Raw genomic sequence first — 72089 nt, 5'->3', positions numbered from 1 at the left:
TCCAGAAGGCTCTGAGGCTGCTCACCACCGGCAAAGAATGAGCCTCTTTGTCCTCCACTGTGTCTCTCTCTCTCTTTCTCTTTCTCTCTCTCCTCTCTCTCTCTCCCTCTCCCTCTCCCCTCCAGCCCCTGTTCCTCTCTTTCCCTCTCAATCTTTCCATCTCTCTCTCTCTCTCTCTCTCGCTCTCACACACACACACACTCCCCCACATCTATCTATCACAGATCTGGCCTCACAAGAGGAATTAAGGACAGGATTGAGAGGCTCACACACACAGGCACGCGCGCACGCACACACACACACACACACACACACACACACACACACACACACACACTGTTTACAGATGTATCCTCGCTCTCTCAGAGTAGCTGCTGCCTATTCTCTCTAACTGCAGTGAAGGAAGCGATGAGAATCACTGACATGACGTCCACAACAAGGGTGTCTGTGTCTCCTGCTGTCTGTCTCTCTGTCTCCTGCTGTCTGTCTCTGTCTCCTGCTGTCTGTCTCTGTCTCCTGCTGTCTGTCTCTCTGTCTCCTGCTGTCTGTCTCTCTGTCTCCTGCTGTCTGTCTCTCTGTCTCCTACTGTCTGTCTCTCTGTCTCCTACTGTCTGTCTCTCTGTCTCCTACTGTCTGTCTCTCTGTCTCCTACTGTCTGTCTCTCTGTCTCCTACTGTCTGTCTCTCTGTCTCCTACTGTCTGTCTCTCTGTCTCCTGCTGTCTGTCTCTCTGTCTCCTACTGTCTGTCTCTCTGTCTCCTACTGTCTGTCTCTCTGTCTCCTACTGTCTGTCTCTCTGTCTCCTACTGTCTGTCTCTCTGTCTCCTGCTGTCTGTCTCTCTGGCTCCTGCTGTCTGTCTCTCTGTCTCCTACTGTCTGTCTCTCTGTCTCCTGCTGTCTGTCTCTCTGTCTCCTACTGTCTGTCTCTCTGTCTCCTACTGTCTGTCTCTCTGTCTCCTACTGTCTGTCTCTCTGTCTCCTACTGTCTGTCTCTCTGTCTCCTACTGTCTGTCTCTCTGTCTCCTGCTGTCTGTCTCTCTGTCTCCTGCTGTCTGTCTCTCTGTCTCCTACTGTCTGTCTCTCTGTCTCTCTGTCTCCTTCTCTCTGTCTCCTGCTGTCTGTCTCTCTGTCTCCTACTGTCTGTCTCTCTGTCTCCTGCTGTCTGTCTCTCTGTCTCCTACTGTCTGTCTCTCTGTCTCCTGCTGTCTGTCTCTCTGTCTCCTACTGTCTGTCTCTGTCTCCTGCTGTCTGTCTCTCTGTCTCCTTCTCTCTGTATCCTGCTGTCTGTCTCTCTGTCTCCTGCTGTCTGTCTCTCTGTCTCCTGCTGTCTGTCTCTCTGTCTCCTACTGTCTGTCTCTCTGTCTCCTACTGTCTGTCTCTCTGTCTCCTACTGTCTGTCTCTCTGTCTCCTACTGTCTGTCTCTCTGTCTCCTACTGTCTGTCTCTCTGTCTCCTGCTGTCTGTCTCTCTGTCTCCTGCTGTCTGTCTCTCTGTCTCCTGCTGTCTGTCTCTCTGTCTCCTTCTCTCTGTCTCCTGCTGTCTGTCTCTCTGTCTCCTACTGTCTGTCTCTATGTCTCCTGCTGTCTGTCTCTCTGTCTCCTTCTCTCTGTATCCTGCTGTCTGTCTCTCTGTCTCCTACTGTCTGTCTCTCTGTCTCCTGCTGTCTGTCTCTCTGTCTCCTGCTGTCTGTCTCTCTGTCTCCTTCTCTCTGTCTCCTGCTGTCTGTCTCTCTGTCTCCTGCTGTCTGTCTCTCTGTCTCCTGCTGTCTGTCTCTCTGTCTCCTACTGTCTGTCTCTCTGTCTCCTACTGTCTGTCTCTCTGTCTCCTACTGTCTGTCTCTCTGTCTCCTACTGTCTGTCTCTCTGTCTCCTGCTGTCTGTCTCTCTGTCTCCTTCTCTCTGTCTCTCTGTCTCCTGCTGTCTGTCTCTCTGTCTCCTACTGTCTGTCTCTCTGTCTCCTACTGTCTGTCTCTGTCTCCTACTGTCTGTCTCTCTGTCTCCTGCTGTCTGTCTCTCTGTATCCTACTGTCTGTCTCTCTGTCTCCTACTGTCTGTCTCTCTGTCTCCTACTGTCTGTCTCTCTGTCTCCTACTGTCTGTCTCTCTGTCTCCTACTGTCTGTCTCTCTGTCTCCTGCTGTCTGTCTCTCTGTCTCCTGCTGTCTGTCTCTCTGTCTCCTACTGTCTCTCTGTCTCCTACTGTCTGTCTCTCTGTCTCCTACTGTCTCTCTGTCTCCTGCTATCTGTCTCTCTGTCTCCTGCTGTCTGTCTCTCTGTCTCCTACTGTCTGTCTCTCTGTATCTTGCTGTCTGTCTCTCTGTCTCCTACTGTCTCTCTCTCTGTCTCCTACTGTCTGTCTCTCTGTCTCCTGCTGTCTGTCTCTGTCTCCTACTGTCTGTCTCTCTGTCTCCTACTGTCTGTCTCTCTGTCTCCTACTGTCTGTCTCTCTGTCTCCTGCTGTCTGTCTCTCTGTCTCCTACTGTCTGTCTCTCTGTCTCCTACTGTCTGTCTCTCTGTCTCCTGCTGTCTGTCTCTCTGTCTCCTGCTGCCTGTCTCTGTCTCCTACTGTCTGTCTCTCTGTCTCCTGCTGTCTGTCTCTCTGTCTCCTACTGTCTCTCTCTCTGTCTCCTACTGTCTGTCTCTCTGTCTCCTACTGTCTGTCTCTCTGTCTCCTACTGTCTGACTCTCTGTCTCCTACTGTCTGACTCTCTGTCTCCTACTGTCTGTCTCTCTGTCTCCTGCTGTCTGTCTCTCTGTCTCCTACTGTCTGACTCTCTGTCTCCTACTGTCTGTCTCTCTGTCTCCTGCTGTCTGTCTCTCTGTCTCCTACTGTCTGTCTCTCTGTCTCCTACTGTCTGACTCTCTGTCTCCTACTGTCTGTCTCTCTGTCTCCTACTGTCTGACTGGTTGTCCAGACATACAGCAGTTAGGCATTTACCATGGATAGCTGTTAATATATCAATATTTACATAATACATAATCGACGCCTTCCTGGTTATTGTTTATCATTGTAAAGTGTTGACCCCTTCACTGCCACACGACAGCCGGTTAACCCTTTCACTGTGACAATACAGAAGGTTAGCCCTTTACTATCACACAACCGACGGCGATCATCATTTGTTGTGTGATAGTTAAGGGCTAGCCTTCTGTATTGTCACAGTGAAAGGGTTAACCGGCTGTTGTGTGGCAGTGAAGGGGTTAACCGTCCACGGGGACAGACGGCAGGATGTCAGGGATGTGTGTGTGCTGGGTTAGGGTTAGGGTAGCTCCACACAGACGGGGGACAGGCCACTAACTCCACGACGCAGGTTCAGCTGCCTGCACCCTTTCAGGAAACGGGGTATTTATTGGAAGGAATACCTACACTACACATATCGCTTAAGCGTTAGCATTTAGCATTAGCATTTGTAGCGTTCTTCATTAAGAACAGCTGGTAGTGCTGCTCAGTCGCATGTAGCTAGTTAGCTCAGCAGCAACATGACTGCTGGAGGTCAATAATAGAAAAGTGAGTTCAATAAAAAAAAAACTGGTCGGAGAACAGCCCTCGCTGAGAGTCTCTGGCTACCCCGACCCCCAAGCCTGTACATAAAAACTGATCCGAGAACAAGCCTGTACATGTTGTTAAATACAAGCTAGCTGCTAATTTTTTACTGTGTCATAGCTGTGGATGAGGAGTCGCCACTTTCTCTGTGTGTACAGACAGAGCTCTGGTTAAACACAGTTTGGCGGCCATGTTGTCATGGTTACGTCTCTTCCTACTGTAGGTACAAAGAATGGGCTGCAACATGGCGACCTTAGTTAAAAAATTTAAAATAAAAAAGTTTCCGAACTGTGTTTATCACTGGCTCCTCTGTGTGTCAGAATCTCTATCTGCTGTCTTTTAGGGGTCGCAAAGGGTCAAGACACCTTCTGGTAACTTTACAGAAAACGTTCTGGGACATTTTCCATGGGAAGTTAAGCTCTGGGATATTTTGGGAAATGTTTGCCCAATTTCTAATTGTGAAGTCGGAACCTAATTGTCTGCATCTCCTCCGGGGGGGCGAAATATGAATTTTAAAGGTGTTTGAAATCTCTGCCAAAAGGCTGTGCTCGTGCAGTGAGTGGTTGCCATGGTAATCAAGGACTCTGTGGTCTTAAGTGGGGAAGAGACGCATCGAGTTGTTTCTCCAGACGGACTTGGCAGCATCATATTTAAGGGGAATAATTCATCTCAAGGATTTAACCCTTTCACTGCCACCCTTTACTATCACACAACCGACGGCGATGCTCCATCATTAGCATCATTAGCAGAGCTATCATGATATCATGTATCACGTATCATGATGGAGTCGATTCATTCAAGTTCAACTCCTAACTCAATTGTTGATTTTTTTCAGTTATGTCTGCTTAGCATACGGTAAAGGGTTTATATTTCTATGTGCAAGTGCCGTGGAAATTAAGCCCCATATTCCCTTGTATTCCTATTAATTCCCACATATTCCTGCTAATTCCCATGGAAAGTTTCCACCTTTGAATATCCCTGAGTTGTTTGTGTTATTTAACCCCGCGTGGCCTCGACGGGACACGATGGATCTGCACTGTGGCTCTGGCTGTAAAGGTTCTCTGTCTCTCAACGTGTCCGGAAAGTGATTTGAGGCTTATTTGATTAAAGGATTTCAAATGATTGATTTGATTATTATTGTTTCGAGTGTTGTTTTATTTGTCACATATACGGTACATTACAGTGAAATGCTTGGTTCTGTATGAGCCTCCTGAGACTGTGCTTCGTACAGTAAAAAAGTAAAATAATAAAGACCACTATACAAAATATACAATATACAAAACAAAACATTTACAAAATGCTAAAATTAGGTAGAAGAGGTAGTGCAAATCATTTTAGGCATAAATAGATAAAAGATGGTGTAATGTTTAAAGTGAATGTTAACCCTTTCACTGCCACACGACAGCCGGTTAACCCTTTCACTGTGACAATACAGAAGGTTAGCCCTTTACTATCACACAACCGACGGCGTTGCTCCATCATTAGCATCATTAGCTCCGTGGATGCATCGCCGTCGGTTGTGTGATAGTAAAGGGTTAACCTTCTGTCGTGTGGCAGTGACAGGGTTAAACATTCACATTTAACCCTTTCACTGCCACACGACAGAATAGTGCGGTGGCTTAGCACCATACGGTTGAACCGATACGGTACCGGTACCTGTGAATCGATACCGGTACCCACTTCACAAGACCTGCGAAAATATCAGAATGTTTCATAAAAATTCCCGCCATGGCCATACTCTCAGTGCACGTCTCATGACAGCTGTCGGTGGCTATACCGGTCATCAACACCGTAATGACCAAACGACCAGGATATTCTTCATAGCATTAACACATTTATTGACCCAGAAAATGTGTAGTTTGACATAGGGGTGGACGGTATAAACGGTATGAATTTGCGCTACGGTATGGATTTTGACTATACCTTGTAACCGGTAGAGCAGCTCTAAAATAGCAATGACGTCATGTAACCACAGCCAGGGCGCGACTATTTCACTCGTATTTGCCCCTAAAAATAGATAGAATTAGTCATAATAGATGTGCAAACTGGAAAAAGTAATTTAGGAGCACAGAGGCTTCATGCACTGGGCGTGTCGACGTGCAATTGTCATTTCATAATACACAGAAGCAAACTAGCTCTTCCACCCTGCGTGTGAAGGCTGTGTGACAACTTCTCTCGCAAGTCGCTCAGTTTCTATGTGTAATGTAAACTGCGATGAGTCCAATGGTCTAACATGCTTTGCATCCTTGCCATTCTGGAATGCCCACGTCGCGCTAAAACCTTATGTAATGTTAACTGTCGATGTACTAGCCTCAGCAAGCTAACGTTAGCTGGCTCCACTATAGCAGCCTGTAGATGTACTAGCCTCAGCAAGCTAACGTTAGCTCCACTCTAGCAGCCTCCTCCCTCCCTCTCTCTCTCTCTGCTAACAATCCTGATTTGATTCTTGAACCTATTTAATTAAAAAGGAAGATATTGATGGACATTAGCTATAGTATATCTCAGCAGCTGTAACAGAATAACAGTGTTTTACCCCTTCAGAAGCATTTATATAGACATTTTGAGATAAGTTAATATACCGTGATATATACCGTTACTGTAACTGAGGGGTTACAATACCCTGACTGTATTAAAGATTGTGATATATTAAACCACTACTAGTTATGTACTTTAATTACTGGCCATACAGTACATGAATATATATGGTGAACACCCACACAAGAATACGGCATTGACACATAAAGTTCTATTGGAGGGTTATTTATTATTATTAAGCAACGTTAGGTTACAGATTGAGAATTAGGCTTGCGCTTGTATGGCGAAGAACATACGTAAAGTCAGTCAAGAGCATAAGTCAATGAGAATAGTATGAATACTATGATGGGTCTAAGCTGACGCCACCTGTGGTATAGCAATTATATGGGCCACACCGGTACCAGCTGGAGACACTGGGGGGTTCCCTCCGGGTGTAAGGCCGGTAGGGGTAGAGGAATGTTCGGGTACAAAGTCTGGGTCAACGAAGAATAACGAGGCTCCAGATACAGGAGCCGGTGCATGTACTCCCTTGATCAGCAGACAAAGCAACAGTTGTAATCCAGTATGCTCGACAGCATTGACGACAGCCAGCCAGCCCCTTCCAAGAGGCGGGCCCGAGTGATGATCCTCACGGGGGTAAATCCCAAACGACAGTGGGATCAACGGTTCTCTTCTCCAGTGGTCATGGTCCCAAAGCAAAATAATCCAACCAGAAATGGTTCTGCAATCGCCGGTGTAGATTCTCCGGTGTACATATCCAACGGTTCTCGCCTAGGACTCCTCGGGTGTGGGCGCGGATTTAGGCCGCACAGCCTGGATAAGTGCACTAGCTAAATACACGACGAACCGGTGGTAATGCTGGTCACTGAAGAACTGTAGCCGCACGATACACTATAAATAATCGACTATTACTTCACATTAGATTAAGTCGAACTCAACGTTACTGCGTTAAACTCTGACACTTTAGCATTCTATTCGCACGCGGTTCTCAATGCTCTATTTAGATGCAAGGTTGCTCACTTCACTGCACGTTGACTCGTGGTGAAGGCATTAAGGTTTTGGTAAGACTACTGCTGTTTACACCTGCGCCATATTTATACGTAAGGTGAATATCTAGTGCCAACCTCAGTTCTCGTCTCGTATTACTGCGCAGACTCTGGGCATGTAACGACATGCCCGGAGTTGCCTTTGAACTTGCCGTTGGGGGCTTGGTCGTTGGCGCCTGGGGTCGCTGTCCAATAGGAGAGCGAATATTACTCTGGTTTGTACACAGGTAAAGGGATATTCCGTGTATATATACAAATAATATACAGGGTATATCAAACGATACATATATATATTCAGTTTAATCTGGCCCTTTGCAACAGCCGCCTCCTAATTAGTCCGCACCTAATTAGTTAAGGGAGACAGATTAATAGTCTAGTCAACTGCTCAATGTCTGTTGTGGGGAGTAGGGCAATCTACAAAGTCAGTGGGTCATGATCGTCATCAGGGGAGTCGGGGAGCCTCGGCAACTCTATCAGCCTCGCCACGGGTCGGGTGTAGGTCCGCCCCTGGACAATAACTTCTGCCGCTCTGACCTTTCCGTCGGCACCAGTGATCACTTTGCTTACGCGGCCGGCCACGCAGCTCGGGGTAGTGACTGGTCTATGATCATAACGACTGTCCACTTTTAAGTTGTCCCTGTCCTTGACCCGCTTCTGACGGGCTGGAAGGGATGGTAGGGAGCTTCGGAGGAAGCGGGCCTGAGACTGGTTGATCTGTGCTTGGCTGTGTCTCCACATCCTCCGTCTGTTCCTCTTGTTTGGTCTGTACCCCATCTGAGGAGGGGCCGGTTCCGGCCGCCCCATCAAGAAGTCGCTTGGGGTGCTGGGTTCGAGGTCAGCTACGTCGCTTGGAGCGCAGCTGAGGGGGGTGGAGTTCGGAACTCCCTCTTCTTGGGCCCACGGTTCTCTCACAGGCCTCTCGTCTAATGTCAATAGCCTCTCAACGGGCTGTACGAGAGGGTGGCCGTTGTCGCTCACCTTTGTGTGCAGGCAGCGTGTAGACGTGGGTTGACTGTCAAGTCCGTAGAGGGGGCCCTGGAGCGTCCACCCCAGTCGGGTCTGAACCGCGACTGGGCATCCTTTGGGTCCGATGTGGGCCGCCTCAATTGGGAGAATGAGGTCCGCGTGGTCGGAGCCTATGAGCAGGGTCGGTGTGGCGCCGTCGATGAGCGGTATAGGTAGTTGACGTAGGTGCACGTACTTCGCCATCAGCTGTGGGATGGGGTAGGTGTACTGTGACAGGCCTATGTCGTGGCTGGTGAAGACGTTGGTGATGCTATACTGCTTCTCGGGCTGCTCGACCGCTGCTATCGTGAAAGAGACATTTTCACTCTTTATGGTCTTCCGGTCTCTTCTAATGGTACGGATTGTCATTGTTTCTTTGGCACCCCGCAGGCCCAACTGGGCTGCGGCGGAAGCGAGGAGGAGAGTCTTTTCAGACCCATCGTCGAGGACGGCGTAAGTGTCCAGGACCTTGTCCTCGTAACTCAGGAGCACTCTGACCACTTTGATGAGCACTCGGGGGCTCTCGCTATGCTGGTCTATGTGGAGCACTCCTGTTGGTGGGTTGCCTTGGATCTTCTGTAGTGGTGCCGACTCGCGGTAGTCCGAGTAGCACCTTGACTCCCAGTGTCTGCTGTAGCAGTCAGGACACCAGGGGGCGGTCCTATGGATCTTCGGTAGTGGTGCCACCGCCTCGGCCTGATACATCACCGTGACGGGCCCACTTTGGTTTCCTGGCGGACGTTTGTTGCTGTCGTGCAGGACCTCCAGGTGGGCGCCGTCGCACCTGCTGCATTTCTTCTTTAAACGGCACTCAGCTGCCATATGGCTGCGCGCGCAGCGGAAGCAGCGGCGGTTGGCTTTGATCCACTGACTCACCTCGTCAGCGGTCAGCTTCTTGAAAGTGTCACATTGAGACAGCCTATGTTCCTCTTCACAGTACTGGCATACAATCTTCCACTCCCCCTTGGTCGGGGGGGTGCTGTGGTTCTTGTGCTGCGGCACTGACTCGGCCTGGTGCATAACGGTCACGGACCGGCGGTTCTTGTTGGACCTCCGAGATCCATCTCTAGGGCTAGAGTCACTCCACACGAATGTGTCCAGTCGTAGACTGCTGACTTCCCTGGCGAGGAAATCAGCTAGGTCTAGGAGGGATGCTTCTGGGCCGTTGGGGTCGGGTGGTCTCTCTGCCGCCGAAAACGCTCTTGGCGGGCTGGAGGGAGCTTCTCCAGTATTCGCTCCACATTAGAGTTTGCATATAGTTCATGTCTCCCCTTCTCCTTTTGGGACCCCAGCATCACCACGAGGGATTGTACCTTGATAGAGAGGTCATCCAGTGCTCTATTGTCTCTGGCTGGGGGGAGGCGGTCGATATCTCTTATTTCTTGTATCACGTAGTCCCATATGCGTCCATAACGCTGGTCGAGGGCCACTAGAGCCGCGGAGTATGGGGTGCTTGAGTTGGAATATGCCAGCGCTATATTATGCGCTCTGGGCACCTTGAGATGCTTGAGGAGGATGGCATATTTGTACGACTCGTCGGGGACATCGGACATCATAGTCTCCAAGCACATCCGTAATTCCGTGTACTGTGCTCTGTCCTCGCGCGTAAAGTCTGGGAACGTCGGTGTGCCAAGGTACGATGCCATGGATGGCTGGCACATTGGTGAGCGTAGGGGAAGAGGCCTCCTGGGCGAGTCTCCCCGTACGTGTTGTCGTGGGTTGGTACTCGGTGGGTACCAGAGGCCGGGTACCCAGGTGCTGTTCCTCGGTGCTGACTGTACGTCAAACTCACCCGTGAGTTGGGTCGGGGGTTTGTAGTGCAGTGACTCGGGGCTGACGTCGGGGCTGTACTGGGCCTCCTGGTCCAGAGTACGTTGCTGCTGGGGGGCTTGACATTCCTCCTCTTCCTCTTCTAGGTCCTGGAGTCTTCTAGTCAGTCTCTCGGCGACGTAGGCCGGTTCTTCCCGGTGGCTGGGTCTCGTATGGACCGGTCGGGGAGGGGGGTCGGAGACGTAGACAGGATCCTCCTGTTGGCCGGGTCCCGGGTCACTTCGTCCGGTAGGGGAGTCGGAGACGTAGACAGGATCCTCCTGTTGGCCGGGTCCCGGGTCGCTTCGTCAGGTAGGGGAAGGTGCCCTAGACCCTTGTCGTGATGATCTCCGGGAGCTCCGTGCGGAGAGAGGGGGTGTCGCCCTGGCAATCAATTGTTCTATCATCTGCGCCTGCAGCCGGTCGCGCTCTGCTTCGCGCTGGGCATTGGCGGCGTCGCGCTGTGCATTGGCGCGGTCTCTTTCAATGTTCTCTTCCGTCTGAAGGCGTCTCTCCTCCAGTCTTATGCGGTCGTCTTCACTCCTTTGTTGCGCCTGGAAGCGCTCTCGCTCGGTTGCAGAGTGTTCGCGTTCACTAAGGGCTTGCGCTTGGAGTTGCGCGTGAAGGCGCTCTCGTTCCGCTGCAGATTGTTCGCGCTTGCTTGCTTGTTGCGCCTGGAGGCGCTCTCGTTGTTCGCGCTCGCTCGTCTGTTGAGCCTGAAGGCGCTCTCTTTCCATGGCAGAGTGTTCGCGCTCACTAAGGGCTTGCGCTTGGAGTTGCGCGTGAAGGCGCTCTCGTTCCGCTGCAGATTGTTCGCGCTCGCTTGCTTGTTGCGCGTGGAGGCGCTCTCTTTCCGTTGCGGAGTGTTCGCGCTCACTAAGCGTCTTTGCTTGAAGCCGGTCGTGTTTCACCCTGAAGTCGGTCTCTTTCGGTGGAGGCTGTCAGTGTGGCGATCAAGGCTTGCGCCAGTATCTTGTCCGCCTTGCTGGGGGATGACACTGACGGAGGTGATCGGGTTCTGACAGGGCTTGTTGGAGATCTGTTCTCCTGGCGCGCTCCGAGGTCCATCTCCTGGGCGCGCTTCTCTTCTGGTCGTGTGTTGGGTTCTGTCCCTGGAGCGCTTTCTTTATCCTGGAGCTCTCCGGGGACTATCCCGTGGACGTTGTCTGGAGGTATAGTCATGTCATGTCCCACCTGGTCCCCCCCGTGAGCTTGGTCAGTTTCGTGAGAGCCCACTGGGGTCTCTACTGGCAGGGTCGCCTGGTCGATAGGATTTGACATGCTTTGACTATCCGCTTTATCCGTATTTAACGTCTGTTTAGATAAGCTCGGTAGTAGAACGACAGCGTATTCCTCCAGATAGGGAGGTGGCTGACGTTTGCGCTGCAGGCGTTCTAGCTTGGGAGAGCCGCTTGGGGAGTGTTCACCGCTGGCCATGGTTAATATTAATATTATATTAAATATTACACTGATACCCTCCGGCTCGAAGGACCAATTGTAACTGAGGGGTTACAATACCCTGACTGTATTAAAGATTGTGATATATTAAACCACTACTAGTTATGTACTTTAATTACTGGCCATACAGTACATGAATATATATGGTGAACACCCACACAAGAATACGGCATTGACACATAAAGTTCTATTGGAGGGTTATTTATTGTTATTAAGCGACGTTAGGTTACAGATTGCGAATTAGGCTCGCGCTTGTATGGCGAAGAACATACGTAAAGTCAGTCAAGAGCATAAGTCAATGAGAATAGTATGAATACTATGATGGGTCTAAGCTGACGCCACCTGTGGTATAGCAATTATATGGGCCACACCGGTACCAGCTGGAGACACTGGGGGGTTCCCTCCGGGTGTAAGGCCGGTAGGGGTAGAGGAATGTTCGGGTACAAAGTCTGGGTCAACGAGGAATAACGAGGCTCCAGATACAGGAGCCGGTGCATGTACTCCCTTGATCAGCAGACAAAGCAACAGTTGTAATCCAGTATGCTCGACAGCATTGACGACAGCCAGCCAGCCCCTTCCAAGAGGCGGGCCCGAGTGATGATCCTCACGGGGGTAAATCCCAAACGACAGTGGGATCAACGGTTCTCTTCTCCAGTGGTCACGGTCCCAAAGCAATATAATCCAACCAGAAATGGTTCTGCAATCGCCGGTGTAGATTCTCCAGTGTACATATCCAACGGTTCTCGCCTAGGACTCCTCGGGTGTGGGCACGGATTTAGGCTGCACAGCCTGGATAAGTGCACTAGCTAAATACACGACGAACCGGTGGTAATGCTGGTCACTGAAGAACTGTAGCCGCACGATACACTATAAATTATCGACTATTACTTCACATTAGATTAAGTCGAACTCAACGCTACTGCGTTAAACTCTGACACTTTAGCATTCTATTCGCACGCGGTTCTCAATGCTCTATTTAGATGCAAGGTTGCTCACTTCACTGCACGTTGACTCGTGGTGAAGGCATTAAGGTTTTGGTAAGACTACTGCTGTTTACACCTGCGCCATATTTATACGTAAGGTGAATATCTAGTGCCAACCTCAGTTCTCGTCTCGTATTACTGCGCAGACTCTGGGCATGTAACGACATGCCCGGAGTTGCCTTTGAACTTGCCGTTGGGGGCTTGGTCGTTGGCGCCTGGGGTCGCTGTCCAATAGGAGAGCGAATATTACTCTGGTTTGTACACAGGTAAAGGGATATTCCGTGTATATATACAAATAATATACAGGGTATATCAAACGATACATATATATATTCAGTTTAATCTGGCCCTTTGCAACAGCCGCCTCCTAATTAGTCCGCACCTAATTAGTTAAGGGAGACAGATTAATAGTCTAGTCAACTGCTCAATGTCTGTTGTGGGGAGTAGGGCAATCTACAAAGTCAGTGGGTCATGATCGTCATCAGGGGAGTCGGGGAGCCTCGGCAACTCTATCAGCCTCGCCACGGGTCGGGTGTAGGTCCGCCCCTGGACAATAACTTCTGCCGCTCTGACCTTTCCGTCGGCACCAGTGATCGCTTTGCTTACGCGGCCGGCCGGCCACGCAGCTCGGGGTAGTGACTGGTCTATGATCATAACGACTGTGTCCACTTTTAAGTTGTCCCTGTCCTTGACCCGCTTCTGACGGGCTGGAAGGGATGGTAGGGAGCTTCGGAGGAAGCGGGCCTGAGACTGGTTGATCTGTGCTTGGCTGTGTCTCCACATCCTCCGTCTGTTCCTCTTGTTTGGTCTGTACCCCATCTGAGGAGGGGCCGGTTCCGGCCGCCCTATCAAGAAGTCGCTTGGGGTGCTGGGTTCGAGGTCAGCTACGTCGCTTGGAGCGCAGCTGAGGGGGGTGGAGTTCGGAACTCCCTCTTCTTGGGCCCACGGTTCTCTCACAGGCCTCTCGTCTAATGTCAATAGCCTCTCAACGGGCTGTACGAGAGGGTGGCCGTTGTCGCTCACCTTTGTGTGCAGGCAGCGTGTAGACGTGGGTTGACTGTCAAGTCCGTAGAGGGGGCCCTGGAGCGTCCACCCCAGTCGGGTCTGAACCGCGACTGGGCATCCTTTGGGTCCGATGTGGGCCGCCTCAATTGGGAGAATGAGGTCCGCGTGGTCGGAGCCTATGAGCAGGGTCGGTGTGGCGCCGTCGATGAGCGGTATAGGTAGTTGACGTAGGTGCACGTACTTCGCCATCAGCTGTGGGATGGGGTAGGTGTACTGTGACAGGCCTATGTCGTGGCTGGTGAAGACGTTGGTGATGCTATACTGCTTCTCGGGCTGCTCGACCGCTGCTATCGTGAAGGAGACATTTTCACTCTTTATGGTCTTCCGGTCTCTTCTAATGGTACGGATTGTCATTGTTTCTTTGGCACCCCGCAGGCCCAACTGGGCTGCGGCGGAAGCGAGGAGGAGAGTCTTTTCAGACCCATCGTCGAGGACGGCGTAAGTGTCCAGGACCTTGTCCTCGTAACTCAGGAGCACTCTGACCACTTTGATGAGCACTCGGGGGCTCTCGCTATGCTGGTCTATGTGGAGCACTCCTGTTAGTGGGTTGCCTTGGATCTTCTGTAGTGGTGCCGACTCGCGGTAGTCCGAGTAGCACCTTGACTCCCAGTGTCTGCTGTAGCAGTCAGGACACCAGGGGGCGGTCCTATGGATCTTCGGTAGTGGTGCCACCGCCTCGGCCTGATACATCACCGTGACGGGCCCACTTTGGTTTCCTGGCGGACGCTTGTTGCTGTCGTGCAGGACCTCCAGGTGGGCGCTGTCGCACCTGCTGCATTTCTTCTTTAAACGGCACTCAGCTGCCATATGGCTGCGCGCGCAGCGGAAGCAGCGGCGGTTGGCTTTGATCCACTGACTCACCTCGTCAGCGGTCAGCTTCTTGAAAGTGTCACATTGAGACAGCCTATGTTCCTCTTCACAGTACTGGCATACAATCTTCCACTCCCCCTTGGTCGGGGGGGTGCTGTGGTTCTTGTGCTGCGGCACTGACTCGGCCTGGTGCATAACGGTCACGGACCGGCGGTTCTCGTTGGACCTCCGAGATCCATCTCTAGGGCTAGAGTCACTCCACACGAATGTGTCCAGTCGTAGACTGCTGACTTCCCTGGCGAGGAAATCAGCTAGGTCTAGGAGGGATGCTTCTGGGCCGTTGGGGTCGGGTGGTCTCTCTGCCGCCGAAAACGCTCTTGGCGGGCTGGAGGGAGCTTCTCCAGTATTCGCTCCACATTAGAGTTTGCATATAGTTCATGTCTCCCCTTCTCCTTTTGGGACCCCAGCATCCCCACGAGGGATTGTACCTTGATAGAGAGGTCATCCAGTGCTCTAATGTCTCTGGCTGGGGGGAGGCGGTCGATATCTCTTATTTCTTGTATCACGTAGTCCCATATGCGTCCATAACGCTGGTCGAGGGCCACTAGAGCCGCGGAGTATGGGGTGCTTGAGTTGGAATATGCCAGCGCTATATTATGCGCTCTGGGCACCTTGAGATGCTTGAGGAGGATGGCATATTTGTACGACTCGTCGGGGACGTCGGACATCATAGTCTCCAAGCACATCCGTAATTCCGTGTACTGTGCTCTGTCCTCGCGCGTAAAGTCTGGGAACGTCGGTGTGCCAAGGTACGATGCCATGGATGGCTGTCACATTGGTGAGCGTAGGGGAAGAGGCCTCCTGGGCGAGTCTCCCCGTACGTGTTGTCGTGGGTTGGTACTCGGTGGGTACCAGAGGCCGGGTACCCAGGTGCTGTTCCTCGGTGCTGACTGTACGTCAAACTCACCCGTGAGTTGGGTCGGGGTTTGTAGTGCAGTGACTCGGGGCTGACGTCGGGGCTGTACTGGGCCTCCTGGTCCAGAGTACGTTGCTGCTGGGGGGCTTGACATTCCTCCTCTTCCTCTTCCTCTTCTAGGTCCTGGAGTCTTCTAGTCAGTCTCTCGGCGACGTAGGCCGGTTCTTCCCGGTGGCTGGGTCTCGTATGGACCGGTCGGGGAGGGGGGTCGGAGACGTAGACAGGATCCTCCTGTTGGCCGGGTCCCGGGTCACTTCGTCCGGTAGGGGAGTCGGAGACGTAGACAGGATCCTCCTGTTGGCCGGGTCCCGGGTCGCTTCGTCAGGTAGGGGAAGGTGCCCTAGACCCTTGTCGTGATGATCTCCGGGAGCTCCGTGCGGAGAGAGGGGGTGTCGCCCTGGCAATCAATTGTTCTATCATCTGCGCCTGCAGCCGGTCGCGCTCTGCTTCGCGCTGGGCATGGGCGGCGTCGCGCTCTGCTTCGCGCTGGGCATTGGCGGCGTCGCGCTGTGCATTGGCGGCGTCGCGCTGTGCATTGGCGCGGTCTCTTTCAATGTTCTCTTCCGTCTGAAGGCGTCTCTCCTCCAGTCTTATGCGGTCGTCTTCACTCCTTTGTTGCGCCTGGAAGCGCTCTCGCTCGGTTGCAGAGTGTTCGCGTTCACTAAGGGCTTGCGCTTGGAGTTGCGCGTGAAGGCGCTCTCGTTCCGCTGCAGATTGTTCGCGCTCGCTTGCTTGTTGCGCCTGGAGGCGCTCTCGTTGTTCGCGCTCGCTCGTCTGTTGAGCCTGAAGGCGCTCTCTTTCCATGGCAGAGTGTTCGCGCTCACTAAGGGCTTGCGCTTGGAGTTGCGCGTGAAGGCGCTCTCGTTCCGCTGCAGATTGTTCGTGCTCGCTTGCTTGTTGTGTGTGGAGGCGCTCTCTTTCCGTTGCGGAGTGTTCGCGCTCACTAAGCGTCTTTGCTTGAAGCCGGTCGCGTTCACCCTGAAGTCGGTCTCTTTCGGTGGAGGCTGTCAGTGTGGCGATCAAGGCTTGCGCCAGTATCTTGTCCGCCTTGCTGGGGGATGACACTGACGGAGGTGATCGGGTTCTGACAGGGCTTGTTGGAGATCTGTTCTCCTGGCGCGCTCCGAGGTCCATCTCCTGGGCGCGCTTCTCTTCTGGTCGTGTGTTGGGTTCTGTCCCTGGAGCGCTTTCTTTATCCTGGAGCTCTCCGGGGACTATCCCGTGGACGTTGTCTGGAGGTATAGTCATGTCATGTCCCACCTGGTCCCCCCCGTGAGCTTGGTCAGTTTCGTGAGAGCCCACTGGGGTCTCTACTGGCAGGGTCGCCTGGTCGATAGGATTTGACATGCTTTGACTATCCGCTTTATCCGTATTTAACGTCTGTTTAGATAAGCTCGGTAGTAGAACGACAGCGTATTCCTCCAGATAGAGAGGTGGCTGACGTTTGCGCTGCGGGCGTTCTAGCTTGGGAGAGCCGCTTGGGGAGTGTTCACCGCTGGCCATGGTTAATATTAATATTATATTAAATATTACACTGATACCCTCCGGCTCGAAGGACCAATTGTAACTGAGGGGTTACAATACCCTGACTGTATTAAAGATTGTGATATATTAAACCACTACTAGTTATGTACTTTAATTACTGGCCATACAGTACATGAATATATATGGTGAACACCCACACAAGAATACGGCATTGACACATAAAGTTCTATTGGAGGGTTATTTATTGTTATTAAGCGACGTTAGGTTACAGATTGAGAATTAGGCTCGCGCTTGTATGGCGAAGAACATACGTAAAGTCAGTCAAGAGCATAAGTCAATGAGAATAGTATGAATACTATGATGGGTCTAAGCTGACGCCACCTGTGGTATAGCAATTATATGGGCCACACCGGTACCAGCTGGAGACACTGGGGGGTTCCCTCCGGGTGTAAGGCCGGTAGGGGTAGAGGAATGTTCGGGTACAAAGTCTGGGTCAACGAGGAATAACGAGGCTCCAGATACAGGAGCCGGTGCATGTACTCCCTTGATCAGCAGACAAAGCAACAGTTGTAATCCAGTATGCTCGACAGCATTGACGACAGCCAGCCAGCCCCTTCCAAGAGGCGGGCCCGAGTGATGATCCTCACGGGGGTAAATCCCAAACGACAGTGGGATCAACGGTTCTCTTCTCCAGTGGTCACGGTCCCAAAGCAATATAATCCAACCAGAAATGGTTCTGCAATCGCCGGTGTAGATTCTCCAGTGTACATATCCAACGGTTCTCGCCTAGGACTCCTCGGGTGTGGGCACGGATTTAGGCCGCACAGCCTGGATAAGTGCACTAGCTAAATACACGACGAACCGGTGGTAATGCTGGTCACTGAAGAACTGTAGCCGCACGATACACTATAAATGATCGACTATTACTTCACATTAGATTAAGTCGAACTCAACGTTACTGCGTTAAACTCTGACACTTTAGCATTCTATTCGCACGCGGTTCTCAATGCTCTATTTAGATGCAAGGTTGCTCACTTCACTGCACGTTGACTCGTGGTGAAGGCATTAAGGTTTTGGTAAGACTACTGCTGTTTACACCTGTGCCGTATTTATACGTAAGGTGAATATCTAGTGCCAACCTCAGTTCTCGTCTCGTATTACTGCGCAGACTCTGGGCATGTAACGACATGCCCGGAGTTGCCTTTGAACTTGCCGTTGGGGGCTTGGTCGTTGGCGCCTGGGGTCGCTGTCCAATAGGAGAGCGAATATTACTCTGGTTTGTACACAGGTAAAGGGATATTCCGTGTATATATACAAATAATATACAGGGTATATCAAACGATACATATATATATTCAGTTTAATCTGGCCCTTTGCAACAGTTACCGTCTATGCTTCAAATTATACCGTGATATACATTTTAGACCATACCGTCCAGCCCTAGTTTGACACCAAAATTGATCTATGTTCAACATTCTAACAACAAACCCTAACCCAATGTTCGACACATTTGTACCACATGCACAAACCTGCTTGATTATTGCCCCAAATAGCGTGCAAGTTGGACAAAGTGGGTATGTCTGGAAAGAAGAGGCTTGTGGGTACCTATAAAACCAATGTTCACTCTGATATATTCATGTGAACAGCCAAGGGACCTTTTGGAAGATGAGCATGGCAGTTTTTTCTAGGTGAAAATTTAACATAATTTTGAATCATTGCCTATTAAAAACCCCTTCCCAACAGTTAATGAAAATGATACAAATGGAAAGCTTAGCTTCTCTAGTTTACAGGGATACCAATACCTTTGTGTTCGCTCAAATATTGAGCACGCTATGGACCAAGATATTTATTAATGGGCAGAACCTTGATTTTACATGGCGGCCATCTTGAAATCCATCATGATGACGTGGCCCCTACCCCAAAATGAAAGCTATGGTGATGGGGAACACGTGGAAAAAATTTGGTGCTTTTGTCCGGCGCGTCCACATTTTTTTGCTAAGCCACCGCACTATGTGGATACCAAACAGAGAAGGTAAAGACGACTTTGAACTGTTGAACAGTAATCCAGAACTATTTTATTGCACTGTAAAAAAAAACTTTTTTTATCTATTCTATTCTACTATTTTATTGCACTGCACTATTTTACTCTGTCTAATTGATCTTACTCTTTGTATTATTGTCTATAAAACTGAATCAAACCGTATTCTTCCTAGGGAGGTTTACTCAAAAATTGCCAGGCTATGTCCCATACCAGCGTTTCCGTTAGCCGGTAATTACCGGTATTTGACCGGCAAAATCTGTTGAAGTCCGACATATTTAATCTCTCCGGTCATAGTGTCCGGTGAAAATAGTTCCCTCTGGGCACAGTTTGATTATTTGAATTGTATTTGGATGGGCTGGAGTTGGGTGGCCTATGCGATGAACGAAACAATCATTGCGTTTGTTGTCGTTGCTTCGCCAAGCAGCCGGTCTGGTAATGACGACGCTGTGTCAGCGAGAGCTTGCTGCTGGATTTGCGGAAGGCATGCAGCTGCAGACCCACAGAACCCACCAGCTTTGCTGGCACAGTGCGGTCCCCAGACCTGGAAAGCTGCTCTGCGGGTCTGCAGCTGGATGCTTCTTGCAAACTAACTGCGGCCGGCTCGCGCTGACAACAGCTTTCATTGTTGGACCGGCTGCTTGGTGGAGCAACGATGAAACGAATGTAATGAATCGTTCGTCGCATGGGCTATTTAATTTTGGCCTGTTTTGGTACGGTTCGGGTGGTCAAGTTGTGCTTGGAGGGAGTTGTTTTCACCGGACATTATGACCAGCACCAAGTCGTTGGGAGGTGGAGATATACATCACGCAAACCCACGATAATGTTGCTGTCTCTCTCTGCCAAATTTCTCAGTTCTTCACTTGATATAATTAATACAAATGTCCAATATAACAGAATTCGTTAGCTCATAAAAATGTGATTATAACAGACTGCTGTTTAGTGTCGGATCGACTGCCCACATACGCGGTCTATTTTATTTTAAGTCAGCAGCAGCACGGAGTATCGAGGGACTTATTTTATTTGGAATATATTAATGACTGTATACGCAAAAGTAGCCTAGTTTTAAGTAATAATATTATAAATCTACATGCCTTAAGGATGACATTCTTTATATAGCCTGCCTATCAATTGTTTTAAAGCTCAATAAACTATGACCGGAATTAATCTCATTTGTCCGGTAGATTGAAATCTTGCAGGTCACGGAGACCGGCAACAATTTTTTCTAACGGAAACCCTGTCCCATACACCGCTCGACATTGCCTGGCTCTATAAAAACTCTCAAAATCTGACTCAACGAGACTGGAGCAGTCACTTATATACAGGTTCTGTATCATATCAAGACCTCTTACTATTGGTCTAAATACAGTGATGTCATAGTGATGTCATTCTACCAGCCAATCAACACATAACATAAAAATGACCACTCCTCCCTTTTCCAGCCGTTACTGTAACTGAGAAGGTAATAGATTTCTTATGGCTGTGGAAAGCCCCTAGGATTCCATCTGCCTCTGCACGGGTCCCGGCCTTCAATTGGAATAGCCTGTACGCCTATATATATATATATATATATATATATATACAGATATATATATATATACATGTACAATACAGACATATACCATACACATATATTTAAGCATTGGTTGATATGTTTTTTACACATCATACATGTGTAATACATCATACAGAGGTTCTCCCTCTGCCTCAGGACTGCAAAGGGTTAACCGTGCACATTCCCTTCTCGCAGGCCTTCAAGGTCGTGGAGGGAAGCACACATTCCTCAAACACCCTTCATTATCAAAACATTTTTTTTCTCCATTCTTTAGTGTATATTCCATTAACTGTAGTATAGTTATAGTGTATATAGTTATACAGGTTATATAAGTAGGAGGAAGAATACAAAAAGACATCCGTCATATCAGAGGCCTACTCGTCCTGTTATCAAGCTTATAATACATACTTATATTTAATCCTTTATAATGCTTAATATATTACATCATACAAGGGACACAAGTCAGAGAGAGAGAACAGGATGTCAAAATACAAAAAGGGTCACTTCGTGGCACTTCAACACCGCCTCGGTCATCCTGGTCGGTCACTTTCCACTGTCCTAATAGCGTCTGTACGGGGGGACGAGATGGAAATTGCGGGGTCACGATGGCTGTAACTCTCAACAGTAATACAATGGTTATACTTTACATAAATAATTAATAGTTAGCCTATTTAAAAGACCCACGCCTCCTAGGCCTAGGGTAGTTAAAAGGAGGAAGCGCTCAATGCCATGTCAACCCACCCCCAGGCTGTTGCTCTCACCCACGCTACCTATCCCTGCCCGTGAGGCACTACACACGTGAATAAAAGGGTTTGCCCTGCACACGGGTCTATGACTATCACACACTAGTCTAGAATCACACCACACCTCAAAACACGGTTCACTGCAAATAGCCTAAAATAGGTATCGATATCACACCATCTCTCGGGGAGCCACGGCAAATGATTATAGGGAACACACTAAGTGTCACACAGCAACTAAGGGGGCTGGGATAAAATAGTGGGGGCTGCTCACCGCTAGGGGTGGTGACTAGGCCTAGAATACTCCTCTCATATCCTAACCTAGGTTTGGGGCAGTGGAAGCGCTGAGTTACAAACAATACAAAAAAAGGGTTTAGTTATGACCGGGGCCCGAAGGTGAGGGCCGGAAGGACGCCTCCCCCTTCCGCTCCCGTAGCCCCTCACGCCTTCGGGCTAAAACCGTTCTGTCCGTACTGGGGTGTTTTAGTATACTGCAAGCACCAGGCGTATAATAATGTCCTCCCGCCTGTAATGGAAGGCAAAGTCAGTAATAGCAAGGTCCCCCCGTTCCCGGGTTCGTCACAATGCACAAATTAGATATTCTCCATATGATACAACAAAGAGAGAGAGGTAGTTCACAGAGGATGGAGTGTCCAAAATACTGGGTTCAAATCTTCTACAGTTTTACTGGCTTACTGCATGCCGTTCTGATAATCTTCAGCTCCACGCTACTAATAATATTCATAATTCCAATGCAGTCACTGTTCTTCTATTTCTTCATTTACCACTCGGGAAACAGTTCGCTTGTCAGGCGCGTATTCTGATATCTTGTATCCATTTAGGCGTGCAGTGCTGCGACAATGTCTCTCCTGTCTGAGGCTCCACCCGTTCCACAGCGGGGGGAACACCGCAGTCGGCAATAGGAAAATGTTCCACTGGAGAAAAGCACAAGACAAAAAGAGTTGCGTGTCCTCGTACTCTTGCAGCTCCGCGTCCTCTGGTGACGTCCTCTCGACTCCCGTTTCGTTCCCAGGAAGCAGCAATGGCGCCGTGTGTACCAGCAATATCACCAGTCAGCGTCCTCTGGTTTCTCTTTCCTCCTCTGCTCCGGGTTTCGTCCTTCTGTGTCTCGCCCCCAGCTGACAATACTCGCCACCCTTTTGAGCGAGTTCGCGGGGTTCCAGGGCACCGCCCCTATGCGCCAGCCAGCCAATCAGCTTCCTCCAGCCGCACAGTCTGTAACGCAAGAGAGGGAACTCCCATGGGTAGATCCCACTGCTCAATGAATACACACAGACACACACATACCCCCACCCGCGACATTTGTGCAAGTACTTTTTGGAAGGACTTCTTAAAGACGTGAACTATCCATTTTAGAACCCATGGCCAAATGGGTACATATAAAATGGCACCATAACATATAATATGATAGAAGGAATTTGATTATCGCTTCACCAAAACTGACCTGTGAAGGCTTGGTGTTGATTCCTTGAGCAGAACCGTGGTAGATGTAGACCTTCCCTGCCCCTCCGTCGTCGTAGGGAGCTCCGACAGCGATGTCTGTGTGAGAGAAGAGGGATGCTGGGTCATTAACTCATTCAGTGCCAGCTATTAGTCTTGGCCTTGTAGCTAACGTGCCAGGTTTCCATTACATATTTTCACTGTGCGTCACTATGTTTGGAGAGCTATTCTATATTATAGCTATGGGGACAATACTATGGTCATTTGACAGTGACTTTCTTCCGTCCAAGATGCAAAAAATAGATAATTCTTTCATGCATATGTTCGCGCGTTATCCCGTGGTGAATATAAGTATAGTTCAGGAGTGATCCGGGATAATTCATGAAACGATGAGTTATAGGGCACTACGTGTATTCTACTATAAGCGTGGGCGTTTCTTGCCTGGACACGCTACTATTTCCAAATCAAATGTATATAATAGGTATTATGTTTCATCATGAATGCATGAAAGGGGCGGGATATCGTTTCTGATGCTTTGATTGCCAGTAACGGCATTCGTTTTGAACACTAAAAACACTGATCAGCTGAATCTGTATGAAAACATTACACGATCAAGCTAGTCCTTAACTCTGATCGGGGGTATTCCAAAAAGAATATTCCAATTGTTTGATTGCCATCTGGTCCACGACATAACCCACCACAACACGTGGCATCGGGGGCATTTGACGCGCTTCAATGCGATCGGGCGAAACGCTTGACTCGTCTGACCCAGAAAACTGCACCCGGAGGGATTTGAACGTAACACAGGGTAAGATATAAGGTTTCAAAGGGTGCTCGATACTGGCGTCTAGCAGGATGTGGCCGGTATTGCACTTTGGCGATCTCAGACTAATTTCCTATGGTAACACCGAGGTCCCGAATAGAAATGTCGAATAGAAGAATAAACGACCAAAACCCAGAGATATCTCGGGTCTGGCAGCCAACGCATGGCTAGTTAACCCGACTTATCTCGGGTTTGGCAATTAAAGAGTTAAGGGCCACACTGTCTACACCTGTTTTTAATGATGTTTCAACGAGGAGTATCATCTGTGAGTCCCACTCTGCCAGATCACTATCCATTTTGACGGACAGAAAGTTTGGAGAGGAGGAACTTTTGGAACGGACACAGGCGACAGGTAGAGCAGTCGTCTGGTAATCCGGAGGTTCCCGGTTCGATTCCCGCTCCTCGAGCAAGACTTAACCCCGTAATTGCTCCCGATGTGCAGGTTGGCACCTTGCATGGTTGCCTCTACCATGTGTGAGTGAACGGGTAAAATGTGAGGAACAAATTGTAAAGCGCTTTGGATAAAAGCTGCTATATAAATGCACAATTTACCATACGTCACTGTTCTTAGCAAAGCTGCTGTTTCTGCAAGCATGTGATTACGTTAGCTAGGTTGTAATTAAAACCAAAAACCAATGGACAGCAATAGCCTCCGTCTGTTTTATCTCTTTAACCCTTTCACTGCCACAGGACAGCCGGTTAACCCTTTCACTGTGACATGCGGATCTAATGATGCTAATGATGGAGCATCGCCGTCGGTTGTGTGATAGTAAAGGGCTAACCTTCTGTCGTGTGGCAGTGAAAGGGTTAATAACGGGTGCTCCAGTAGCACACCATGTTACCGCGCTCGCGCGGGACTCCGTGCTGCGTCACGGATCTGGTTGACTCCGAGTTCGATTCTCGGACCCGCCGTCATTTGCCGAATGTCTCCCCCTGCTCTCTCTCCCGTTTCACCCTGCAACTGTCGGTCATGCTTGACCAGGAAAGCGATAAACGCTAAAAAATAAAGTTTAAAAAAAAAGAAAGGGTTAATAATGGATCAGTGTGGCCGCTCACTCAGAGTCGACAAAAAGAGGCCTAATGTTTAGACCTGCCAACAACCTTATTTGTCGACCAACACACACGTTAACGTATGGTTTTGTTTTTACTTAATAGCGAACGTGAGATAATCCAACAAGCGAGCTAGCTGGATGCTGTCATTGCTAACAGCTAACGCTAGCGGACCAGGCTAACGTATTTCCGGGAACAAAAGCATTAATTCTGAAGGTTACATATCGCTGATGCTTGAAATGTGTGAGCTTAGTGAAACAACATGGTAAACGTAAAAAAACAAAACGTTGCTACCATGAAACATCTCCGGTCTCTCTTTCTTTATCTTTCTTTTCTGTTCTCCCAGCTGTTAACAGACTGTTAGCTACATGGCTAGTGAGCCCAATAGGGTCCCCTCTCAATATACTACACTGTGCCGGTAAAAACAAGGGGAAATATATTTTTGAGACAAGACGATAGTTGCATAAACTATTCAATAAGAAAATAATTACTTAACAACAAATGTCCCTCATCTGTGTTGGTGAATATGCTAATGAACATTTGTGGTGATGTCATAGCCGAACATTATAGAACATCGAACATTCTAGAACATTTGTGGTGATGTCATGACTAGGGGTGGGAATCACCAGTTTCATCATGATACGATATCGATTCTTTGGACAACGATACGATATTTGCCGATATCACAAAGTCTCTCACGATACAATACGATACGATTAGATTCAGGTGCCTGCGATCGATATGAGATGATATCATATGCCCATTTAACACAATCAGTTATGAGACTCGCCACAGGATTTTCAAAATAAGAGTATCGATATGAATCGATCTTATTACATCGCATCGATCCGATTCGATCGTTGATAATTACATCGATGTATCGATCTGGATCGATGTATCGTCCCACCCCTAGTCATGACCGAACATTTGTGTATCTATATATTCAGCAATTCTCTCAACCAGGTCAGTGTGCATCTTGAAACCGTGCTGAGCGGTACTGAACAGATAGACTAAACAACTTTCGGCTTTCCAGTGTGGAGTAATTTTGATGTGTCGAGTCGGCGGTGATTTTGGAGACTGGGAAAATACAGTTTTCTTACCTTGTAGTAGTGAGTAGTGAATATTTAGGTAAATAGATTTAGGACCACTTCTGTAAAGAAAGACTTTGCTGTGGAAGAGAAATAAACCATTTGGATATCTTTGTTTTACACTGGAGCGACTGTGGACATTATTTTTCTTTATCAACAAACGTACTACTCTCGAGTAAGTAATTTTAACCAGTAGAGTGGAACGTCCCTCATAGTACTGTATCTACAAAACCTTCTGTTGAATCATCTTCCATTGATTAATTTGCTTAGATTTTTCAGGTCTGGTCAATTTGAGCATGGTGTTATTCACAGTCAAAGATAAAAATTTTTTTTTGATATTCTCATTTGGTTCATTACAATTTCTTCAAGCCTAGTAACAGACACAGTATTTCTGACACTAGGAATACATTCCCTGAGATCCATAGATGTCCCTAGAATCAGATACCGAGAACATGCAAATGGACCATATAAAAAAAGTGTAAATGTGTATTATACGTTCTTATGGAATGAATGAGATAAAACATATATATATTTTTTGTAATTAATTTTGAGTAAATTTTCATAACCCGATAATTTGCTGTGTAATTAATTAATCTAATTAACGCGATAAACTGACAGCCCTAATATATATATATATATATATATATATATATATATATATATATATATATATACTGTATAAGATAGAAAGATAGAAACAGAAATATTATGACACCTACCTCCCTGACAATCTCTCGTCTTTGTTTTATGTTATACAAATAAATATCCACTCACTCACTCACCGTTTCAGTCACATGCTATCATGGATATATCAAAAAAGTTTAAACAAGTCCCTTTTCTCACAGATGAGGCTAAGTATCTTTTAGCTGAACATTACAGTTACAATATCAGCAATTACAGACAATGAGTTACATACCAAAACTAAGCAATGTTTGACTTTCATAACATGTTCAATGCCTCTTTGTACCAGATCTGCTGCTAGAAACTCTTGAGAGGCTGGACACAGATAATAATAATAATGGATTGGATTTATATAGCGCTCTTCTCTGACTGACTGTTGCTCTGACTCAGAGCGCTTCACAGAGTCCATTATTCGTTCATACACAGTCATTTCAGTCTTCTCTGACCACTGACCTGCTGCCTGGCTGTCCTACCATCCCTGAGAGCCAGCTGGAGAACACTGACATGAAGACCACAGTGGATCAGATGGTGGAGACATACGGCTCTGAGGGAGCTGTGAGGATCACAGTGGAGAGTCTGAAGAGGATGGGATTGTGTGATAATGCTGTGATTTTAAACTGTAAAGGTAATGTATTGTATCTGTTCATTAAATGCGCGTTTATAAAAAAGCGTCATCATTTACCGATGATCAATGATAGCAATTATTTAATGTCATAGACAAAAGAGAATATTTAGATTAACCTTAATTATTTTAGCTTAAATAAAAACACATTGGTGAAAATATTTTTTTAAAGATTGCATGAATAATAATAATAATAATAATAATAATAATAATAATAATAATAATAATAATAATAATAATAATAATAATAATAATAATAATAATAATAATAATAATAATAATAATAATAATAATAATAATAATAATAATAATAATAATAATAATAATAATAATAATAATATAAAAAAAAATTAAGAAAAGATTTACAGGTAACATTTAAAAAGTCTATTGATTCCTCAGATCTGCTGCTAGAAACTCTTGAGAGCCTGTACACAGATCCTCTGAAGAGGTTTCAGTCTTCTCTGACCACTGACCTGCTGCCTGGCTGTCCTACCATCCCTGAGAGCCAGCTGGAGAACACTGACATGAAAACCACAGTGGATCAGATGGTGGAGACATACGGCTCTGAGGGAGCTGTGAAGATCACAGTGGAGAGTCTGAAGAGGATGAGGCGCTATTGTCCTGAGGAGAAGTTACGACAGTATGTGGAGAGGTTAAGGATTAAAGGTAAGAGAAGAACATCTGCATTTCAAATACAAATGACTAAGCTTGTTGAATGTATTGTGAGAACTACCTCTGATAAAGAGAAGCTATGTAATGTGTCTCTGTCTCTGTTGAACAATACATTTCCAAACTTTGTGACCTTGTGGAAACCAAGGACCTCAACATCAACCCCATCAACATTATATATTTTTATTTTCTGCATATATCCATATCTGTCTGTGTAACTGAGGGGTACAATTCCCTGACTGTATTAATAAGTATGGTATCATTAAACCACTACTGTCTTATGTACATTACTACTGGCCATACAGTATACAGGGTAAATCCCACACAATTGTGGGTGTAGACGATTCTCCGCTCCATCAATTACAGGACCAAAGCAAATATAATCCAGCCGAAAAGGGCTATGTAGTCGTCGGGTAGGTTATCCAGTGTACATGTCCACACGGTCCTCGTCTAGGGCTCCTCGGATGAAGGCGCCAGGGTAAGCTGCCCAGCCTGGATAAGCACACTAGCTGGTGCGAGGAAGCGTTGGTAATGCTGGTCACTGTAGAACGGTAGCCGCACGATACACTACACCTAAATAGACTATTACTGAATTAATAGAATAGGTCGAACTCGACGGTACAGCGTTAAACTCTGATACTTCAGCTATCAATTCGCACGCGGTCTCAATGCTCTATTTGGGGCCAAACGGGCCCTACTTCACTGCACGTTGTATCGTGGGTGAGGCTTCAACTTATTGGGTAACATACTTCTGTATTCACCTGCGCCGTATTTATACGTTAGGCAAACAAACTAGTACCAGCCTTATTCCTGTCTCGTATTCTTGCGCAGAGCCGTTCATGTGCAGGCATGTCCCCGGCGGTGACTTTGAACCAGACCTGGGGGTATGGCAATGGCGCCTAAGGGACCGCTGTCCAATAGGAGAACGAAATATTATGGTCTGTACTAGGTTAAAGGGATATTCCGTGTATATGTACAAGGAATACACAAGGGATATCAAACGATATACAAATATTATGCAATATATATCAATCAATAAATACATATATTCGGTTTAATCTGATCCTTCGTAACAGCCGCCTCCTAATTAGTCCCACCTAATTAGATAAGCAGAGACAGATTAACCGCACTGTCCACTACTCAATGTCTGTTGTGAGGGTAGGGCAGTTCACAAAGTCAGGGGGTCATGGTTGTCATCAATAGTGTCGGGGAGCCTTGGCAACTCTATCAGCCTCGCCACGGGCCGGGTGTATGTCCGCCCTTGGACGAGCACTTCTGCCGCTCTGACCTTTCCGTCGGCACCAGTGGTCACTTTGCTTACGCGGCCGGCCGGCCACGCAGCTCGGGGTAGTGACTGGTCTATGATCATGACGACTGGACGGGATGAAGGGGGGCTTAGGAGGAAGCGGGCCTGAGACTGCTTTGATCTGTGCTTGGCTGTGCCTCCTCTTCCTCCGTCTGTTTCTCTTGTTTGCTCTGTACCCCGTCTGAAGAGGGGCCGGTTCCGACCGCCCCGTCAAGGAGTCGCTTGGGGTGCTGGGTTCGAGGTCAGCTACGTCTGGAGCGCAGCTGAGGGGGGTGGAGTTCCGAACTCCCTCTTGTGCCCACGGTTCTCTCACAGGCCTCTCGCTTAATGTCAATAGCCTCTCAACGGGCTGTACGAGGGAGTGGCCGGTGTCGCTCGCCTTTGTGTGTAGGCAGCGTGTAGACGTGGGTTGACTGTCAAGTCCGTAGAGGGGGCTCTGGAGCGTCCACCCCAGTCGGGTCTGAACCGCGACTGGGCATCCTTTGGGTCCGATGTGGGCCGCCTCAATTGGGAGAATGAGGTCCGCGTGGTCGGAGCCGATGAGCAGGGTCGGTGTGGCGCCGTCGATAAGCGGTATAGGTAGTTGACGTAGGTGCACTTACTTCGCCATCAGCTGTGGGATGGGGTAGGTGTACTGAGACAGGCCTATGTCGTGGCTGGTGAAGACGTTGGTTATACTATACTGCTTCTCTGGCTGGTCCACCGCTGCTATCTTGAAGGAGACCTTTTCACCTTTTATGGTCTTCTGGTCCCTTCTGATGGTGCGTATTGTCATGGTACCTTTGGCACCCCGCAGGCCCAACTGGGCTGCGGCGGAAGCGAGGAGGAGAGTCTTTTCAGACCCATCGTCCAGGACGGCGTAAGTATCCAGGACCTTGTCCTCGTAGCTCAGGAGCACTCTGACCACTTTGATGAGCACTCGGGGGGTCCCGCTATGCTGGTCAATGTGGAGCACTCCTGTTAGTCGGTTGCTTTGGATCTTCTGGAGTGGTGCCGACTCGCGGTCGTCCGAGTAGCACCGTGACTCCCAGTGTCTGCTGTAGCAGTCGGGACAGTAGGGAGCGGTCTGGTGGATCTTTGGTACTGGTGCCACCGCCTCGGCCTGGTACATTACCGTGACGGGCCCACTCTGTTGTCCTGGCGGACGCTTGTTGATGTCATGCAGGACCTCCAAGTGGGTGCCGCCGCACCTGCCGCACTTCTTCTTCAAGCGGCACGCAGCTGCCATGTGGCTGCGCGCGCAGCGGAAGCAGCGGCGGTGGTCCTTGATCCACTGACTCACCTCATCCGTGGTCAGCTTCTTGAAATCGTCGCATTGATACAGCCGATGTTCCCCTTCACAGTACTGGCATTCAATCTTCCACTCCTCTTTCGTCGAGGGGGTGTTGTGGTTCTTGTGCTGCGGTACTGATTCGGCTTGGTGCATAACGGTCACCGACCGGCGGTTATCATTTGATCCCCGAGGTCCTGGTCTTGGGCTTGGTCCACTCCATACGAACGTGTCCAGTCGTAGGCTGCTGACCTCCCTGGCGAGGAAATCAGACAAGTCTAGGAGGGATGCCTCTGGACCGTTGGGGTCGCGGTGGTCTCTCTGCCGCCGAAAACGCTCTTGTCGGGCGGGAGGGAGCTTCTCTAATATTCTCTCTACATTAGAGTTAGCGTACAGTTCGTATATCCCCTTTTCCTTTTGGGCCCCCAGCATCCCTACCAGGGACTGTACCTTGATAGAGGTCATCCAATGCTCTGTTGTCTCTGGCTGGGGGGAGACGGTCAATGTCTCTTATCTCCTGTATCACGTAGTCCCATATGCGTCCATAACGTTGGTCGAGGGCTACTAGAGCCGCGGTGTATGGGGTAGTAGAGTTGGAATATGCCAGCGTTATATTGTGCGCTCTGGGCACCTTCAGGTGCTTGAGTAGGATAGCATACTTGTACGTTTCATCCGGTACATCGGACATCATTGTCTCTAAGCACATTCGTAGCTCTGTGTACTGTGCTCTGTTCTCGTGTGTGAAGTCTGGGAACGTCGGTGTGCCAAGGTACGATGCCATGGATGGCTGGCACATCGGTGAGCGTTGGGGGAGAGGCCTCCTGGGCGAGTCTCCCCGTGCATGTCGTCTTGGGCTGGTACTTGGTGGGTACCGAAGGTCGGGTACCCAGGTGCTGTTCCTCGGGGCTGGCGGTGCGTCAAACTCACCCGTGAGTTGAGTCTGGGGTTTGTAGCGCAGGGCCTCTGGGCTGACGTCTGGGCTGTACTGGACCTCCTCGCTTGGTCGGGTAGGGGAATGTGTCCTAGACCCTTGCCGTGACGATCTCCGGGAGCTCCGTGCGGAGTGAGGGGGTGTCGCCATGGCAATCAATTTGTCCATCAGCTGCGCCTGCAGCCGGTCGCGCTCTGCCTCGCGCTGGTCATGGGCGGCGTCGCGCACTGCTTCGCGGCGGCTTCTTTCAATATTCTCTTCCGTCTGAAGGCGTCTGGTCTCCAGTCTTATGCGGTCGTCTTCACTCCTTTGTTGCGCCTGGAAGCGCTCTCGCTCGGTTGCAGAATGTTCGCGTTCACTGAGGGCTTGCACTTGGAGTTGCGCGTGAAGGCGCTCTCGTTCGTCTGCAGCTTGTTCGCGCTCGCTTGTCTGTTGCGCTTGGAGTCGATCGCGTTCACCCTGAAGTCGATCGCGTTCGGTGGAGGCTGCCAGGGTGGCGATGAGTGCCTGCGCCAGCATCTTGTCCGCTTCGCTGGGGGAAGACACAGGCGGAGGTGATCGGCTTCTGGCAGTGCTCGTTGGAGATCCGTTCTCCTGTCGCGCTCCGAGGAGATCCATCTCCTGTGTGTGCGTCTCTTCTGGTAGTGGGTCGGGTTCCGTCCCTGGAGCGCTGTCTTTATCCTGGAGCTCTCCGGGGACTGTCCCGTTGGCGTTGTCGGGGGGTAAAGTCATGTCATGTCCCTCCTGGTCCCCCCCGTGAGCTTGGTCAGTTACGTTAGAACCCACTAGGGTCTCTACTGGCGGGGTCGCCTGGTCGGTAGGGTTTGGCATACTTTTACTATCCGCTTTAGTTATTTTATCCGCATTTAACTTCTTTTTAAAGCTAGGTATTGGACTGACAGTGTATGCCTCTAGATAGGGAGGTGGCTGCCGTCTGCGCTGCAGGCGTTCTAGCTCGGGAGAACCGTTTGTGGAGTGTTCATCATCGGCCATGTTAATATTAATATTATATTAATATCACGCTAATTACTATCTCCGGCTCGAAGGACCAATTGTAACTGAGGGGTACAATTCCCTGACTGTATTATATAAGTATGGTATCATTAAACCACTACTGTCTTATGTACATTACTACTGGCCATACAGTACACAGGTATATGATGAGAACACCTCCACAATGACACGGTTCCACACAAAACTGGGTTAAGAATATTTATTAGCAGCAATAATAGTATATATATAACAATACTTTACGTAGGGTGCGTTTATAAGGCAAAAGAATGTGCGTAAGCAAATCAATAACGTATGTCCATTCTCATATTACGCAGGAGATAATGAATACAACCTGAATCTTAGGAATTATATCTATGGTACTCTAGTAAGGCAGCGGGAGATACTGGTAGGGTCCCTCCGGTTGTAGGCCAGCAAGGGGAGAGGATTTGTCGGTAGTAGAGTCTGGGTCAACGATGAATAGAGAGACTCCAAGTACAGGAGACGGTGCAATAATCTCTTGATCCGCAGACGAATAACAGCTGTTCTCCGTGGCATGCAGCTCCGCATGGAAGAAAGCTAGCCAGCCTCGGGCTTCTGAGAGGCGGGCTCGACGTTGCTCCTCACAGGGTAAATCCCACACAATTGTGGGTGTAGACGATTCTCCACTCCATCAATTACAGGACCAAAGCAAATATAATCCAGCCGAAAAGGGCTATGTAGTCGTCGGGTAGGTTATCCAGTGTACATGTCCACACGGTCCTCGTCTAGGGCTCCTCGGATGAAGGCGCCAGGGTAAGCTGCCCAGCCTGGATAAGCACACTAGCTGGTGCGAGGAAGCGTTGGTAATGCTGGTCACTGTAGAACGGTAGCCGCACGATACACTATACCTAAATAGACTATTACTGAATTAATAGAATAGGTCGAACTCGACGGTACAGCGTTAAACTCTGATACTTCAGCTATCAATTCGCACACGGTCTCAATGCTCTATTTGGGGCCAAACGGGCCCTACTTCACCGCACGTTGTATCGTGGGTGAGGCTTCAACTTATTGGGTAACATACTTCTGTATTCACCTGCGCCGTATTTATACGTTAGGCGAACAAACTAGTACCAGCCTTATTCCTGTCTCGTATTCTTGCGCAGAGCCGTTCATGTGCAGGCATGTCCCCGGCGGTGACTTTGAACCAGACCTGGGGGTATGGCAATGGCGCCTAAGGGACCGCTGTCCAATAGGAGAACGAAATATTATGGTCTGTACTAGGTTAAAGGGATATTCCGTGTATATGTACAAGGAATACACAAGGGATATCAAACGATATACAAATATTATGCAATATATATCAATCAATAAATACATATATTCGGTTTAATCTGATCCTTCGTAACAGTCTGCATATAATCCTCCTATATTCCATACACCTGCATATAACCCATATAACTCTGTATGGTAGCATGTACAATAATGCTGTACATACCATATAACACACAACACACTGTAGCACCCACTTTATCACACTTTACACTTTTACACTTTATATTCATATTACTGGTAAGGGAATTGCACACAAGGGAATTGCACATCTCTCATTCCTTATTCCTTATCGCACCTCACCACCACAATGGTGGCACCACAAGCTAAGCTATACCTCACCATTTTTATACCAGATGTACATACTGTATATAGACTAGAGGTATACTGGAAATTGTTGTTTACTTGTGTTTACTTGACTTTCTATTTTTACTTATTATACTTATTTATACTATCTTATTATTATCTAGCACACTCTCAGGAGCGAAACAGACCCAAACATTTCATGCAAAGTATTCTGTATTTCTGTATGACAAATAATAAAGAAACTTGAAACTTGATATATATATATATTAGAGCTGGGCATAGATACATTTTTTTAATCTAGATAAACTACCTGCAATCCTGGAATTAATCTAGATTAATCTAGATTAAAATGGCTCAAAAAAAAAGAAAAAGTCTGCCGAAGGCGTTCAAAATAGGTGTGTTCTACCCAAATAATGACCAGAGGAGGAGATTTATCCTCTCCTCTTCATCTGAGGAGTCACTAGCTGTTCTATCTCCTTGTTCAACAGCATGAACATGTCTCTTCTTTTTGTAATTTCCAGTGTTTCTTTTAAAACCAGATTTATCGTAATTTTCTGTGCCCTTCCTTTGATGCCATTAACATTGTTACACTGATAGACAGCTCTCTCCAGTGTCAAATCACTCTGTCAGTAGTTTCTTCTGTGAACCTTCATTTCTTAATCCACACACAAACCTGTCTCTCAATGTGTCTTTTAGTGAATCTCTAAATTCACAATGCTGCTGACTGGTTGCTCACACACAGACTGCTGCAGAAGCAGGTTTCTCAACAAATTCAGTGCAAGCTCAGTGTAACAGTTCCATGAATGAATGAAAACGTTATTTAACAGATTGCAGAATGGGTACAATACAGTACGGCTCAATACATACAATTGTTAAGGGGATGCAGACCAGAGAAAGACGTTTGTCTTGTTTACATCAGGGTCCCCCATTTTCATTTATTTGCTCCACATTGTCATTAGCCCCTTTCGTGACTGTGATGCACTGAGTGAATCCACAGTCACTTGCTCCTCAATAGGAAACCAACCTAGATTTGAAGTTATACAAGAATCACAGAGACATTACAAAGGTACTCACAGTTGCACGAGGGTTTCGAACAGAGATACGGGATGGTGCGCATGCGCTGTGATCACCCAACGGTGGAAATAATGCCGTTTTGAGCAGTTTATAAAAATTATTTAAAATGTTTATTAGCAACGCAGAGCTTTCAAACCATCCCGTATCTCTGTGCGAAACCCTCGTGCAACTGTGAGCACCTTTGAAACGTCTCTGTGATTCTTGTAGAACGAACGGTTCGGTCAGAACCAGTCCTTCATGGTAAATCTAGGTTGGTTTCCTATTGAGGAGCAAGTGACTGTGGATTCACTCCGTGCATCACAGTCACGAAAGGGGCTACATTGTCATCAAACGGTCCAATATTTCCAATAACCCAAGCCATTTCTGTTGTAAACACTCACGATAGTCCAGTCGATCCTTCCTTTAGTGTGTAAAGTGGATTTCCTCCTCTTGTAGATGTTTCCCAGTGCCGCCCGTATCAACGTGAGCTAACATGCTAACTCGCTAACATTAATAATGTAAACAAAGCTTGCAACGGACTTCTTCTTTCTTGCATTGCGCAGATTCAGACGTCCTCATCGCCGAATTGTGTTATATCCCGAGGACTTCTTAACCTCACCTGTATAACAATGATTACCGGACCACTACTTTAGTTTAACACATTATTCTGACTACAGCTCCGGTAGTGCAATCACTTCCTGGTACCACAGCTGGGAACTACGGCAAGTATTTAAGGACAATACAGACCCAACGTTGAGAAAAAGATTAACGGCGTCAATTATATTATCGCGCGATACTAGTCTCGCGATAACGCAGCACGTTAACGCCGTTAACGGCCCAGCTCTAATATATATATTAGTGCTGTCAATAGATTAAGAAAAATTTACTAATTAATCTAACAATTTTCTGTAATTCATCTAGATGAATCTAGATAAAAAATCTAATTGTTCTACTTAAAACCTAAGCTTGTAACAGATATTTACTTGAGTAAAATCATGGAATTAATGTAAAATCAACACAAAGAAAGTATATTTAGATTCAAAGACTATTTTAATAGCTTTCTTTGAATACAGTTTCTCCTGTGAAATACAAATGTTCAACAAAACCATCAACATTGACTCAGCTAGACCACTTTCTTATATCCGCGGCGCTAACAGAAATAAAAACAACCCAGGCCTATAATATGTTAAAGTGCAGATTGGCTTAGACGAGGACGATAATGTCTTGTATGAACTACCAGTAATATAAATCATATTAACAACAAAAATGTGTTCCATCTTCATGTCAGATGATTTTCAAAAAGGTGCATGAGTCAATGCAAAAAAAGAACCAGCAAATATACTGCTGAATGTTCAGAACGTTGAACATTTTTCACTCCATTGATTAATCTAGAGTAATTTTTTATAACGCTTTAAATAATTTTAATTAATCTCCAGAGTTAAAGCATTAATTTTGACAGCACTAATATATATATATATATATCCATATCTGCACATAATCCTTTTTACATATCTGTAGATACTATATCTATATATTTACATATCCCTTACCTATAGTTATGCTGCTGGCCAGTATGACTACTACCATACTGTTTTTATACCTGTACTGCAGGGCTATTCAACTAAATTGTTCAGGGGGCCATATTGTCAGAAACCCAAGGGGCCAGGGGCCGGACTGCCACGGCGCCTCCCCGTGCTATGAATATATGTACACTTGACACAACACGCAACCACATTTTCACAACTTTTATTTAAAGGGGAACTATTTTACTATTTCTTTCACTATTTGGGCACTTTTACACAATTCCTGTGGGTTTATGGAACACCTCTGTAATATGTTTTTTTTTAATTCATTGTTTTGTATTTCTAATCAAGTACTCAAAAACACGTTTTGAGCCTGGGCTCCAACCACTGTGGAAACTGTGTGGAAACTCAGCTGATTATCATGCAGCAGTGTCTCTCTGACATCACAAATCAGCACATTTTCAGATGACTCAGTTCAGTGAGGGTGAATATTGTGAGAGGAGAATTGGAAGAATGCGCCAATATGAGAATTAGAGACATAGATCATATTAATATAAGTCCACATAGCTAGGAAACAATGCTAAACACTGAAAAAGGCCATTTATAAGATCCCCTTTAACTACATTGCAAAAGTAGTATACTTTTCAAAAAAAGTGCTTCATTTATGTGCAAGAACTGCAACATCTCCTCTTCAACATTTCAATATAAAAATAAAATAAAAAACAAACAAGTGCATGATGTGCATATGAACATTCTAACATCAACACTTGAACAAAAAAACACATTTATAGTGCAGCTGAGCTTATGAAAAAGTGCTTCATGTCTGTGCAACAACAGCAAATCACAGCATCTTATTAGCACTTATTGTCGACTCTTAACTCTCAAACATCAGGGGGGTGGGGGGCAGACAGGCCTAGCCTACATACACACATCTAATGAGAGCGATTGCACTTCTTTGACTGGGCAATGGCAGAGAAAGAGGGTTCATAGGAAGTGAGGGCTACCCGCAAACAGTGATGCAAATGCTCATTTGTCAAGGAGGCATGGTTGCTTGTTTTAATGGCATTCATGTGAGAGAAACTGGATTCACAGGTGTATGTTGAGCCAAACATTGTTAGCACAGATATTGCCAGCGTTTTTATTTTGGGGAATGTCTTGACATGAATACACTTTATCCAAAATGTTGTGGTGGATTCATTCTCAAGTGCCTGCTTCAGAGCAGATGATGCTTGCATGTCAATTATTTCAAGTTGCAGGAGACCTTCATCAATGTGAAGTGATGCAAGGAACTCTTGTCCTTTTGTGGAAATAGCAGCTACATTGGCAAATGGGTTGCTCACAAAATGCATCAATTATCTGGACAAATGTCAAATTCATCAAATCAACTTGCAAAGTTTTCCCTCAATTTATCAATGAAATCTGTCATTAATTGAGTGACTTTTGGCTCAATTGTGCGTGTTAACGTTGACATGAAAAAAAAAAGTAAAAAAAAAAAAAAAACAATAAAAAAATTTAAAAAAAGATTTTTTTTTTTTTTTTTTTTTTTTTTTTATCATGTAATCTTTGGCGGGCCGGTCAGAATCATCCCGCGGGAAACTTATTTTCGTTGTACTGTACTTGTGCTGTATAATGACTATAAATGTTTTATCTAATCTAATGGAGTAACATAATAACCGATATAACCTAGTTATATGAGTACTGGCTAAGCGTCCCGCTCTTAAGCCATACCGAGATATACCTCATCTCATGTACCTATTGTACTCCATCAACGAATAAAACCAAAATACACCCCTCACCTGCCAGGCCCCGCCCCTAGTGGCATGCTACTTAGTACTGGGCATGGCCACCACTCACTCTTCCTCGGAAAAAATCGTTTCCAAAGAAAAGTTTCCCCAAGGGAACTCAGGGCACGCTAAGAGCGGGACGCTTAGCCAGTACTCATATAACTAGGTTATATACATAACCTATCGTTATATATCGTACTTGCATCGCGTCCCGCTCTTAAGCCATACCGAGTTATGGGGTAGAGCGGACGCGAGGCCCGACAGATGCACCCCCTGAGGACCCGTAAGCCCACACAGGGGGGAGGGGAGTCTCGTCACCCCATCCTTCCTAATGAAGAGGGGGCGCAGTCAACTCCACCCGAGTGCGAACAAGAGGGAACTAGAACCCCTTGAACACACAGCACAGGCGGAACCACGTGTGACACAACACACTGTGGCCCATACCCACACACCCCTGCTACCCCACCAAAGGACGGGAAGCAGGAGAGGCCACAGACCTCAGAACCGCCTGGGAGACAGAACCCCCGGTCATGTCCATGAGGTAAAACCTTACGAAGGGACCCGGGGAGGACCATGAAGCTGCAGCACAGATGTCCTCCACCGAGGCCCCACCCAGCAGAGCGGCAGAGGCCGCCACCCCACAAGTGGAGTGCGCCCTGACGCCCCCAGGGGGAGCCAGCCCGGCCAACGTGTAGCAGAGGGCAATGCCCTCGCACCACCAATGGGACAGGCGCTGTTTCGATAGTGCCTTACCGGCACGAGAACCACCGTAACAGACAAACAGCTGATCGGTAGCCCTGAGGCCCTGAGTACGGCTGAGGTAAATCCCCAAGCATGGACCGGACATGACAGGTGAAGGCCCGCCTCCAACTCACTAGCATGAGGAGGTGGATGAAACGCCTGAACCACAATATCCCTGGAGCAGAAGGAACTCCGGATATTTTTAGGCACGAAGGCAGGATTAGGCCGCAGAGTGGCACCGCAATCGGAACGAAAAGACAGGCACTCTGGTCGTACCGAGAGAGCACAGAGCTCACCCACGCGTTTAGCGGAGGTGACGGCCAGCAAGAACGCGGTCTCGAACGACGTCCCAACGGCGCTTGCTCAAGAGGCTCAAACGGGGCCAAAGACAACCGACCGAGGACCAATTGAAGATCCCAACTCGGAGCCAAAGAGCGTTTTACCGGCTTAACGCGTCGAGCACCAAGCAGGAAACGCTTCACAAGAGGGTGGCTGAACAAAACATCACCCTCAAATCCCTCATGATAAGAGGATATAGCTGCTGCATATACCCTCACCGTCGAAGCCGACAGTCTATAAAGGAGAGACTGGAGGTAAACAAGGACAGCATCCAGGGGGCAGGACACCGGTCCCTGCCCCCCGCCTTACACCACTCTTGGAACATACGCCATCTGCGCGACAGTGGAGGGAGCATGCGCATTCTGGATGGTATCAACCACAGAAGGGTCCATCCTCTCCAGACTTACCCTCTCACCAGCCAATCCATCAGACGTTGGCACAACACCGGGTGCTGAACAGCGACCCGTGTGCTTGAGTGAGGGCCTTCGCCGACCAAGGAATAGGCCATGGCGGCGCTACCAGTAGCTGGATCAGGACCGGGAACCACACAGCTGCACCCCGGTCCGGCGCAATCAGGATCAAGGACTCCTCCCTGTCTGTCGATATACGACACTGACGTCGTATTGTCCGTCCTGTTCAACACCGTTTGAAAACCAGAAGGACCGCTTTCAATACCAACACATTGAATGTAGCGCAGACCGGGCAGCACGGTTTGCCAGCTGCCCCCTACTGCGTTGGCCCGACGCGTCTCCAGCGAGGGAGGCGTCGGTGAAAAACGTGACGTGTGACAGCCTACTGCTCATGGGGACCCCCCTGGTGAGGACCCCCCCAGGGCGAGGTCCCCCAGTACTGACACGGGAACCTTAGCCGCTTCCACTTGCCTCTCACCGGGTCTATTTCCATACTGGAAAAACCCACCTCCGTAACCCCGTCCTGGGGTGAAGAGGAGGCGAAGAGGGACCACGGAATGAGCAGATGCCATCATACCGAGCAGGCGTATCACGGACAGCGCCGTAACCGTCCTAGGACGGAACCTCCCGAGCGTGTCGACAACACGCTCTGAGAGGGATGCCCATAGCACTCCAACCGTTGACTGGGAAGCGGAGTACTCTACTTCCAGTCTACAGCAAACCCCAGGCTGGTAGGAACCTGCCTGGTACGAGACCCGACGATCAACCCTGACCGCCAAGGACCAGAACGTCGTTACGGCAGAATACACTTCGTAACCCCTGACGACGCAGAGGCCCCAGTGCGGCCTCCACGCACTTGGTGAAGATGCGGGGAGCCAGAGAAAACCGAACGGCAGCCTCTGGTACTCATATGCTAACCCTGCAAAGGAAGCGTAGGTAAGCCCTAGGATGGAAGATCGGAGATGCGAATACGCATCCTACAGGTCTATGGAGGAGAACCAGACCCCCACCTGACAGTGTTCAACAAGTAGGAGACGATCCAAAAAAAGCCGAACCTTCCCATGGGACAGGTCCAGCATGGGTCTGACACCCCCCCTCCCGATTTCTCAGGCACCAGAGAACACCGGGAGGAAAACGCCACGACGATGGCTTGCTTCGTCCACAGAGATTGGATCTCGTTGACCAGAGCTGTCACTGCTGGTGACCCTGACAATAGGGTCTGTACCAAACCCGAAAACGGGTGGGGTTGTGTAAATACAAGTCCCCGCCTCAGCGTTCTCTCCATCCACCTCGACATATGGTACTGCTGTAGCCATATGTGACGACACTCCCAACGCACCCGCCGCCATGTGGCGCAGGTCCGCCAGGAACTGTAGATAGGCGGCCCGGTCCCACCCGCTGTGCGTAGCCAACCCTGGACCCGTGCAAGCAGAGCGTTCTGTGGAGTCAGGTCGGAACCTGACACTACCCACGAGGCAATCGCACCCAAGGGGGGACCCCGACAGAAAGGGCCGGTTTGATACGGGGGAAGCTGACATCAATATAGGTGACAAAAGCCCCCCCACTGAACACCCCTCCAGAACATGCTGAGGAGTTGTTCTGCAGCCGGACATGCAAGTCGTGAGGACCCCATGGGTTCCTACACACCGTAGCCCTGCAGTGATATTACTACCACCTAAATCACGCGCACCTCTTCTTTTCAGACCACTGCCGATCTCGCGGGAGTGGGAGGCACCAACATGATACCTGGCCTGGCGAAGGCGAGGCCGGGGAAGCCCGCACTGTGTGCCTCAAAAGGTTTCGAGCCCCCCTGCTGACAACACTTATAGTTGACAGACGTAACACCAGGCTCAACCAACACAGCTTATGGTGTGGGAGCCGCTTGACAGCACAACATTCTCATGGACAGACCCAGGCTCAGCCATCAACTGGGTGTCAGCCCCTGTCCCCATGAGAAGCGAAAAGTGGGGCGCTTTAACGAAGGCACGCGGCCCGCAGCCAAAGGAAACAATCAGAGCCCCCTTTTTCCGCTGGTGTTGGGGGAGGGAGTGATCGGAGAGCGGGCTGCTCGCGGCAGGACAGCGACGGCTTGTATATTCCGAGCCGAGCCCATCCAACATGGCCGATCCCTCGGCCGCCAAGGCTGTCGGCCTTGTGGACACCTGTCGATTCAACGCCCAGGATACCTCTGGCGGGGGAAAACATGGCCGCCTGTCGAGGGCCTCGTCATCACCGCTGACGAGGCCGTGCTCTCTCTTCTTCTGGCTGCGCGGTGTGAGGCGGTGTGGGGCCTAGGACAAATACCGCCCGCGCTCCAACAGAAGACCAAAATCCTCTGCGGAGAGGGGAGCCCTGAGCGGTTATAGCTTGCGGCTAGGTCAAAGCTAATAACGTCAACAACTTCACGCGATGTGTCGACGTCGGCTGGCCCTCAAGGCCCCGCCACCAGACACCATTTTTTGATAGAAAAAACAGCAATTCGAACACAGTTACTAATCGCTGCCAATTCCATACCGTGGCAGTACAGGCTTTAGCAGCCCACCAGCCACTCGCCGAGCCGACCCACCTCATGGCGTCGGCCGGGCGGGGCACTGTTTCAACATGTCAAAAGCAAAGAACTGATGCTAACACGGAGCACCAGTGGTGGTTGCAAAAAGCAACCTCCACTGTGGTGTACACCATGAAGGGGTTAATGAATAAATGAACTAACACCACGAACATACTGTAGAATGGGCAAGCCCATGTACACAACGTTAAGGGGAGGCGGACCAGAGAGAACCAGTCCCGCATTCATTCATAATATTCACAACAGCACACCAGCCCTAGACCTCAGCCCATTTACCCATGAAGGTAAACAAAGCCCCCCCCGCACTACTCCCCCAGTAGACACCGATTGACCGTCAGCATGAATGGTTGAGAGGAGGGAAGACCGTAGTATAGACAGACCTTCCCGTAGCAGAGAGACAGAACAGAAAACAGTAGCCCCTAATATAGCATAGCGTTAGCCGCGCGCTCCAGGATAACGGGGAAAACAACAACGTTTACCCAGATATCCCGCCGCTTGCGCCAATACACACTCGGTTGTCTCTCGGGACAACTCGAGCACATCACAAACGCCAGCATTTGTCATGCCTAGTGACATCCCACAGCGGGGAACAGTAGAACATTGACCCAGCATTTATAGCATTTAGTATTAGCAGCGCGCTCCAGGACAGCCTGGGAAACGTCCACCTCTTAGAGGGACGTTTACCCAAACATCCTGCCCCTGGCGCAATATACAACTTACAACAAGCAGCATTTACTAACACCAGCGATAATGCCTAGTGGCGTAAGTCCTACCTTGTGCGAGGTAGCTCGATAGCTACACCTCACACGCTGTGCCTCTGTCTGCTGTCAATAAGACAAGGAGACTACCGAACTCGACGCTGAGATGCATCGAAAATGCATCCCGCTGCAGAGTCGCAGAACCGCCAGAACATGCCGCGACGATTTCAGGGGTAGGCAAATCTTCGGTAAGCACTCAAACCTAATTTCTCTAAACTTTTTCATATCAACTAGTTGCATAGGGCGTCTTGCATCCGCTATGATGGAAACGAAAATAGAGGAAGAGTGAGTGGTGGCCATGCCCAGTACTAAATAGCACGCCACTAGGGGCGGGGCCTGGCAGGTGAGGGGTGTATTTTGGTTTTATTTGTTGATGGAGTACAATAGGTACATGAGATGAGGTATATCTCGGTATGGCGGGACGCGATGCAAGTACGATATATAACTATCTATAAAATAGTGAGAATCAGTAAAAAGAAAGATAGAAACAGAAATATTATGTCACACTACCTCCCTGACAATCTCTCGTCTTTGTTTTATGTTGTTATACAAATAAATATCCACTCACTCACTCACCGTTTCAACTCACTCACTCACCGTTTCAGTCACATGCTATCATGGATATATCAAAAAAGTTTAAACAAGTCCCTTTTCTCACAGATGAGGCTGATTATCTTTTAGCTGAACATGTTACAATATCAGCGATTACAGACAATGGGTGACATACAAAGTGTAACTGAGGGGTACAATTCCCTGACTATTTAAGTATGGTATCATTAAACCACTACCGCTTTATGTACTTTAATTACTGGCCATACAGTACATGATATATAAATATGATGAACACTTCCCACAATGAATCGGTTCCACACAAAGGTGTAATCAAGTATTTATTGCAGCAAAAGGTACATAATATACTTCTCTATTTTACTTTGGATGCGCTTATAAGGCAAAGGAATGTGCGTAGGCAAATCAATAATGAATGTCCATTCTCTGGTTACGCAGGAGGTAATTATACAACCTGAATCTTAGGGAATTATATCTATGGTACACTAGTAATATATAGCGGGAGATACTGGAAGGGTCCCCCCGGTTGTAAGCCAGCAGGGGTAGAGGATCTGTCGGTAGTAGAGAGTCTGGTCAACGATGACTAAGGAGACTCCAAGTACAGGAGACGGTGCAATAGCCTCTTGATCCACAGACGAATACAGCTGTTCTCCGTAGACTGTAGCTCCACAGTGAAGAAAGCTAGCCGGCCTCAGGCTCTCTGAGGCGCAGGCTCGACGTGGCTCCTCACAGGGTAAATCCCACACGTGTAGGCGTCGGCGATTCTCCGCTCCATAAATCACAGGACCAAAACAAATATAATCCAGCCGCAAAGGGCTATGTAGTCGTCGGGTAGATTAATCCAGTGTACATGTCCACACGGTTCTCGTCTAGGTCTCCTCGGGTGAAAGCGCCATGAAAGCAGCCCAGCCTGGATAAGCACTCTAGCTGATACGAGGAAGCGTTGGTGATGCTGGTCACTGTAGAACTTTAGCCGCACGATACACTATACACAAATAGACTATTACTGACTTAATAGAAATATGTCGCACTCGACGGTATAGCGCCAAACTCTGACAATTCAGTTATTAATTCGCACGCGGTCTCAATGCTCTTATTTGGGGCCAAACAGGCCATACTTCACAGCACGGAGTATCGTGGGTGAGGCTTCAACTTATTGGGTAACTCTACTTCTGTATTCACCTGCGCCATATTTATATGCACGGCGAACAATCTAGTGCCAACCTCATCTCTGTCTCGTATTCCTGGGCAAGGCCGGGCATGTACAGACATGTCTTGACGGTGACTTTGAACCTGACTCTGGAGGCATGGCCCTGGCGCCTGTGGACCGCTGTCCAATAGGAGAATGAAATATTATGGTCTGTACTAGGCTAAAGGGACATTCCGTGTATATGTACAAGGAATATACAAGGGATATCAAACGATATACAAATACTATGCAATATATATCAATCAATAAATATATATATTCGGTTTAATCTGATCCTTTGTAACAGCCGCCTCCTAATTAGTCCCACCTAATTAGCTAAGCAGAGACAGATTAACCGCACTGTCCACTACTCAATGTCTGTTGTGAGGGGTCGGGCAGTTCACAAAGTCATGGGGTCATGGTCGTCATCGATAGTATCGGGGAGCCTTGGCAGTTCTATTAGCCTCGCCACGGGTCGGGTGTAGATCCGTCCTTGGACGAGTACTTCGGCTGCTCGGACCTTTCCGTCGGCACCGGTGATCACTTTGCTTACGCGGCCAGCCGGCCACATAGCTCGGGGTAGTGACTGGTCGATAATCATGACGACTGTTCCTTCTGTCAAATTGTCTCTCTCTTTCACCCATTTCTGGCGGGTCTGTAGAGACGGTAGATAGTGGAGTAGGAAGCTGTTCCAAAACTTGTCAGCCAATACTTGACTGTACCTCCACATTCTTCGGCCGTTCGCTTCTTCAGGCCTGTACATTGTCTGTGGTAGCGCGGGGTCCAGCCGCCCCATCAAGAGTGTGTTGGGGGTGACTGGGTCGACATCTGCTACATCACTTGAGACGTAACCGAGGGGCTTTGAGTTCAATACTCCCTCGATCTCCGTGAGGACTGTCATTAGGACTTCTTCCGCCACGGTCTGGGCCCCAAGCACGGCGTACAGGGCTGTCTTTATTGAACGTACTTCTCGTTCCCAAGTTCCACCGAAGTGAGGTGCGTTCGGGGGATTAAACTGGAAGTCAATCTGGGATGGAGCGAGGTGGGTCTTAAGTTCTGGGCCCATAGCTTGGAAGCTCTCTCTCAGCTCTCTTTCTCCGCCTTTGAAGTTTGTCCCGTGATCAGACAATAATATAGACGGTTTGCCTTTCCGCGATGTGAATCTTTGGAAGGCCATAAGGAATGAGTCTGTGCTCATGGTTGGAAGGAGTTCTATATGCATCGCTCGGGTGGTCATGCATTTGAATACAATACCCCACCGCTTCTCGGTTCCTCTTCCTTTCTTTATATACAGCGGGCCGAAACAGTCCATACCGGTGGAGTGAAAAGGCTTGTCGCCGAGTCGGAGGCGACAGGGAGGTAGGTCAGCCATCCGGGGTATACTGGGCTGCGCTCGCCACTTACGACAGTCTAGACAGGTTCGCTGGAAGCGCCGCACTGCTTCTCTCCCTTGCAGTATCCAATAACGACGTCTGATCTCCGCGAAGACTCTCTCTGCCCCGGCGTGATGCACATCCTCGTCGTATTTCTTTATGATCAGCTCTGTGACCTTGTGTCGGCTGTTTAAGACTATCGGGTACTTGACGTCATCCGGTAAGTCTGGAGCTCTCCGCAGACGACCACCCACTCTGATGAGACCATGGGCGTCGCTCTCGGGGGCTAGGTGGAGCAGTCTGCTGTCTGATGGGACGGGCTTTGCTCCCTGTAGACAGTCTAGCTCATCGGGGAACGAGTCTCTCTGGGCTCGTTGTAGTAGAAGAAGTTCTGCTTCTTCGTAGTCAGCTGCTGTAATGTCAGTAGTGAGCTGAACCTCTGGGTGGTGCCACAGGAATGTCTTTAGCTGCGCACTCTCTAGGGTGAGGCAATCGTCTATGTCGGGGTCTGTGGAGACGAGTGTGTTCAATCCACAGAACATAGATTTCTTGTTTTCAGCCTCCTCTTTACTCGCTTCCCGTGGGGTGGGTGTAGGCCACTCTTCTTCCGGGAGCTTGAGGAACTCTGGCCCGTCACTGTATAGGTTGTGACGGGTGAGGTCATCCAGGGACATTCCCCGGGTGATGACGTCAGCTGGGTTGTGTTTTGTGTCCACATACCTCCAGCTTGCTACTTCTGTTAAATCTTGAATCTCTGTGACTCTGACTCCCACGAAGACCTTGTATCTGCACGAATCAGACCGGATCCATGTGAGTACTGTCGTGGAGTCTGACCACAAGATTGTTCTTTGCACCGGAATGGTGAGTTCACGTTGGATTAACGTGGCGAGTTGCGCTCCTGCTAGGGCTGCGCAGAGCTCTATACGCGGGATAGATTGTTGCTTTCGTGGGGCTATTCTTGAGCGAGCCAGGATGAAAGCAGTATGTATTTCTCCTCCCTCCTCTCGGGCACGCAAGTAGGCCACCGAACCGTAGGCTACTTCGGAGGCGTCGCTGAAGACGTGCAGGTCCATCTGGCACGTCTCCGGCCTCACTGTGGGTGGGAAGTAGCTGCGGCGTATGTTGACACCTGGGAGTGAGCTGAGTTCCGTCTCCCACTCTCTCCATGTGGATGCAAGGTGTTCGGGTATGGGGTCGTCCCAGCCCTGGTCCTTGTCCCATAACGCTCTTACAATCATCTTTGCCCTGGTGGTGTAAGGTAGAATACATCCCAACGGGTCATATTGTCTGGCGAGTGTTCTGTATACACTCCGTCTGGTGGTCGGTAGTGCAGTCGACCTTCCCTGCTCCTTGGTCAGGGGTGTGTGTTTATAATGGAGCGAGTCTGTTTTGAAGCGCCAGACTAGTCCTAATGTCATTTCTTGGGCTTCTCCTGGGATGGTCGCCATCCAGGTCTCGCTGCTTGCTGCCTTGTCCTCGGGGGAGAGGCTGCGCAATACTTGCGGGTCGCTGCTGGCCCACTGCCTGAGATCAAAGCCGCCTTTGATCAGGGAGGCGCGGAGCTCGAGTAGAAGGGCCTCGGCTTCTTCTGGCGTCGAGACGCTTTGCAGACAGTTGTCCACGTAGAAACTATTTCCTACACTTTGTCGGACCTCCTCATCAGCTGCTGGGTCCTCTGCGACGTGTTTTTGCAGTGCAAACGTAGCACAGCATGGGCTGCATGTGGTTCCGAAAGGGAGGACTTCCCATTGATAGATGGCTGGTTGCTCATCCCCGATCCTCTCTCTCCATAGGAACCGCAGCAGGGGCTTGTCCTCCTCCACTAGTCTCACCTGCAGGAACATCCCTTTGATGTCGCCGCTGATGGCCACCTTGTCGTGGCGGAAACGTAGTAACACGCCTAGTAGAGAGGGGCCGAGTGTTGGGCCGGGCAAGAGCTCTTTATTCAGATTTTGTGATCCGATCTGGTAGCTGCAGTTGAACACAATACGATCCTTGCCGTTGTGGTGGACTTTGTGGTGCGGCACGTACCATGATTCGGTCGTCTGATCGGCCTCTTTAATGTCAATTTTCTTTATGTGTCCCGCTGTGATTAGCTTGTTAATCTCAGCGCGGTACACCGTCTCTTGAGCGGGGTCTCTGGCTAGGCGCCGCTCTGTGTTCAATAGATACCGCTCCGTCGCTTCTTTTGGGGCGTGGAAGGTAGGCATACCCTCTCGCCTCAGGAGTGGAGTTGCGTATCTCATCACTCCGTTGACTTTGACTCTCTTTGTCCCCTGCTCGAGGAGGGCTATAGCGTAAATGTCTTCCTTGGAACGAATGTCTTTCTTTTCGTTCTTAAAGGGCATTGTCTCTAGTGTCCATAGCCTCTCGACATGCTGTAGGAGGGTGGTGTCTTCTTCTGTCACTCTGGAGTGGAGGCAGCTAGTGGCTGCTGTTCGGTTAAGAGACTTAGCGAGGGGGCCTTGTAATGTCCATCCTAGGCGGGTCTCGACTGCTGCAGGACAGCCTCTGGGCCCTGTGTGGACCCGGTCTATCGGGACGATGAGGTCTGCATGGTCGGAGCCTATCAGCAGGGTCGGGGTGGCACCGTCTATGAGCGGTATAGGTAGTTGACGCAGGTGCACATATTTATCCATCAGCTTGGCGATGGGGTAGGTGTACTGCGACAGGCCTATTTCTTGGCTGGTGAAAGCGTTAGTAATCCTATACCGTCTCTCTGGCTGCCCGCTTGCTGCGATAGTGAAGGAGACATTCTCGCCCTTTATCGTCTTTAGATCTCTTCTTATTGTCCGAATCGGCATCTGGTTTTCGCTCCCCCGCAGCCCCAGCTGGGCCGCAGCGGACGCGAGGAGAAGGGTCTTCTCTGACCCGTCGTCAAGGACGGCGTAAGTGTCCATGACCTTATCTTGGTAACTCAGTGTTACGCGGACCACCTTTAAGAGCACCCGGGCGCCCCCGCTGCTGGCGGGGTCAATGTACATAACACTTGCCTTTGTGCTGCTTGAGGGTGCAGGCTTTCTTCTGTTACTGTCGTGTAGGACATCTAGGTGGGCTCCGTCACACCGACTACACCTCTTCTTTAAGCGGCAATCGGCTGCCATGTGACTGCGCGCACATCGGTAACAGCGTCGGTTGGACTTTATCCATTGACTCACCTTGTCGGCGGTCATCTTCTTGAATGTGTCACATTGTGACAACCAGTGTTCCTTTTCGCAGTACGGGCACACCATCTTCCACTTCTCTTTCATCGAGGGGGTACTGTGGTTCTTGCTGCTCGGTACTGATTCTGATTGGTGCATGACGGTCACCAATCTGCGGCCATCGTTTGCTCTCCTAGGTCCCTCTCTGGAGCTTGGTGTGCTCCGCATGAACGTATCCAACCGTAGGCTGTTGACTTCTCTCGCCAGGAAGTCGGCTAGGTCTAGGAGGGATGGCTCGGGACCGTTAGGATCACGGTGGTCTCTTTGCCGCCTGAAGCGCTCTTGTCGGGCGGGCGGAAGCTTCTCTAAAATCCTCTCGACATTAGAGTTTGCGTACAGTTCGTGCATACCCTTTTCTCTTTGCGCCCCCAGCATCCCTACCAGGGATTGTACCTTGATAGACAGGTCATCTAGTGAGCGATTGTCTGTGGCTGGGGGTAGGCGGTCAATATGCCTTATCTCTTGTATTACGTAGTCCCATATGCGTCCATATCTTTGGTAGAGTGCTGCTAGAGCCGCTGTGTATGGGGTAGTAGAGGTGGCATAGGCCAGCGCTATATTGTGCGCTCGGGGCACCTTGTGGTGCTTCAGTAGGATAGCATACTTGTACGGTTCATCAGCTACATCGGACATCATTGTCTCTAAGCACATTCGTAGCTCCGTGTACTGTGCTCTGTTCTCGTGGGTGAAGTCCGGAAACGTCGGTGTGCCAATGTATGATGCCATGGATGGCTGGCACATCGGTGAGCGTTGGAAGAGAGGCCTCCTAGGCGAGTCTCCTCTTATGCCTCTTGGTGGGCTGGTACCTGCTGGGTACCATGGCCCGCGTATCCAGGTGCTGTTCCTCGGGGCTGGTCGTGCGTCAAGCTCACCCGTGAATTGAGTCGGGGGTCTGTAGCGCAGAGCCGCGGGGGTAGAGCCTGGGCTGTACTGGACCTCCTGGTCCTGTGGAGTACTGTGCTGCTGTCGGGCTTGACTCTCCTCCTCTCCCTCTTCTTCTTCCTCTGGCAGGTCCTCTAGATCCTGTAGTGGTCTATTTAGCCTCTCCGCGGTGTAGACCGTTTCTTCCTTGTAGCTGGGTCTCACTTGGACCGGTCGGGGAAGGGGTTCGGAGGGGGGTATAGGCTCTCTCTGGTGGTCGGGCTCAGGGTCGCTTGATCGGGTAGGGGAGGGTGCCCTTGACCCTTGTCTTGACGAGGCCCTGGAACCCCGTGCGGAGGGAGGGGGTGTTGCCCTGGTGATCAGCTGCTCCATTATCTGCGCTTGTAATCGGTCGCGCTCGGCTTCGCGCTTGGTGAGAGCGAGGTCGCGCTCTGCTTCTCTTTGGGCACCGGCAGCGGCGCGCTGGGCTTCGGCGGCGACGCGCTGGGCTTCGGCCCGGTCCCTTACCATATTCTCTTCCGTCTGAAGGCGTCTAATCTCTAGACGTATACGATCTTCGTCGCTCCGTTGCTGCGCCTGAAGGCGTTCTCTTTCCATGGAAGAATGTTCGCGCTCACTAAGCGTCTGTGCTTGGAGTCGATCGCGCTCTGTTGAGGCTGCTAGGCTGGCGAGGAATGCCTGTGCCAGCATCTTGTCCGCCTCGCTGGGGGAAGACGCTGGTTGAGGTGATCCGCTCCTGGCAGTACTCGTTGGAGATCTGTTCTCCTGTGGCGAGTCCTGGAGATCCATCTCCGGGGTGCTCTCCTCTTCTTGTAGCGGGTAGAGTTCCATCCCTGGAGGGCTGTCTTTATCCTGGAGCTCTCCAGGGACTACTTCTTCGGTCTTGGCGGGGGGTAAAGTCATGTCGGGTCCCTCCTGGTCCCTACCGTGAGCTTGGTCAGTTACGTTAGAACCCACTAGGGCCTCTATTGGCGGGGTAGCCTGGTCGATAGGGTCGGACATAATTTTACTATCTACTTTTTCCGCGTTTACCGTCTGTAGAAAGCTAGGTAGTATATTGGCAACGTAATCCTCTAAGTACTGAGGTGTCTGCCGTCTACGCTGCGGGCGATCTACTTTAGGAGAACCGTTTTGTGGAGTGTTCATCATAGGCCATGTCAATATTAATACCACTATATTAATATTACACTAGTTACCCTCCGGCTCGAAGGACCAATTGCAACTGAGGGGTACAATTCCCTGACTGTATTGATAAGTATGGTATCATTAAACCACTACCGCTTTATGTACTTTAATTACTGGCCATACAGTACATGATATATAAATATGATGAACACTTCCCACAATGAATCGGTTCCACACAAAGGTGTAATCAAGTATTTATTGCAGCAAAAGGTACATAATATACTTCTCTATTTTACTTTGGATGCGCTTATAAGGCAAAGGAATGTGCGTAGGCAAATCAATAATGAATGTCCATTCTCTGGTTACGCAGGAGGTAATTATACAACCTGAATCTTAGGGAATTATATCTATGGTACACTAGTAATATATAGCGGGAGATACTGGAAGGGTCCCCCCGGTTGTAAGCCAGCAGGGGTAGAGGATCTGTCGGTAGTAGAGAGTCTGGTCAACGATGACTAAGGAGACTCCAAGTACAGGAGACGGTGCAATAGCCTCTTGATCCACAGACGAATACAGCTGTTCTCCGTAGACTGTAGCTCCACAGTGAAGAAAGCTAGCCGGCCTCAGGCTCTCTGAGGCGCAGGCTCGACGTGGCTCCTCACAGGGTAAATCCCACACGTGTAGGCGTCGGCGATTCTCCGCTCCATAAATCACAGGACCAAAACAAATATAATCCAGCCGCAAAGGGCTATGTAGTCGTCGGGTAGATTAATCCAGTGTACATGTCCACACGGTTCTCGTCTAGGTCTCCTCGGGTGAAAGCGCCATGAAAGCAGCCCAGCCTGGATAAGCACTCTAGCTGATACGAGGAAGCGTTGGTGATGCTGGTCACTGTAGAACTTTAGCCGCACGATACACTATACACAAATAGACTATTACTGACTTAATAGAAATATGTCGCACTCGACGGTATAGCGCCAAACTCGGACAATTCAGTTATTAATTCGCACGCGGTCTCAATGCTCTTATTTGGGGCCAAACAGGCCATACTTCACCGCACGGAGTATCGTGGGTGAGGCTTCAACTTATTGGGTAACTCTACTTCTGTATTCACCTGCGCCATATTTATATGCACGGCGAACAATCTAGTGCCAACCTCATCTCTGTCTCGTATTCCTGGGCAAGGCCGGGCATGTACAGACATGTCTTGACGGTGACTTTGAACCTGACTCTGGAGGCATGGCCCTGGCGCCTGTGGACCGCTGTCCAATAGGAGAATGAAATATTATGGTCTGTACTAGGCTAAAGGGACATTCCGTGTATATGTACAAGGAATATACAAGGGATATCAAACGATATACAAATACTATGCAATATATATCAATCAATAAATATATATATTCGGTTTAATCTGATCCTTTGTAACACAAAGGTTAAGCAATGTTTGACTTTCATAACATGTTCATTGCCTCTTTGTACCAGGTCTTCTGCTAGAAACTCTTGAGAGGCTGAACACAGATCATCTGAAGAGGTTTCAGTCTTCTCTGACCACTGACCTGCTGCCTGGCTGTCCTACCATCCCTGAGAGCCAGCTGGAGAACACTGACATGGAGACCACAGTGGATCAGATGGTGGAGACATACGGCTCTGAGGGAGCTGTGAGGATCACAGTGGAGAGTCTGAAGAGGATGGGATTGTGTGATAATGCTGAGATTTTAAACTGTAAAGGTAATGTATCGTATCTGTTCATTAAATGCGCGTTTATTAAAAAAAGTCATCATTTACCGATGATCAATGATAGCAATTATTTCATGTCATAGACAAAAGAGAATATTTAGATGAACCTTAATTATTTTAGCTTAAATAAAAACACATTGGTGAAAATATTTTTTTAAAGATTGCATGAATAATAATAATAAAAAGAAAAATAATTAAGAAAAGATTTACAGGTAACATTTAAAAAGTCCATTGATTCCTCAGATCTGCTGCTGGAAACTCTTGAGAGGCTGAACACATGTGATCTGGAGGAGTTTCAGTATTTTCTGACCACTGACCTGCTGCCTGGCTGTCCTACCATCCCTGAGAGCCAGCTGGAGAACACTGACATGAAGACCACCGTGGATCAGATGGTGGAGACATACCGCTCTGAGGGAGCTGTGAAGATCACAGTGATGAGTCTGAAGTGGATGTGGCGCTATGATCCTGAGGGGAAGTTACAACAGTATGTGGAGAGGTTAAAGATTAAAGGTAAGAGAAGAACATCTGCATTTCAAATACGAATGACTAAGCTTGTTGAATGTATTGTGAGAACTACCCTCTGATAAAGAGAAGCCATGTAATGTGTCTCTGTTGAACAATACATTTCCAAACATCGTGACCTCGTGGAAACCAAGGATCTCAACATCAACATTATATATTTTTATTACATGGCGTTTTCACATTCGCCGAAATGCTTGCTTGTGATTGGTCAATAGCGCTCGCCAGAGGTCCGATATTACTCGATAACGGACCTATGTGGAACAATAATGACCGCTGTGCGCAGGTGTTCTCAATCAAGGCCACTGACACTCACACTGCATCAGTGCAGCCAATCAGACACACCTGCTGGCTGCACTGACAGCGGAGTGTGTGTGACAATGACAGCGGAGCCAGAACAGAACGTCTGCATTTGATCTCGTCTTGTTGTCGATCTAAAATGAATTAGGTATATTGTTAGTAAGTTAGCCATGTAATAAGCGGGATAATGTATAGCTATACTCGATCATTGTCGCAAAATAATTGACCTTCACTGACGTTTAAAACACCTCGGCGCTGCGCCTCTGTATTTTAAACTCCGTGTCGGTCAATTATTTTGCGACAATGACCTCGTAGCTATACATTATCCCTTACATATTTTCTGCATATGCATATCCATATCTGTCTGCATATAATCCTCCTATATTCCATACACCTGCAGCATATAACTCTGTATGGTAGCATGTACAATAATGCTGTACATACCATCTTAAAATAATGGTCATTTTTTGGAGATATTTTTTTTTTGCCTAACTCATATCTTCATGATGCTGGCCACCCTCTGGTACAATCGCCTACATCCTTAATTGAAAGGATCATGCTGTTTCTACCCTGGAAGAATATTGCCTATGTCAAGAGTGTGACTTAGGCAGTTTTATCTTTTGCCTAAGTCACAAGACATGCGACTTAGACAATTGTACAACTTTTCAAGATAGCAGATGCTTCGAGAAGCAAGAAAAGCTACAGTCTGGATGAAGTAATTTCCATGATTCAGGGCTCGTCCCCTATTGGTAAGTGATAAGGTTTACTATAATATAGGCCAGGTGTAGTTATTTAGTCTTTTACTGTCACAAATTATAGTTTAATTAAACACAAAATAGTGAATGAATCCAAGCAGAAACGTCTCAAAGGAATGCCGTACAAGGGCAAAGGTGGCAACAAAATACCTGCAAAGGCTAAGTGTCCCTGCAATGGACCTATCTCAAACCCTGCCCTCTTTTCTTGATCCTCCAATCACAACTGTCGCTTACCTCGGACAAACAAGTTGTGATTGGAGGATCAAGAAAAGAGGGCAGGGTTTGAGATAGGTCTATTCAAAGTTGTCAACAAGTCACGACTCGAGACTGCCAATCCATTACAGAAGAACAGAGGCAGTGGATATTTCAGAATGTTTGGTCGATGAACACCTGGGAAGAACGTCGGTTATACATCAAAACTTTGGTCACAAAGGTCGCCATAAAGCAAAGGAAAGTTGCTGAAGAATCCAGGCGCAATGTGTCATTGTCCTACCAACTTAAACTTCAGGATGGAATGAGTGATAAAGTCTGCCAGGCACTTTTTTCTTCTACACTTGGTCTCCATGAAAGAACCATTAGACACTGGCTGAATGAAGACACCATCGACCATGACAGACAAGCAGCAGCCCCGCCAACTAAATCTGGACCTAAGAGTGGCAAGCATGCAAAGCTGGAAACTGACGTCACAGATTTCCTTAAGGATTGGTTGAAGGACCTGCCCACTGTTGATTCGCATTACTGCAGAAGCACAGCGACCTACAAAGACAAGAAGTTCCTTCACCCAGGCACAACCATCTCCCAACTACATTGGGAATATCAACAAGCAGCTGCAACTGCTGGAGTGAGGGCCGTTGGGATACGGCATTTTACAGATGTGTTCCATGAAGGAAAGTATTCCGTATTCATTCCTCGAAAAAAGATCAGTGTGATGTTTGTGTTTCATTCAAGCATGGTAATATCAGTAAGGCCAAATATGATGCACATGTGATGGCAAAAGATGAAGCAAGACAAGAGAAATCACACAACAAGGATTCTGCAAACAATGAGAAGTCCGTTTGGACAATGGACTTGCAAATAAGGGACTAAACACGTTTCGCAATTATGCCACATCAATGTGGAACGCCCTACCCAAAGCTGTAAAGGAATGTGGATCACTACCCACTTTCAAAACCTCTCTCAAGGGACACCTACGGGAGACTGCAATTCAACACTGGCCCCTGTAAATATCCGAACCCAACCCCCTCCAATGTACAGTCATTTACCTAGTATGGTTTTGTCAATAGTCCAATGTACAATTTTGTTTGTTTGTACAGTGTCTCCCCCCCCCCCCCCCCTCAATGTACAGTTTTGCTTGTATATACAGTGTGCCCCCCCCCCCCCAACCACCTCCAATGTAGATTACCCAGTATGGTTGTCAATATCCCAGTGTACCCAACCCCCCCCCCCACCCAACCTCCTCCAATGTACAGTTTCTACGTCAAATGTATATACTCCCTTTTCCTGACTCCTTCTGTATCACAAACAGTACTGTATTTGCAAATCTGGTATGTCATAAATGTATAGATGTAGCAGTACTGACTATCTGTATGTCATGTATGTCATATATGTCCTGATGAATTGAAAATGGGGGACCCTGATGTAAACAAGACGAAAGTCTTTCTCTGGTCTGCATCCCCTTAACAATTGTGTGTATTGAGCTGTACTGTATTGTACCCATTCTGCAATCTGTTAATAAAGTTTTCAATCAATCAATCAATCAATCAAGCCGTGCTGCTGTGTCCAAAAACCCAAGCCAGCTGCCTGTATTATAAAACAAAACTGCAGGTCCATAACTTTACCCTCTATGACTTGAAATCAAAGGAAAGGTACTGCTACATCTGGGACGAGACTCAGGGCGATCTCAGTAGCGAAGTATTCGCACACCTTCATTATCGCCATTTTGAAGGTTTGATCAAAGATCATCCAGAAATCAAGGAGATAGTAGTGTGGAGCGATGATTGTGGTTATCAGAACCGCAATGCAAATGTGGCGAATGCATTTTCTGAGCTTGCCAGGAAATATGGGGTACTAATAACACAGAAGTACCTTGTTGCTGGACACATACAAATGGAGTGTGACAGCATGCATAGTACCATTGAACGTAAAATTATTACGGATATCATCACCCCGAGAGACTACGTGATCATACTCCAGACTGCAAGAATCAGACCATCACCCTACCATGTGAAGGTGGTCAAGCATGATGAAATCCTGAAATTGAATGGCTCTTACATCCTCAGCATCAGACCAGGCAAAAAAGCTGGAGATCCGACTGTACATCATTTGCGGGCTCTTCAGTTTAGCAGTGATGGCAAGGTCCATTACAAGCTATCCTTCTCGGATAACTCATAGGAAGCACTGCCACAGAGGGTCCAGGTGCCAAACGAGCTGATGACATGGATTAGAATGTTTCCACATGCTCTGCCAATCACAAAGAGGACGTTTCAGGACCTTCAGTCCATGAAACATGTCATGCCCACCGAGTGTCATCACTTCTTCGATAATTTGCCACATAAATAGGCATCAATCAATAGCTCTGCAAAGAAGAGCTGAAGGGAGAAGTGAGGAGAGGAACATGCCTCCCAGTGTTTGATTTTCCTGCCATTTGTTTGATTTTGAGTGATTTAACTACAATAAAAACCCAGTACAGAAGAGTTGGGGGGAGAAGTGAGGAGAAGAACATGCCTCCTCCTCAGTGTTTGATTCACCTGGCATGTTTGATTTAGCCAAGAGTGATGTAGGAGCCAAAGCTATATATTTAGGTTATTGTATTATATGAATGTTTATTTTTATAACCTTACATTGAAACGGTATTAGGAATATTGATTGGATTTAGATAAAGTCATTGAACCGTCTTATTTGTCATAATAGAACATTCTAGAACATTTGTGATGTCACAGTATGATGTCATGACCGAACGTTCTAGAACAGTCGTTCTCAAACTGTGGTACACGTACCGCTAGTGGTACTTGGTGGTACTGCTGGTGGTACTTGAAAACATTTACAAAAAAGCAAAAAAAAAAATTTGTTTTTTTTGCAGTCAGGCCACTGAACTTAGAAGCAGGCCAGGCCAGTGTTTCTGGTTGCGGCGGCGCGATAGTTAGGTAACCTAAGTGGGGTACAACCAGGAGATCACTGTGACAGAGAGTAATGCAGTCTAAACAGTCATAAATCTTTCATTCAACTTCAGCCCTGATCATAACCATTTATTTTTTTTTAGATTTTTTGTAAGGTCAGATAAAAAATGAAATACTCCCACTTTTCTGAAAAGAGTTGGTGTTAAATCTGACATTACAAAAAATCCATCAAAATCTGTGTTGTTGCTAATCATTGACACATGCCTAGCCTGTAATAATCCCGCCCAGAAAAATGTACTTTGCATTTGATATATTGAAAATATTTTACTTTTTGTGTGTTTTTTTTAACAATAATTTGTGATGCCATCACACAAACTGGCATTTAAAGGGTAACATTTCAGAAATCTATTGAATATGTGTTTTCTTTAATTTTTTACAATAATTTGTGATGCCCATCACAAACACTGGCATTTAAAGGGTAAACATTCAAAAATGCCTGCACCAGAATGCAGGAAATTAAGTTTTTGTAACAAAATAATTGTTGTGTGTGTGTGTGTGTGTGTGTGTGTGTGTGTGTGTGTGTGTGTGTGTGTGTGTGTGTGTGTGTGTGTGTGTGTGTGTGTGTGTGTGAGAGTGTGAGAGAATGAAGGACAATTGCTTGCTGTGTGTGAGAGAGAGAGAGAGAGAGAGAGAGAGAGAGAGAGAGAGAGAGAGAGAGAGAGAGAGAGATAATTAAGTACATTTGCTGAAATACAGTTGTTCTTAATTTTCTCACTTGCTACAGTATGTGAGAATGGTAGTTATTATGTTCTCAATGCCCCTTGCATTGTATGAGTTGTGTGGAAGAGTTTGCTAGTTCTAGTGCTATCCCTTTGTACATTGTGGCTGTGTCTGACAAAAGTTAACAATAAATAATGGTATTAGAAATACATTTGCCTCCTGCGTGAACTGTGCATAGCTGAATAGACTGTATTTTAACGCCGGTCATATGGTGGTACTTGGAGAGCCAGCTACGTTCTCAGGTGGTACTTGGTGTAAAAAGTTTGAGAACCACTGTTCTAGAACATTTGTGATGTCACAGTATGATGTCATGATCAAACGTTCTGGAACATTGGTGATGTCACCGTATGATGTCATAACCGAACATTCTAGAACATTTGTGTCTCTATATATATGTAGCAGGGTGGATTATCCCTGCTTCGTGGGAACTGTTGGGCACGGTCACTGGGTAGCGAGACACAGTAGAACTCAGGCTAGCTGCACCGCCGTCTTTGGGTCAGGAGCGTCAACTGGAGGCTGGCAGTGGGAGTGGATGGGGCCCAGGATTTACAAACCTGGTCCGGTACTCTGGTCTTCCTCTCCCTTCCAGGGCAGTCAGCAGTACTCCCCAACACGCCCTCACTTCCCCCAATTATTCCCCTAGCACCCTCCCACACCTAGTGAATGGATTGTAAATAAATAACTTGGTTCCCCCCGCAAGCAGTACCCTCCCTCAATGACCCTAGAAACCTTACAATGAAAGGGAAAGGTGCAATAGGAAGGAATTAATAGCATGTATGTTACCCACACCAAAAGGGTTAATACGGCTCAGGAATGGACACACACACAGAACTCCCACCCACTTCTTTACTATTATTGTACTGGTCAGTTACAATGATTTAAGGAGAATGACTACATAGACCGAAGTCCCACTATAGCTCCGTTTCTGAATCAACACCCCCAAAACCCGTATTTTGTACACCCGCCTCTGGGTTAGTATCAGGGATTATATACTGCAAGGTATTTGACTCATCGCCCACGTCTGGGCCTTCACCCTGTATAATACCTTCAAAAGGTTCTAATTATACGGCCAGAATAATACCTCAAAAGGCTTTAATTATAATGCACCAGGTCTGTAACTTTCCCCAAGGGAAAGGGTTAATTGGATGGGAAGATATTATTAAACACACATGTTATCACACTCAAAGAAAAGGAAAGAAAGCAACAAGTGAGCCCACAAAATACCAAACAGAAGTCCTATCTTAATGCCGGCATATATTGTTTGGGGTTCCCCTATTGAACGGTAGTAGCAACATTAACTTCGCCCGCAGGCTGCACCACACTGTATACTGTATAATAGCTCTGGAGCATCAATGCCCATTTGTACTCATCCAAAATGGCCACCTCGCCACGCCACTGTCGTCCGGAAGGCAAGATGGCGTCGAACGCTCTCGGTGAGGATACTCGCAGGCGGAGCTGGAGCAGAGAGGCAGTGCTGGCTGAGAGCGTGTGCTGGGCGATGACGACCTCTGTTGAACAGGGCGAACTCCCGTATGCTGCAGGCAGCCAGGTGCAGATCTGGTCGCAGGTAGCCGGGGCAGACTGATTGCAGGCAGCCGGAGCAGACTGGTTGTAGGTCCACTCGTGTATCTGGGCTCGCACTCTATACCGCCACACTACTACTGTAACCCGACTATGATGAACTCAGATATAGCCGTTAGCCGCATGCTACTTATACCGCCACACTACTACTGTAACCCGACTACTATGAACGTTAGTGCTTTGTTCTGTACCGTTTGCTCACACACTATCGCTGGTACTTCTAGGATAACACGTCAACTAGCAAGTACTTCTTGTCACCCGTCGGTACCCAACGGGGCTCTTCCACATCACTCCTTCAACGGGGCTCTTCCGGAGCACACGCCCGTTGCGACTGTTCATGGTCAAGTTCACTGCCGAAGAGGCTCGCCTTCCGCCTTCCGCCTCCATATATCTCCTCCCGTCTCTCTCCGACACTCTCTGCCTGACACCGCCCCCTGCTGGTCCCGCCTACTAGTCACACAGGGGAAGGATGGTGAATATGGTCCAGCGATACTGTGTATGATCCATATTCCAGCCGATAGAAGGAGAAGAGAAACTCACATCATTGTTCGTGAGAATATCAATGATGTCTTTGTGTACAAAGGGGAGATAAACAGCAAGTCAGCAGTTCTGAATAATAGGCAATATTTTCAGGCTGCTACATATAGTCCACAATTCTCAGGCAGTGCTGACATTTCTGCATGCTTCAGAGTTGTACCAGAGGATATAGCGCTATTGTATGTATTAGTATTGGACAGGCAAGAGGAGCAGAGAAGAAGGAGATAGGGTGTTTTGAAGATGAGAAGAAAAAGAGGGTAAACAATCAAAAGTTGGTTTACCAGAGGCCTAACTAACTAGCGTAGTATACGAACTGAGGAGGGCAGAAATACGCCTGCGGGAAATTCAAAAGAAGAAAGAAGAAGAAGAAGAAGAAGAGCTCATCAAAAGAATTGCGGAGGGCAGTAATACGCCACGATGCGTCTACACTGCCGGAAATTCTAAAGAAGAAGAAGAAGAACAGGCAGTGTGTAGCTTGAAACAGGACTGAACAGGACTCAACAGATAGACTAAACAACATAGACAGAAGCCTGCATTTCTCAACCAAGGTGCCAAGCCTACCGTTTTGCTGTGGAAAGAGCCAGCAAGTTGATTTACGGCTTTCCAGTGTGGAGGAATTTTCATGTGTCGAGTCGGCTGTGATTTTGGAGACTGTGAAAATACAGTTTTCTTACCTTGTAGTAGTAACGTGAATATTTAGGAAAATAGCTTTAGGACCACTTCTGTAAATGTAGCAGCCTGAATATTCTACTAAGTATTCAGAAGTGCTAACTAACTGTTACTTTCCCTGTGTGTGTATAAAGTGTGATAAACAGTGTTCCTTTGGATAGCTCGCCCAGTCTAATAACGAGGTGAGGTGCTACTCTTCTCCGGCTTCAGTATGGATCACTAACAATAACATTGGAGCACCTTTTACCTTTCTGGAGTGTCCTAGAGTGGGATCAGTGGCGGTTGCCAGCAGGGGGCGAAGTGGCAGTGGTGGCAGGTGGAGCGGAGGAGAGAGGAAAGCAACGAGGAAGAGGGAGTTACCTGGGGGCGAAAGGACCAGGAAGCTCTCTCCGGCTCTTATCCTAGAAGTACGGGCGGGTGCTCAAACGAGCCCTGTGGAAGAAGTGATGTTGAAAAGCCCCGTTGTAACGAGCAACGGGTGACAACAAGTACTTGCTAGTTGACAGGTTATCCTAGAAGTACCAGCGATAGTGTGAGTAAGCGATACAGAATGAAGGACTAACGTCTAGAGCAGGGCTATTCAACTAAATTGTTCAGGCGGCCACATTGTCAGAAACCCAAGGGGCCAGGGGCCGGACTGCCACGGCGCCTCCCCGTGCTATGAATATATGTACACTTGACACAACACGCAACCACATTTTCACAACTTTTATTTAAAGGGGAACTATTTGACTATTTCTTTCACTATTTGGGCACTTTTACACAATTCCTGTGGGTTTATGGAACACCTCTGTAATATGTTTTTTTTTAATTCATTGTTTTGTATTTCTAATCAAGTACTCAAAAACACGTTTTGAGCCTGGGCTCCAACCACTGTGGGAACTGTGTGGAAACTCAGCTGATTATCATGCAGCAGTGTCTCTCTGACATCACAAATCAGCACATTTTCAGATGACTCAGTTCAGTGAGGGTGAATATTGTGAGAGGAGAATTGGAAGAATGCGCCAATATGAGAATTAGAGACATAGATCATATTAATATAAGTTCACATAGCTAGGAAACAATGCTAAACACTGAAAAAGGCCATTTATAAGATCCCCTTTAACTACATTGCAAAAGTAGTATACTTTTCAAAAAAAGTGCTTCATTTATGTGCAACAACTGCAACATCTCCTCTTCAACATTTCAATATAAAAATAAAATAAAAAACAAACAAGTGCATGATGTGCATATGAACATTCTAACATCAACACTTGAACAAAAAAACACATTTATAGTGCAGCTGAGCTTATGAAAAAGTGCTTCATGTCTGTGCAACAACAGCAAATCACAGCATCTTATTAGCACTTATTGTCGACTCTTAACTCTCAAACATCAGGGGGGTGGGGGGCAGACAGGCCTAGCCTACATACACACATCTAATGAGAGCGATTGCACTTCTTTGACTGGGCAATGGCAGAGAAAGAGGGTTCATAGGAAGTGAGGGCTACCCGCAAACAGTGATGCAAATGCTCATTTGTCAAGGAGGCATGGTTGCTTGTTTTAATGGCATTCATGTGAGAGAAACTGGATTCACAGGTGTATGTTGAGCCAAACATTGTTAGCACAGATATTACCAGCGTTTTTATTTTGGGGAATGTCTTGACATGAATACACTTTATCCAAAATATTGTGGTGGATTCATTCTCAAGTGCCTGCTTCAGAGCAGATGATGCTTGCATGTCAATTATTTCAAGTTGCAGGAGACCTTCATCAATGTGAAGTGATGCAAGGAACTCTTGTCCTTTTGTGGAAATAGCAGCTACATTGGCAAATGGGTTGCTCACAAAATGCATCAATTATCTGGACATGTCAAATTCATCAAATCAACTTGCAAAGTTTTCCCTCAATTTATCAATGAAATCTGTCATTAATTGAGTGACTTTTGGCTCAATTGTGCGTGTTAACGTTGACATGAAGAAAAAAGGTAAAAAAAAAAAAAAATTTAAACATTTTTTTTTTTTTTTTCTTCTTATCATATAATCTTTGGCGGGCCGGTCAGAATCATCCCGCGGGCCGGACCTGGCCCGCGGGCCGCCAGTTGAATAGCCCTGGTCTAGAGTTAACGGGACTAACGTCTATAGTTAACGGTTATAGTAGTAAGTGCGGTGTATTAGCATGCTGCTAACGGCTCCGTCTGACTCCAGTAGACTACCGGGCGCGCGGCGCTAAAGACCGGTGGTATAGTCAGCCACGTTGTGTTAGTAGTACAACCGATATAGCAGGAGGGTGCATCCAGACCCGAAGCTTAGCTGTGTTTAGGGTAGCAACAGTATTAGCTCGCGCGACAGCAGCAAGCAACAGCCAGCAGTGGACGTCCCCCAGACGGTACAGAGGACGCCTTTTCCCACCAGCAGAGGTCGCCATCACAGCACGCTCCTCCAGCTAACCACTGCCCATGCTGTTCGCCCAGCCCGCTGGCTGTGCTTGCGGGATCGCCGACGCCATCTTGTCACCTGGACGAGGGGTGATAAGAGTGGGTCCGCCATCTTGGCTAAGTACTAACGGTACCTCGTGTATCAACATCAACGTCCATTCAAGTGAACGCTAACAACCAGTGTCTAAGGGGTACCCCAAACAATTTAAGCCGGCTTTAGTGTAGGTTTTATTTTGGTAACGTGGGCCCACATTTACTTGGTTTTCATTTGGTATTTTGTTATTTTTGTTATTCTTGTTATTTGAATTCCCAATGTTTCTCTACTTTATGCCTGGGTCTCCCCTAGTACAAGCGGGGTGTTATTAATGTATTGAGCACGCGGTGCCTATGGTGGGAATAGTTTCCCCTACATTAACAGTGAGAGCACCCGGTGCCATGTATGAATAAATTGGAAGTATTAACTGTAACTGATAACCTGCCCAGGCTTCTATATAAAGTAGACCTTATTGGGAGCATTGTCTGTGTGTCTGTTTCTTCCATTTGCTATTCTAACCCCTCGGTAAATATTGTGACTGCATAATTATTTAACCCTTACACCCCATTCACAGAATAGCGTTTGAAGGGTCTATACAGGTGGTCAAGGAAGGGTACTGCTTAAAGGGAAGCCCAATAATACTATTGAACTGACAGTCACTGGGTGTGGGAGGGCTGTCAGAGGTACTGGGGGAAGTGAGAGTGTGTACCAGTCCCCAGGTTAGTAAATCCTGGGCCCCATCAACTCCTGCTGCAAGCCCTCCAGAACGACGTTCCGGGCCAAAGACGGGGGTACATATAGGTCCAATTCTATAGTATCCTACTACCCAGTGTCTGTGTACTACTACTCCCACAAGCAGGGATAATCCACCCTTCTACATAAAGAAAGACTTCGCTGTGGAAGAGAAATAAACCATTTGGATATCTTTGTTTTACACTGGAGCGGCTGTGGACATTATTTTTCTTTATCAACGAACGTACTACTCACAAGTAAGCAACTTTAACCAGTAGAGTGGAACGTCGGCCCTCATAAGTGATTTGAGTTGTAACTGTTGAGTTTGCTTTATTGAATTTAAAAGGGCCAACCACGGCCAAACTGCCCTCTGTCTCCTGAGTCTCTGTGTGCCCTGCTAGTGTGGCTTATCCTTCCCCATTGTCTGTCAAAGAAATGGGAATAAAAGAAGTGACACGTTTTGCCCAAGTCACTTACTCAAGAAGTAATTTGGCCTAAGTCAGGTTTAAAATGGCTCAAATCACAACGGCATGTTCGTAAATTGGCCTAAGTCATTTATTCCTTTTATGTTACATAATTGATAGACATCGTTATTTTTATGTGAAATGTCTTCTATTGTCATAACATTTTTGTGTGAAATTATTAATAAATATAATATATTCTATATATGGTTCAGTTTATTATGTTTCCTGAAAAACGAGAAATTATGACTTAGGCCACTATTTTAAGAGGGCGACGAAACACACAACACACTAGCATCCACTTTATCACACTTTACACTTTTACACTTTACACTTTATATTTATATTACTGGTAAGGGAATTGCACACAAGGGAATTGCACATCTCTCATTCCTTATTCCTTATCGCACCTCACCACCACAATGGTGGCACCACAAGCTAAGCTATACCTCACCATTTTTATACCAGATACATACTGTATATAGAGGTATACTGGAAATTGTTGTTTACTTGTCTTTACTTGACTTCTGGACTTTCTATTTTTACTTATTATACTTATTTATAGTATCTTATTATTATCTAGCACACTCTCAGGAGTGAAACAGACCCAAACATTTCATGCAAAGTATTCTGTATTTCTGTATGACAAATAATAAAGAAACTTGAAACTTGATATATATATATATATTAGTGCTGTCAATAGATTAAGAAAAATTAACTAATTAATCTCACAATTTTCTGTAATTCATCTAGATTAATCTAGATAAAAAATCGAATTTTTCTACTTAAAACCTAAGCTTGTAACAGATATTTACTTGAGTAAAATCATGGAATTAATGTAAAATCAACACAAAGAAAGTATATTTAGATTCAAAGACTATTTTAATAGCTTTCTTTGAATACAGTTTCTCTCCTGTGAAATACAAATGTTCAACAAAACCATCAACATTGACTCAGCTAGACCACTTTCTTATATCCGCGGCGCTAACAGAAATAAAAACAACGCAGGCCTATGTTAAAGTGCAGATTGGCTTAGATGAGGACGATAATGTCTTGTATGAACTACCAGTAATATAAATCATATTAACAACAAAAATGTGTTCCATCTTCATGTCAGATGATTTTCAAAAAGGTGCATGAGTCAATGCAAAAAAAGAACCAGCTAATATACTGCTGAAAGTTCAGAACGTTAAACATTTTTCACTCCATAGATTAATCTAGAGTATTTTTTTTAACCCTTTAAATCATTTAAATTAATCTCCAGAGTTAAAGCATTCATTTTGACAGCCCTAATATATATATATATATATATATATATATATATATATATATATATATATATATATATATATATATATATATATATATATATATATATATATATATATATATATATATATATATATATATATATATATATATATATCCACCTGTCTTTACATATATCTGCACCTAATCCTTTTTACATATCGATACTATATATTTACATATCCCTTACCTATAGTTATGCTGCTGGCCAGTATGACTACTACCATACTGTTTTTATACCTGTATCACTGTACGTATTGGTATTACAACCCTGTACATACATCTGATTAGCACTACACCCAGTAGTACTAATTTATATATTTCATACCCAGTTTAAGCACCTGTACATTGTATATTAGGCTACTATTGCACTTTACTGTTACATTTGCACTCTGGTTGGATGTCAAACTTATTTTCGTTGTACTGTACTTGTGCTGTATAATGACTATATATTTGTATCTAATCTAATCTAATGGAGTAACATAATAACCTATCTATAAAATAGTGAGAATCAGTCAAAAGAAAGATAGAAACAGAAATATTATGACACCTACCTCCCTGACAATCTCGTCTTTGTTTTATGTTGTTATACAAATAAATATCCACTTACTCACTCACTGTTTCAACTCACTCACTCACTGTTTCAGTCACATGTTATCATGGATATATCAAAAAAGTTTAAACGAGTCCCTTTTCTCACAGATGAGGCTAAGTATCTTTTAGCTGAACATGTTACAATATCAGCGATTACAGACAATGGGTGAAATACCAAAGTTAAGCAATGTTTGACTTTCATAACATGTTCAATGCCTCTTTGTACCAGATCTGCTGCTAGAAACTCTTGAGAGGCTGGACACAGATCATCTGAAGACGTTTCAGTCTTCTCTGACCACTGACCTGCTGCCTGGCTGTCCTACCATCCCTGAGAGCCAGCTGGAGAACACTGACATGAAGACCACCGTGGATCAGATGGTGGAGACATACGGCTCTGAGGGAGCTGTGAAGATCACAGTGGAGAGTCTGAAGAGGATGGGATTGTGTGATAATGCTGAGATTTTAAAGTGTAAAGGTAATGTATCGTATCTGTTCATTAAATGCGCGTTTATAAAAAAGCGTCATCATTTACCGATGATCAATGATAGCAATTATTTCATGTCATAGACAAAAGACAATATTTAGATAAACCTTAATTATTTTAACTTAAAACCTCATTGGTGAAAATATTTTTAAAAAGATTGCATGAATAATAATTTTAAAAAAGAATTAAGGAAAAATGTACAGGTAATATTAAAAGTCTATTGATTCCTCAGATCTGCTGCTGAAAATTCTTGAGTGGTTTCACTGGCTGGTCACAGATTTTCTGAAGACGTTTCAGTCTTCTCTGACCACTGACCTGCTGCCTGGCTGTCCTACCATCCCTGAGAGCCAGCTGGAGAACACTGACATGAAGACCACCGTGGATCAGATGGTGGAGACATACGGCTCTGAGGGAGCTGTGAAGATCACAGTGGAGAGTCTGAGGAGGAGGAGGTTGTATTGTCCTGAGGAGAAGTTACAACAGTTTGTGGAGAGGTTAAGGATTAAAGGTAAGAGAAGAACATCTGCATTTCAAATACAAATGACTAAGCTTGTTGAATGTATTGTGAGAACTACCTCTGATAAAGTTAAGCTATGTAATGTGTCTCTGTCTCTGTTGAACAATACATTTCCAAACTTTGTGACCTCGTGGAAACCAAGGACCTCAACATCAACCCCATCAACATTATATATTTATATTTTCTGCATATATATGCATATCTATATCTGTCTGCATATAATCCTCTTATATTCCATACACCTGCATATAACCCATATAACTCTGTATGGTAGCATGTACAATAATGCTGTACATACCATATAACACACAACACACTGTAGCACCCACTTTATCACACTTTACACTTTTACACTTTACACTTTATATTTATATTACTGGTAAGGGAATTGCACACAAGGGAATTGCACATCTCTCATTCCTTATTCCTTATCGCACCTCACCACCACAATGGTGGCACCACAAGCTAAGCTATACCTCACAATTTTTATACCAGATGTACATACTGTATATAGACTAGAGGTATACTGGAAATTGTTGTTTACTTGTGTTTACTTGACTTTCTATTTTTACTTATTAAACTTATTTATACTATCTTATTATTATCTAGCACACTCTCAGGAGCGAAACAGACCCAAACATTTCATGCAAAGTATTCTGTATTTCTGTATGACAAATAATAAAGAAACTTGAAACTTGATATATATATAATATATTAGTGCTGTCAATAGATTAAGAAAAATTAACTAATTAATCTCACAATTTTCTGTAATTCATCTAGATTAATCTAGATAAAAAAATCAAAATGTTCTACTTAAAACCGAAGCTTGTAACAGATATTTATGTAACCGGTCTGATCTTGTCTGCGTTGTGTTTAGTCGATTCGACCCCTGTTAAGGGATCGCCCTGAGTGGGAGTTGAACCCCGGACGCCCGCGTCACGGGCGGCATCACAGACCACTAAGCAAGAAGTGAATTCACTTCTTGCTTCCGGGTCTGGATGCCTCTGGGGAGTGAGTTTACTTGCAGTACCGCTTACCATCCACAGCCACGTCACTACTTGTACCCGTGACTGTGGATATACTGCGGTACCTCCGTTACACTCACCCCCCTAAACTCACTCCACCCAGGGCATCCGGGTCTAACGGCACCACATGTAGCCGGTGTGATCTTGTCTGCGTTGTGTTTAGTCGATTCGACCCCTGTTAAGGGATCGCCCTGAGTGGGAGTTGAACCCCGGACGCCCGCGTCACGGGCGGCATCACAGACCACTAAGCAAGAAGTGAATTCACTTCTTGCTTCCGGGTCTGGATGCCTCTGGGGAGTGAGTTTACTTGCAGTACCGCTTACCATCCACAGCCACGTCACTACTTGTATCCGTGACTGTGGATATACTGCGGTACCTCCGTTACACTTACTTGAGTAAAATCATGGAATTAATGTAAAATCAACACAAAGAAAGTATATTTAGATTCAAAGACTATTTTAATAGCTTTCTTTGAATACAGTTTCTCCTGTGAAATACAAATGTTCAACAAAACCATCAACATTGACTCAGCTAGACCTCTTTCTTATATCCGCGGCGCTAACAGAAATAAAAACAACCCAGGCCTATGTTAAAGTGCAGATTGGCTTAGATGAGGACGATAATGTCTTGTATGAACTACCAGTAATATAAATCATATTAACAACAAAAATGTGTTCCATCTTCATGTCAGATGATTTTCAAAAAGGTGCATGAGTCAATGCAAAAAAAGAACCAGCAAATATACTGCTGAAAGTTCAGAACGTTGAACATTTTTCACTCCTCTAGAGTAATTTTTATAACACTTTAAATCATTTAAATTAATCTCCAGAGTTAAAGCATTAATTTTGACAGCACTAATATATATATATATATCCACCTGTCTGTACATATATCTGCACCTAATCCTTTTTACATATTGATACTAGATCTGTATATTTACATATCCCTTACCTATAGTTATGCTGCTGGCCAGTATGACTATTACCATACTGTTTTTATACCTGTATCACTGTACGTATTGGTATTACAACCCTGTACATACATCTGATTAGCACTACACCCAGTAGTACTAATTTATATATTTCATACCCAGTTTAAGCACCTGTACATTGTATATTAGGCTACTATTGCACTTTACTGTTACATTTGCACTCTGGTTGGATGTCAAACTTATTTTCATTGTACTGTACTTGTGCTGTATAATGACTATATATTTGTATCTAATCTAATCTAATGGAGTAACATAATAACCTATCTATACAATAGTGAGAATCAGTCAAAAGAAAGATAGAAACAGAAATATTATGACACCTACCTCCCTGACAATCTCTCGTCTTTGTTTTATGTTGTTATACAAATAAATATCCACTTACTCACTCACTGTTTCAACTCACTCACTCACTGTTTCAGTCACATGTTATCATGGATATATCAAAAAAGTTTAAACGAGTCCCTTTTCTCACAGATGAGGCTAAGTATCTTTTAGCTGAACATGTTACAATATCAGCGATTACAGACAATGGGTGAAATACCAAAGTTAAGCAATGTTTGACTTTCATAACATGTTCAATGCCTCTTTGTACCAGATCTTCTGCTAAAAACTCTTGAGAGGCTGGACACAGATCATCTGAAGAGGTTTCAGTCTTCTCTGACCACTGACCTGCTGCCTGGCTGTCCTACCATCCCTGAGAGCCAGCTGGAGAACACTGACATGAAGACCACCGTGGATCACATGGTGGAGACATACGGCTCTGAGGGAGCTGTGAAGATCACAGTGGAGAGTCTGAAGAGGATGGGATTGTGTGAGAATGCTGTGATTTTAAACTGTAATGGTAATGTATCATATCTGTTCATTAAATGCGCGTTTATAAAAAAGCGTCATCATTTACCGATGATCAATGATAGCAATTATTTCATGTCATAGACAAAAGACAATATTTAGATAAACCTTAATTATTTTAACTTAAAACCTCATTGGTGAAAATATTTTTAAAAAGATTGCATGAATAATAATTAAAAAAAAAGAATTAAGGAAAAATGTACAGGTAACATTAAAAGTCTATTGATTCCTCAGATCTGCTGCTGGAAACTCTTGAGTGGCTGCACTGGCTTGGCACAGATTCTCTGAAGAGGTTTCAGTCTTCTCTGACCACTGACCTGCTGCCTGGCTGTCCTACCATCCCTGAGAGCCAGCTGGAGAACACTGACATGAAGACCACAGTGGATCAGATGGTGGAGACATACGGCTCTGAGGGAGCTGTGAAGATCACACTGGAGAGTCTGAAGAGGATGGCGTTTTATCGTTGTGAGGAGAAGTTACAACAGTATGTGGAGAGGTTAAGGATTAAAGGTAAGAGAAGAACATCTGCATTTCAAATACAAATGACTAAGCTTGTTGAATGTATTGTGAGAACTACCTCTGATAAAGAGAAGCTATGTAATTGGTCTCTGTCTCTGTTGAGCAATACATTTCCAAACTTTTTGACCTCGTGGAAACCAAGGACCTCAACATCAACCCCATCAACATTATATATTTATATTTTCTGCATATATATGCATATCCATATCTGTCTGCATATAATCCTCCTATATTCCATACACCTGCATATAACCCATATAACTGTATGGTAGCATGTACAATAATGCTGTACATACCATATAACACACAACACACTGTAGCACCCACTTTATCACACTTTACACTTTTACACTTTACACTTTATATTTATTTTACTGGTAAGGGAATTGCACACAAGGGAATTGCACATCTCTCATTCCTTATTCCTTATCGCACCTCACCACCACAATGGTGGCACCACAAGCTAAGCTATACCTCACCATTTTTATACCAGATGTACATACTGTATATAGACTAGAGGTATACTGGAAATTGTTGTTTACTTGTGTTTACTTGACTTTCTATTTTTACTTATTATACTTATTTATACTATCTTATTATTATCTAGCACACTATCAGGAGCGAAGCAGACCCAAACATTTCATGCAAAGTATTCTGTATTTCTGTATGACAAATAATAAAGAAACTTGAAACTTGATATATATATATAATATATTAGTGCTGTCAATAGATTAAGAAAAATGTACTAATTAATCTCACAATTTTCTGTAATTCATCTAGATGAATCTAGATAACAAATCTAATTGTTCTACTTAAAACCTAAGCTTGTAACAGATATTTACTTGAGTAAAATCATGGAATTAATGTAAAATCAACACAAAGAAAGTATATTTAGATTCAAAGACTATTTTAATAGCTTTCTTTGAATACAGTTTCTCCTGTGAAATACAAATGTTCAACAAAACCATCAACATTGACTCAGCTAGACCACTTTCTTATATCCGCGGCGCTAACAGAAATAAAAACAACCCAGGCCTATAATATGTTAAAGTGCAGATTGGCTTAGAGGACGATAATGTCTTGTATGAACTACCAGTAA

The 72089-nt window shown here is 46.6% G+C and overlaps 1 protein-coding gene across 1 annotated transcript in view; it reads left to right on the top strand.

Moving 5' to 3' along the window:
• vta1 (vesicle (multivesicular body) trafficking 1) overlaps positions 1–624 on the top strand; it is a gene marked incomplete at its 5' end in the record, with an annotated part of 35017 nt that extends 34393 nt beyond the window's left edge. Inside the window, one exon of the mRNA XM_084314083.1 lies at positions 1–624. This exon is cut by the window's left edge and continues 105 nt beyond it. Coding sequence (XP_084170209.1) covers positions 1–41 — 41 coding nt within the window. The 3' untranslated portion in view covers positions 42–624.
• Positions 625–72089: the final 71465 nt, after the last annotated feature.

Source organism: Notolepis coatsorum (assembly GCF_963971535.1).
Source record: "Notolepis coatsorum genome assembly, chromosome: 5".
Taxonomy (NCBI): domain Eukaryota; kingdom Metazoa; phylum Chordata; class Actinopteri; order Aulopiformes; family Paralepididae; genus Notolepis; species Notolepis coatsorum.
Note: the sequence above shows the minus strand (reverse complement) of the source record. Positions and strands in the feature narration are given on the sequence as shown.